General features: G+C 39.9%; 1 protein-coding gene across 1 annotated transcript; it reads left to right on the top strand.

Moving 5' to 3' along the window:
- The first annotated feature begins 36,479 nt into the window (after nt 1-36,479).
- IFNG (interferon gamma) lies at nt 36,480-40,998 on the top strand. Its single transcript, XM_070754756.1, has 4 exons — nt 36,480-36,660; nt 38,222-38,296; nt 38,735-38,920; nt 40,831-40,998. The coding sequence occupies exons 1-4, from the start codon at nt 36,547-36,549 to the stop codon at nt 40,978-40,980; spliced, it is 525 nt and encodes a 174-aa protein (XP_070610857.1). The 5' UTR covers nt 36,480-36,546; the 3' UTR covers nt 40,981-40,998.
- The last annotated feature ends 31,091 nt before the right edge of the window (nt 40,999-72,089 follow it).

The following is a 72,089-nucleotide window of genomic DNA, read 5'->3' as shown; positions in this document are numbered from 1 at the left end:
AATGATTTTGGATAGAGGATGAAAATGACATAATTAAGAAATAGCCTTTAAAATACCTATTGAAGTTTCTTCATGCTGCAGTAAAAAGTTCATCATTATGAACTTTCCTGGAGGATTAATGCTTCACTGTAGTAGTCATGGTACCCGTAAAGCCCCATATATAAAGTATATGTGTGATATTAGTTTTTCTAAAAATGCTTCCTTGGAGAGCAAAAATGTGATTTATGCCTTTTTAAAGAGCTGCCACAAGGGGGAGATACCTTTACACATTGATTGTCCGAGCCTCAACTAGACCTCTATATACAGGTTAGCAGGCAGGCAGAGAGAAATCTGATGTTGGCGTTTGGCCCTATCATTAGGCAAAAAGGAAGACTTTTGACTTATGAAAGAGAGAATAAAATGTAAATATTTATTTTTTATTGTTACCATATTTTCTTGCCTGGAATGGGAAGAACTACGTCTTGACTTGGGAGAACAGTACCTATTGTTTAAATTCAGCAGCTAAATTCTCTGAGCCAATTTTGCCAGAGATTTATGAAGTCTGTTTATAGAAATCAGATGAACTTAACACCTTAGTCTTTCATATACCAATATCCTGGTCTTATTCTCTTTTTAAAAAGTAAATCATCAGTATTATGGGGTCATCCAATCAATAGACTCCTGTCCTTTTTGGAATAGTGAGGTTCCAATCAGGTTTAAAACCAAAAAGGAAAAGGAAATGATTTTCCGCAAATACATAATAATTAGAGATTTTTATTGCTGTTTTAGTTCTCTACTACTGTGTTTCCCCGAAAGTAAGACAGTGTCTTACTTTCTTTTTATCCCCAAAAGCCCCACTATGTCTTACTTTCGGGGTATGTCTTATATTGTTAAAGGGGCACTGACAGCTAAAAAAACTGTGTAAAATGTGTTTTTTTAGTGTACAGTGGAACCCCGACATAAGAGCTGCTCTACTTAAGAGCAACTCGAGATAAGAGCTGGGAGGGGAGAGATATTTTTGTTCTACTTACAAGCCCAAATTCGAGATACAAGCGCCAAGGAGCTGTCTCCTGAAGCCAAACGCTAACTTCCGCGTTCGGCTTCAGGAGACAGCTGCGAAGCGGCGCGCGTGTTTTAAAAGGTTGCAGCCGGCCTGGGGGGCTCGGGGGGGGTGCTTGCAGCTTTCTTTCTTGCTCTTTTTCTTTCTCTCTTTTACCTTCCCTTCCTCTATTTCTTCTTTTCTTTCTCCTTCCCACCTTCTTCCCTCCCTCCCTCCCTTCACTCATTCCTCTCTTACTCTCCCCTTTCATAAGTTTCCTTGCTTCCTTCCTCTGTTCCTGTCCCTTCCCTCTTTCCTTCCTTCCTTCCCACCCTCCGTCCATTCATTCACCCATTCCTCTCTTGATCGCTTAAAGCCGGTCCCTGGTGCAAAAAGGGTTGGGGACCTCTGTCCTACAGGATTGGGTGGCAGAGAAGTTGAACATATGTAAATTTAAAAGTTTAAGAAAGTTTACAAGTTAAGTGAAAGAAACTTCATTATTCATTTATATGTACATGTACATTTCTTCATTAAAAACATGTCTTTCTGCATAATTTAGACTAACTTTGTGAGTTTTTTGAGGGCTGGAACCAATTAAAATTATTTACATTAATTCCTATGGGGAAAAGTCGTTCGAGATAAGAGCTGCTCGACTTAAGAGCCCAGGTCCGGAACGAATTAAACTCGTATCTCGAGGTACCACTGTATAGGCATTTTACCTTCTGTGACGGGCGGGGGGGGGAGAGGTTTCTTTGGAGTAGGGATGTGCCCGAGTAAATTTGCAGAGGCGGCAGTGACAAGTGCAGGGGACAGCGTGGCGACGTATGGAGAGGGGGACGGTGCGGACGTGGGCAGGAGGCGGCACGCAGCTAGATGAGAGGGAGGTGGCAATACCCCCCGTGTTTCCCTGAAAGTAAGACATATGTCTTACTTTCGGGGTACGGCTTATATTAGCCGACCCCCCTGAAACCCCCGATACGTCTTACAATCGGGGGTGTCTTACTATCGGGGAAACAGGGTAATTTATTTTATTATTTTCTTAACAGGCAACAGATAGAAATGACTTTTACCACTCATATGAATATTCAGACATTGATCACAATGTACTCTCTGTTAGCGACTACTTCACCTTTAACAACAACAACAACACAAGAGCATGCAATAGATACAAACTAAATGTAAATCGCTCCAAACTAGACTGTAGAAAATACGATTTCAGCAATAGAGTGTTCAACGCCTGGAATTCACTACCGGACTCTGTTGTTTCTTCCCCCAATCCCAAAATCTTCAACCTTACATTATCTACAATAGACCTCTCCCCTTTTTTAAGAGGTCTGTAAGGGGCGTGCATAAATGCACCTTTGTGCCTACTGTTCCTGTCCTAATGTCTTTTTTATCTTTTCTATCTCTCCTTTATACTTATATTATGTTAAACATACTACAATACAATACTATATTTGTATGACAAAATAAATAAATAAATAAAATAAATAAAATAAATCATTAATCAAGGAGTACCTTGAGTTACTAATTGACTTCAGAGTATTCTGAAGTCTCCAAGTAATTGCATTGCTCATTATGCAGAGATTTTTGTCTTTATTATCAACAACAGTAAAGTCTGGGATGTTATGTGGCAATTGCTTATTTGTTTGTAGAGTTCAGTCCCAGAGCACTTCAGTTTTTCATATTATTATGGTTTGTTACACTGTGTATTTTGTTGCACAATCATCCTGAAGTTCAGACTGGATTTGGCATTTTTAGCAACTTATCCTTTCCACAGATCTAAGATAGGCAGATGTGGCTGTTTGATGGATTGCCTTTTATTTTTATGTGTTGTAAAGATTTCATAAATAAATACTAGCATTTTAATTATGACTATCACATAGTAATCCTATTTACACTGGGGATTTTTAGGAGGAAATTTGTATACTTGTGTCAGCACTTAGTTTTTCATTCTCATTCTTGAGATGCCAGCTGATTTCCTACTTGGAGTTCACTCTTAAAAACCATCACAAGCCCCATGTGTCTCACAGCATAAATCCAGTGGAGGATCTGTTGAGGCAGACCCCATGTTCAGTTGTGGTCTGGATTTTTCCAATCTACCTAGAGCTGAACCTTATTTGACAATGCCAACTGTACCCTTGTGCTCTTTATTGGAAGTGTTACAACACTTTATCTAAGTGCTGGAGATTTGATATAGAGATAGATATGGACATATAAGCAATGGCATCAGCATGGTAAAACATGGCAGCTATATTGGCAATATGAATGAAACCTTCCCCTTTTGAATATGCATCAACATACAAAATAGAAGTTAAAAAAAGAGGGTAAAATTTATATCTTATTTTTTAAAGAATGTTTCATTCTATTGATTTTTCTCGTATTAACTTCTAAAGCAGGATGGACAGTCTTATGACTTCATGGAATTCGTGGCTTAACTTAAAATGTGTGCTATTGCAGACAGTTTACCAACTTTAGAAATGGAACATATTTCTCCGATAGTATAGATAGCAATGCAATCTACAAAACTGAACATTGATATTTTTCCATTCCACCACTAGATGGCAACCCTGTATATTGATATTTTCTCTCCCTTTTTACTCTCCAAGTTTAATGTCCTTCAAGTCAAACTTAACCTGGAGATTCTTATTTAGGATCTTCATGATACTGAAATACTGGCTAGCCGGCCGTTAACAGGAGCTAGGAGCCGCCATCCCTTCAGGGAGCAACTGGCCTCCACTGAACTTTGCTCTGCTTTCGTGCACAAAACAAAACAGACAAAACAGGATGGGCTTCCACCCAAATTGCAGCAGAGAGGCAGAGCTGCTCCTTTTGAAGTAGGGAAAAGACATCTCCAAGGTACCTAAAACAATGAAAAAATACTAAAACAACTACTGAAGAAGTGCCCACAGACTCCTACCTTGAAGGTCTTCTAGCAGAAAGCCTCCACAAAGCTCAGCTGGAAGAAAACTGAAAGACTTCTAGTGGAAAGCATCCACAAAGCTCAGCTAAGAGGAAAACTTTTGGATCCTTCAGCTATCCTGATCAAAGGGTAAACAGGGACTATTGAGACGTTCGTGCAGGATGGGTAGAGACCATTTGGGCTAATAAAACAAGCTTAAACTACCAGGTACAACTTTGCCTTCAGCCTCAAGAGTGACTTTTTCAGTTACTGCCTTATAAAAGTATTGTTCTAATCTGCTTAAATTTCAAAGTGCTAACTGTAAAGGAAGAGGGGGGGTACTTTACATTTGATAGCCATTGTTCTTGCCTGTTCCAGCTATTTGCCTCTCTCAAAAAAAGTATCACCATGACAACCAGGTTGTAAGGAGGCCCACAGAGCCGGAAGCCATAAACCCAGTCAGGGTATTGTTTAAAGGCCAAGATTTTTCCTTCTCTAATTGCAAGCTATGCCTAAAGTTGATGCGGCTTTGAACTTCAAATAACTTAATAACTGGGATTCCCACAGTAATCCCCAAAGCCAGCAAGCCCATTCTCAGCCGAACGCAGAAATAAGGAAATAGCCTTAATTACCCTACTCCATTCCATCGCCTCTCCCTTCATACACTGAAGCTCAAAACAGACATGCCAATCAAAAAGAATATACAGCAACAAGCAACAATTAATAATCACAACTATCAATGCTTTAAATGCAATGACATTATCAATGATCATGATGGTTTCATAAAATGCCAAACCTGCAACCAGTCTGCGCAACACAACTGCCCCAATATTTCTAAACATATTGCCACCTTTCTAAAAGCTAACTCTTCATTTCTTTATATGTGCTCATCCTGCACCCCAAGCTAAATATACTCAGCAGTTTGTCTGATGAGATTAACACCTTAAAAGAAGCCATCAAAACCCAACAAGCATTTATAGAAAGTATTTAACCAAGACTTCTCAAAACCCAACAAGCATTCACAGAAAGTATTGAATCAAGACTTTCATCCATGGAGAAAAATATCCAAACGCTGATTAACCGAAATCCACCCAACAAAATACCACTTGCCACTTCACCACCACCTGTTTACACTCCATCAGGACCACCCCAAACCCAACCACTTCCAATACTCCAAAAACCCATTAAATCTACCCCTGATATCTCTACCCTAGTCAAGGATGCCATGGAACGTGAACAAAAATGCCAGAATGCTATCCTCTTTGGTCTTGAAGAAAGCCATGAATCAGATTTAACAAAAATAAGAAACATCATCCACCTGCATCACTCACATGCACAAACAATCGCCCCAGAAGACATTTTGGAAGTTACCAGAAATGGACCTGAGCACAGGTATAGCGATGGCTCAATACCCCCCCCCCCCGCTTCTGCAGAGTGGTATGCAAAAATAAACAAATAAAACAGCAATTCCTCAAGACCATTAATCACATTGCCAGAGATAACAAGTCTTTTAACAAACTCAGATCCAGACCAGATCTTTCCTTCCTCCAAAGAACTATGGGCAGAACTCAAGTGACGCTATGAACTTGGTGAAACAAACCTTTACATAGATTACCGCACGAAAATCATCAAACCCAAAACCCATAATCCTCCCTACATCTCCCAGTCTAACTTCTTCCAACCTACCATCTCACAACATCAAACTGACTCCTGCCAGACCACCATCCCACAACAACAAATGGACATCCCTACCACCTCAAACAAAGAATAGGAAAGCGTGCCCCTTACTTCCTCTAACCATCCCAAAACCAATTCCCAACACAAGACCAATCTCAAATGTAAACTATTAAATGCTAGAAGTTTAGTCAACAAGATGTCTGAATTCCTCCTTCTATTTGACACCTCCAACTTCGATATAATTTTTATATGCGAAACATGGCTAAATGCTTCCTACCCAGACTCCATTATCACATAAAAAAACTACCATGTGTCCCATTCAGACCGTGAATCCCGCAGAGGAGGCGGAGTAGCTATATTCTACAAAAAAATGCTGAACCTAAAAATCCTCAAAGTTGCACAGGATTTATTGAACATGCAAACAAATTATCCACATTACTAATGTGGGCAATCAACTGCCCATACCCCATTATCTTCCTTGGAGGCCTCAACCTACCACACATTAACTGGTCCTTAAATGAATGCAGCACGGAACCCATCCATTCTACTATATATAATACAGTCACCTATCTGGGACTTGACCAACTAGTAACTAACAATACCAGATTTAATAACTGGATCTCATCTTCTGCAACAGCAAAAGTGCAATACAGTCATACCTCGTCTTACGAACCTAATTGGTTCCAGGGGAAGGTTCGTAAGACGAAAGGTTCGTAAGACGAAACATTGTTTCCCATAGGAAACAATGTAAAGTCAATTAATCTGTGCAACCAAACCCCCCCCCCCGCAGAAAAACGCTGCCGCCCGGCTGTCACCTTTTAAAACAGCCTGGGGGCTTCTCAGCGACCTCCCGAACGCCGAACGCCAAACCCGAACTTCTGGGTTCGACGTTCGGGAGGCTGCCGAGAAGCCCCCAGGCTGTTTTAAAAGGTGACAGCCGGGCAGCAGGGCTTCCCAGCAGCCTCCGAACGCCGAACGCGGAAGTTTGGGTTTGGCGTTTGGCTTCAGGAGGATGCTGGGAAGCCGCCCGGCTGTTTTAAAAGGTGACAGCCGGGCTGGGGGGCTTCCCAGCAGCCTCCGAACGCCGAACGCAGAAGTTCAGGTTTGGCGTTCGGCTTCGGGAGGCTGCTGGGAAGCCCCCCGGCTGTTTTAAAAGGTCACAGCCGGGCTGGGGCGCTTCCCAGCAGCCTCCCGAACCCGGAACCCAGAAGTTCAGCAAAAGTTCGGGGTTCGGGAGGCTGCTGGGAAGCCCCCCAGCCCGGCTGTCACCTTTTAAAACAGCCGGGCGGCTTCCCAGCAGCCTCCCGAAACTGAACGCCAAACCTGAACTTCCGCGTTCAGCGTTCAGAGGCTGCTGGGAAGCCACCCGGCTGTTTTAAAAGGTGACAGCCGGGCTGGGGGGCTTCCCATCAGCCTCCCGAACCCCGAACCCGGAAGTTCGGCAAAAGTTCAGGGTTTGGGAGGCTACAGGGAAGCGCCCCAGCCCGGCTGTGACCTTTTAAAACAGCTGGGCGGCTTCCCAGCAGCCTCCCGAAGCTGAACGCCAAACCCGAACTTCTGGGTTCGGGGTTCGGGAGGCTGCTGGGAAGCCCCGCCGCCTGGCTGTCACCTTTTAAAACAGCGGGGGGCTTCCCAGCAGCCTCCCGAACGCCGAACCCGGAAGTTCGGGTTTGGCGTTTGTAACACGAAAAAAGTTCGTAAGAAGAGGCAATTTTTTTCTGAACCCCGGGTTCGTATCTCGAGTTGTTCGTAAGACGAGGGGTTCATTTCTTGAGGTACCACTGTATATGGCTTACAAATAACAGAACCATTTTCCAACAGCAACCACAGCATGATAAACTTCAGTCTCAACCTAAGCCACACTATGATCCACCAAAATAATACAACACCAAAATTCAATTTCAAAAAAGCGAAGTACGAACTCATTGAAGCCCAACTCTCAACATTAAACTGGAAAACTCTATTCTCTGAATGCTACACCACTGATTCTGATTCACCACTACAACACATTCCTACTCAAAATGAAAATTATTATCAGACTTCATGTACCTCTAACATGTACCACAAACAAAAAAAATAAGCTCCCCATCTCAATAAAAAAATTACAAACAAGAAAAAAAATCTCTCTGGAGGAAAAACAAAAAAGGACAAGTTTCCAACTTCAAAAGCCGATATAAAAGCATTTGCAATCAAATAAAAGCAGAATGCCTTAACTACTACAGCAAACAAGAGGAAAACCTCCTACGCACCAAATCTAATAGAGTTTTCTACAACTTTGTCAACAATAAACTCAAGGACTCTAGACCTATACCACCTCTCAAAGGACCCAACAACAAAGAATACCATGATGATTCATCCAAAGCCAACCTCCTCAACTCTTTCTTTGGCTCTGTCTTTGTTAACAGCAATGGCTCATCCCCCAATTTCATCAATCGCACCTCAAACTCCCTCAACGACCTAACCCAAGTAGACTTCACTGAAGACCGAGTTGAAAAAGCATTACGTGACCTTAAACCTTCTCTATCAGTCGGACCAGACGGTCTATGTGCTTACTTCGTAAAAAAGCTCTCTTCTGCCATAGCTGAACCACTAAGCATAATTTTCGAAAAATCGTTCAGAACCAGCACACTTCCTAAGCTATGGTCGAAAGCAGTGGTCATCCCCATGTTCAAAAAAGGAGACCCCTCTCTTGTCAATAATTACAGACCAGTATCATTATGCTGCGTCCCATACAAAGTCATGAAATCAATTATAAACAAATCAATTACTCTCCATCTAGACACTAATAATTTGCTCTCTAACAAACAATTTGTATTCAGAAAAAACTATTCTGCAACCTGCAGCTCCTCCACTGCAAAAATATATGGACAACTCATCTAGATCAAGGGAAATCTATAGATGCAATTTATAGCAAAGCCTTTGATTCAGTGGTCCACGACAAACTACTCCTAAAACTTAAATCATATGGCATCACAAGATCCCTCCACAGCTGGGTTACAGCATTCCTGTCAAACAGACAACAAGTGGTCAAAATAGGAAGCACCATATCCACCCCTGTCCCAGTTAAAAGTGGTGTTCCCCAAGGTAGTGTACCGGGACCAATGCTCTTCATTCTCTACATCAATGACCTTTGCGATTACATCGCAAGCAACTGTGTCCTCTTCGCCGATGATGTAAAACTCTTCAACACCACCGATAACACAACTACTCTCCAAAAAGACCTTAACGCTGTTTCTGAGTGGTCTAACATATGGCAACTCCAAATCTCAACTAGCAAATGCTCTGTCCTACACATTGGGAAGAAGAATCTGAACTCCAAATACGAACTGAATAATCAAATTATCACAGATAACCCCCACTTGGTTAAAGACCTCAGTATACTAATAACAAAAGATTTAAGTGCCAAAGCCCACTGCAACAACATAGCCAAGAAGGCTTCAAGAGTTGTAAACCTAATCCTACATAGCTTCTGCTCTGGCAATCTCACACTACTTACCAGAGCTTACAAAGCTTTCGCCAGACCCATTCTCGAATACAGCTCATCCGTTTGGAACCCATATCACATCTCAGACATTAACACCCTTGAAAATGTCCAAAGATACACTAGAAGAACCCTTCACTCCTCCACTCGAAGCAGAATACCCTACGAGACTAGGCTTTCAATCCTGGGCCTAGAAAGCCTAGAACTAAGATGCCTTATACAAGATCTAAGTATTGCCCACAAGATCATATGCTGCAACGTCCTGCCTCTCGGCGACTACTTCAGCTTCAACCACAACAACACAAGAGCACACAACAGATTTAAACTTAATTTTAACCGCTCCAAACTTGACTGTAAAAAATATGACTTCGGTAACCGAGTTGTCGAAGCATGGAACTCATTACCGGACTCCATAGTGTCATCCCCAAACCCCCAACACTTTACCCTTGGATTATCCACGGTTGACCTATCCAGATTCCTAAGGAACAGTAAGGGGCGAGTACAAGTGTACTAGAGTGCCTTCCGTCCCCTGTCCTATTGCTCTCCTATATCTCCTATTCCTTTCTTCTATTCCTATTTATTTATTTATTTATTTATTAGATATGTATGCTGCCCCGCTCCGCAGACATGGATATAGAGATCTATATCTCTTCTTCTATTCTTTCATTGATATGTTTTATTCCTATAACTTCTCTTCTATTCTTTCTTAGGTATATTTTACTATGGGTATATACTCTATAATCTTCATCATGTATTTTTCTCATTATGTATTGGACAAAATCAATAAATAATAAATTAAAATAAATAAATATTGTCCAATTTCAAAGCAGTGATGAGTCTGCTTGGACTTTTTTTTTTGGCTTTGAATCTATGTTGACTTATGGTGACTACAGTTTTCTAGGCAAGATTTTGGAGGTAGTATGCCATTTCCGCCTTCCCAGGGAAAAAGTGTGACTGGTCCATGGTGACCCATCTGGCTTCATGCCCAAGGTGCACTCAGGATTTATAATCTCCTGTAGCTTGATGCCTTAACCACTACATCAAATTGTTTGTGTGTAGTGTTTGGTTAGTCAGTGGATGTTTAAACTCTTGTCTCCTGGATGCTTGTCTTACAGGTGAAACTCGAAAAATTGGAATATTGTGCAAACATTTATTTTTTTCAGTATGTAACTTAAAAGGTGAAATTTAATATATGAGAGATATTCATAACATGCAAGGCAAAATAGTTCAAGTCCTGATTTATCATAATTATGATGATTATGGGGTACAGCCAGGGGTGGGCTGCTGCCCGGATGGGTGGGAACGCAGTGTGGTAGTGAAAATGGAGCTCCACCCCAGAGCACCCAATTTGCACTGAAAGATGTTGAAAGAAAATCAGGGCATCCTGCATAAGCCACGCCCACAGTGTGGTAGTAAAAATTTTGGTAGCCCTTCACTGGGTACACCTTATGAAAACTCCAAATCCCCCATATCAAAAAATTAGAATATTACATGCGATCAATAAAAAATGATTTTGCATTTCATTTGGAAACCAAGGACCCAGAGTATAGAGGAAAAATGGAGAGGCACACACTGAAAGATGCTTGAGGTCTGTGCTGATTTGGGGAACCATGTCATCTGCTGGTATTCGTCCACTGTGCTTCATTAAGTCCAGGGTCAATGCAGCCGTCTACCAGAGGATTTTGGAGTGCTCCATGCTTCCATGGAGCTGCATATGACTTAAATTTTCCATTAGGACTTGTCACCTGCCCACACTGCCCAAAGCACCAAAACCTGGTTCAATGACCATGGGATTACTGTCCTTGATTGGCCAGCAAACTCGTCTGACCTGAATTCCACAGAGAATCTATGGGGCATTGCCAAGAGAAATATGAAAGAACAATGAAAATATGAACACAGAACAATGCAGAAGAGCTGAAGGTTGCTATTGAAGCATCCTAGTCTTCCATAACATCTCAGTAGTGCCATGCCATGCTGCATTGAGGCAGTAATTGCTGCAAAAGGGACCCAAACAAGTATATATGCATGCTTATACTTTTCACAAGTCCGATGTTGTTCTATGTACAATCCTTTTTTTATTGATTACATGTAATACTCTAATTTTCTGAGATGGGGGATTTGGGGTTTTCATGAGCTGTACCCCATGACCACCACAATTATGACAAATCACGGCTTGAACTATCTTGCTTTGCATGTTATGAATATTTCTCATATATTTTCACCTTTTAAATTACATTCCTGAAATAAATGGATGTTTGCACGATATTCTAATTTTTCGAGTTTCACCTGTAGTAGCTGCTGTTTTCTTCATAAAAGAAAACAATTACAGGTACCCATAATCTGTGTGTGTTTTGCAAACAAATGCTACAAACCTAGCTATTACTGTAACCTTGTTCCTCCCAGAAACCAAATTTGCAATAATCTCAATGATGCAGATAACTTCCGAAAGGTTTTTCTTTGCTGAAACTGCATGGGTTCTCTGCAGTTGGTATGAGCTCCTTGCTCTTAGCTTTGCAGTCAGCCTTGAGCTGTTTCTACACAACATACCATCTAGTCTTGTTTTGATTAATATTGCAGTTAATAGTGCTTCCTGGAGTGGAAACTGCTTTGCCATCAGAAATACTGAAAAATGGACCATAAATTCTTCAAACTCCACTGTATATTAAGATTAGAATTAGCTTGAGTGTGTATTTAGTAATCTGGGTTTATATTTGTTTTAGCAGGTTTGCTAGTGTTTAGCGTCTATTTGCTAGTTTTGTCACTGCAGTCATCAGAGCGCACTCCCAATTTTTGCTGCTATTGATTCAAAACAATCACAGTCATTTGCACCTACCATATAAAATTATTATTCACAATTAGATCCAGAACATGCCTAAATCATTATCCAGTGCCAAGACTTTTTCTCAAAGTTAGGTAAATGCTCCTATTTGCAAAACAGTAATTTGTATTATCGGAACAGCTCAACTTGGAAATTGACAAGGAAAGAAATGTACATAGAATTCCAGAATGCAGAAGAAATGTGCTGTTGCATCTTTCTTGTAAATACAACAAAGGCAAAATGTGAACGGATGCAGCAAAAGCAACCTGGGAAAACTCACACTGAACTGGGGTTTCTGAGAAAAGGTGTAGAGGTTCTCTTATTTACTGCTAGAATATGAAAGCCACTTTGCAGAATCCCTCTGTCAATTGTAATAAATATGTATCTGTGGCCTAGAGCCAGTGTGTGTGTAAGAATCTGGGCTACTGTCTTTGCAATTACTAACAGTAAATATCACTATCAAAAATTTTACTGGAAAATTTCTGGGTTTTTTTTTCTCAAGGACTTTAATGAAAGCATCCACAAATTGTGCTGCCCATAGTTAGTTAATATACATTCCTACATAAAACTCTCTCTTTTCTTCTTAGTAACCCAGAGGTACTATCCAGATTACGTATAAGATTGAAGCAATAATTTATCCTTCAAAAGGAGAAATTGCAAAGTAGTTAACAATTAGGATATATCCACAGAAAGCAATATTATTTTAACAAAAATAAACAATATAATAAGTTGCTACATCAATAAAACAATAGTTATTAAACTCTGCAGTGCTGGAAATTATTAAAATTTAAAATAGGATTGCTCCTTTTTTCACTTTGATATCACAAATTCAACAATCAGTTTAATCCTACTATTTAATTTAAATTAGTTGGATTACTGCACTAGGCAAAAATGGATTAAGTGTTTCTTCCAACCTTGCCAGAGGTAGGTTCCTCTTAGTTCGGACTGTTTCTTTACAACTGTTAGTAACTTGGTGGCCTGGGTCACTGGAACCGGCAGCGACTCAGGCCTGCCCCGCCCTGCCCCGGCTACGGCTGCCGCCATCTGTTTTTGTTTCTGTGCATGCACAGAAGCTGTGTTTTTAGCACTGCACATGCGTGTGGCATGCAATGAACACACGTCCACATGGCATGTCACTGAGTGAACTGGCAATAAGAAACTGGAACCCATACCTGAACATTGCCATTCTTTAGTTTGTGGCATCCTTGAGATATACAGTGATTCTGGAACTTAAAACTGGCAAGATTTCTTCCATATGAAGATTTCTCTTTGAAAAAGTTAGAAAAAAATCAATCCTGGTTGTATTACACTGAGAACTTAAGACATAAGGAGAATTAGTTTGATATCCCTCTTAACTGTAGATGATATTTGTCCATCGAATTCGAAGAGGACGTTGTGGGCTGTCCATGCAGGTGGCTGATAAGGCCTATACGGGTACGAAATGTTCCGCCACATGTTGGGCAGACATGTGTGGGCACCATTTTCACACCATTTGCAGCTCTGGCTTTGTGAAATGCTCGCTTCTCTTTTGCTATGATTGTTCTTCTGTCTTCAGATGTCTGGCAGCCTTGGTGGGTCAGCATACACCACATTGGTCGATCTTGTGCCAGGGTATCCCAGGAGGTCGTGTCAACATTGAAGGATGTGAAGGAGGCTTTCAATGTGTCTTTGTATTGCTTCCTTTGTCCCTCATGTGATTTCTTTCCTTTAGACAGCTCACTATAGAGGAGCTGTTTAGGGATGTGATGGCTTGGCATCCTTGCAACATGGCCTGCCCAGCATGTCTGGACTTTCATCAGCAGGGTGTGAATTGATGGCAGGCCTGCTCTGGAGATGACATCTGTGTCTGGCACTTTATCCTGCCACCAGATCCTCAGAATTCTATGGAGGCAGGTCATGTGGAAGTGGTTCAATTGCCTAGCATGTCTCACTGGCATACAACAAGGTAGTTAGCACTATTGCTCGGTACACTTTGAACTTTGTAGTGAGGCTTATTCCACGATGGTCCCACACTTTGGTCAATAATCTGCCAAATACACTATTGCTCGGTAGACTTTGAACTTTGTAGTGAGGCTTATTCCACGATGGTCCCACACTTTGGTCAATAATCTACCAAATACAGAACTTGCCTTGGAGATTCTTCAGTTGAACTCATTGTTAATTGTCACTATACAGGAGAGGGTGCTGCCAAGGTATGTAAATTGGTCCACTGTTTGCAGCTTTTATACCTTCACTGTGATGGTGGGCTCTTGATATTTGGCTTTTGGAACTGGCTGATACATCACTTTGGTTTTATTTATGCTGATATGCATCACTTTGGTCTTCTTTATGTTGATATGCTAAGAAATTGCAAAGTAGTTAACAATTAGGATATATCCAGACATCTTTAAAAAGCAGATTTAATTTAATTTAATGTAATGTAATGTAATGTAATGTAATGTAATGTAATGTAATGTAATGTAATGTAATGTAATTTAATTTAATTTAATTTAATTTAATTTAATTTAATTTAATTTAATTTAATTTAATTTAATTTAATTTAATTTAATTTAATTTAATTTAATTTAATTTAATTTAATTTAATTTAATTTAATTTAATTTAATTTAATTTAATTCTATCACATGCTGCTGAAAATTTGTCCACTGGCTTGCATTTCCTGCTCTGATCCAGCATTCAGGGCACAGTGGTCAGCAAAGAGGAGGTCTCATAGCACAGTCTCCTTTATCTTGGTGACAGCTTGGAGTCTTCGCAGGTTGAATAGTTTCCCATTGGCCCCCTATCTCAGGCTAATCCCCTCTCTTAACTTGGATTGATGGTGAAAGTGTAAAAGTCTAGAGAATGTTTCTTCTGGCAATTATAGAATATGTAAATGTTTTTTAAATATGATAGGGTTTTATATGCTTCTTTTTTAATATTAGATTTATTTCGCTATAATATTGTTTTTTATTATTGTTGTGAGTTGCCCCGAGTCTTCGGAGAGGGTCGGGATACAAAACTAATAAATAACAACAACAACAACAACAACAACAATAATAATAATAATAATAATAATAATGTAACTTGTTTACTAACTAATTTTAAAAACCTTGCTAGTTTACAGACATCAATTGCAATATACATTCACTAGTTATGTGCCTGCTTAGAACTGGTTTGTTATAACACAACTTTGTGCCTAGAATCCTATGAAACTAAGTATAAGTTGTAGTAAACGTATTTGGAAGATTTCTTTTTGTATTTTAAAACTTCAATTATGGTCATAACATTCTGCAAAAAGGACCCAGTAGCAGCTGATGTGCCAGACTGTCTGGGTATTCAAAATCTTGTGTTCTGGACTTTCTTTGATTCTCTGTCTAAAGAAACAGGAAAAGATGAGTTTTACACTTCTCCTGAATTGGAGTATGATAGCTAGATATCAACTCTCTGGCAATCTTGTAAGAAAGGGAACAAAACAATGCTTTTAACACCAACAATCATTTTATTGGAGTTAAAAGGTCACCAAATAAAAATACCCAAAGTGGCACATAAATTTAAATCTAAATAAATAAAAAACCGCATAACAAACATGCAACACCAAACAAATAGATGCAATATAATTCATGCATCAGCACCCTTTATCTACCAGCCAGAATCACAAATAGCCTGGTCTGTTTACAACTCAGATTTTTGGAGTTCATGACATGGTTGGAGCTGAATGAAACTCCAAGAGGATGATATTCCAGAGGGCAGGAATGGCATCAGAGAAGTAAAATGGTCTCCATAAACAATTGCTTGTCTCCCTTCCCACGTAAGTGCATCTTGCCTTTCTAGGCCAAACAAACAAGACCCACTTCATTTTATGTCCCATAAACATTTCTCTGTAAATCCTACTTTTGCTATCTCAATCTGTGGGTCAATTCCTGTGATGCGAGGAATTGGCAAAGATCAGAATATCCATGTTCACTAGCAGTGTTGGGTTGCTGCCAGTTCGGACCGGTTCTTTAGAACTGGTAGCTCTGATTCCAAGCTGAGAGTGAACCAGTTCTCTGTATCTGTGAAAGTGGGCCTGCCTTCACTCCTCTGAATTATACTAACCTTTATCTCTACTTCTGAAGCCCAGGTGATCATCATCAGCAGATTGAATTGTTACTCCACAGCTGTTTTCCGTGCTTCTTGTCTCATTTGTAATGTGGAATGATGTTTTTCAAAGTACAGTGGTACCTCTACTTAAGAACGTCTCTTCTTAAGAACTTTTTTGATAAGAACTGGGTGTTCAAGTTTTTTTGCCTCTACTTAAGAAGCATATTCTACTTAAGAATCCAAGCTCGGAAAAATTTCCCAGGAAATTTGAGAGTGGCACAAAGGCCCGCCAGTTTCCTGCCATTCCCCCTTTAATCCCATTCCCCCTTTAATCCCAGCATTTTCCTTTCTCTGGATGCATGGACAGGGAATAAGCCTCTGCCAGCACCCAGAGAAAAGAAACGCTCCCTTCACTCTGGGCAGCCGAAGAGTCACCACAGCGAAGGAAAGGCGGTGGCTACAAAGTGAGCGAGTGAGAGGAGATAGGAGCCTTTCAGCATGGGAAGGAAGAGGCAGCAGGCAGCAGCAGGCAGTGTATAGGAGGCAGCCTCGCGCTGTGTGTATTAGAGGCACATGCTCCTCCTCGCTGCCTCAGTCCCTCTTTTTTTTAAGCCTTAAAGTTTTGGATTTTTTTGATTCCCCTCACCTCACCTTCTTCCTTCGGCAGCAACTCTCCTCCTCCTCTTCTTCTTCCTCCTCCTCCCACCCAAATTCTGAGCTTTTATTTTTTTCCTAATGGGTTTGCATGCATTACAGTATTTGCTTTTACATTGATTCCCATGGGAAAAATTGCTTCTACTTAAGAACGTTTCTACTTAAGAACCTGGTCACGGAATGAATTAAGTTCTTAAGTAAAGGTACCACTTACTGAACATGCACAGAGGATTATTTTCCAGGAAAGGATGCACGTGTGCACGCAAGTGCAAAAACGTGCACTTCCCTCGCACTGTGAACTGGTGGGGCAGGTAAGTAGAACCCACCCCTATGCACAAGGACCTGCCCATCAAGAAAGGAGGGTTAGTTGTCATTATTTCAGCTTTGTCTGGGCTTCATATGAGTAGCTTCATGTGAGCATTGCTGCCCAGTGTCTTCCTGGCCATAGCAAGAGTTGGATACTAATGAAACTTTGAGAGAAATGTCCTACCAGAAAGGCACTGCAACTTGGTTCTGGGATTCTAATTGGGCATGCAGGAGAATTTATAATATCTATCAGGGCTTGCCAGTTTTTCCAACCTATTGCTTCCCAAAGTGGGTTTTTGTCCTCGAGAGGGATCTGAAAATTATTATTGGTTTCTGCTGATTCCCCTGTATCTCCACAAATTAAATCCACTAAAAATGAAAGTTTGAATAGTAGTATAAGAAGTTAATTAAATTCTTAATGTACTTTGGTGTACAGTGTTCCCTCGATTTCCGCGGGGGATGTGTTCCGAGACCACCCGCGAAAGTCGAATTTCTGCGAAGTAGAGATGCGGAAGTAAATACACCATTTTTGGCTATGGACAGTATCATAAGCCTTTCCTTAACACTTTAAAACCCTAAATTACCATTTCCCATTCCCTTAACAACCATTTAGTCACCATTATTACTGGTACTCACCATTGAATAAGACACTTAGTGATCCTAATATTTATAAACATAATTATTTATTAACAATATTTTTTTTGTTATTTATTTGCAAAAATTATTAGTTTGGCGATGACATATGACGACATCAGGCGGGAAAAAACGTGGCATAGAAAAAAACCTGCGAAGTATTTTTTAATTAATATTTTTTGAAAAACCGTGGTATAGGCTATTCGCGAAGTTTGAACCCGCGAAAATCGAGGGAACACTGTATACAGAAATAGGCAAATAGAGCAATAAGCATTCACAGTGATCTTTTCTGCATGGCCAAAATGAAAAAAATGTGTCAAACAAAAATGGAAAAATAATTACAGAGCTATCAGAAAAATAATTATGAGAAGGAAGGCATAGATACCTAAATGAATATCTACATATTAAAAAAGCTTTTTATCTTGCCATAGGGTTTTAAATTATTTTATTTTATTTTCAAAATATTAGGAACTGTTAGATTACCCATTGATAAAATGATGCCTCTCTTGATTTTCAATAATATTAATTTTAGGTGACAAGATAGATGACAACTTGCAAAACAACAGGAAATATTCTCAGCCCAAAATGAAGCCAAGAGCACTTTTGACTGATCAATTCTGGTTAGTTAACAGAGAACTTGCTGAAGAAGAAGTAAAAAACACAGTGTTTCCATTGCTGTGTATGGACGAAAAGTTGGGTGAATACTCAAAGCTTTCTCTCTTTATGCCTTTCAGTTTTGAAAAGACTGGAGTTTCAAAAGTTGAGGGTGACATCTTAGAGAAAAAAAACCCACAATGCTTTGAGTTATTTCCTTCTTGATTTCTGAAAGGAAGAAAAAAAGAAAAGAAAAAAGAAAGAAAAAAGAGTGAGTTATATGTATATATTATATGCTCTTTATCCCAAACTGCAAGAACCAAGTCATTGTTGCTTGAAATACCAAAATCAGTCATAAAGCATCATTTTTTCGGCTCAGCATTTTAGGAAGTGAGTTGAAATCTTTTCCAAGCGGTTCGAAGGATTGTCGTAATGACCCGCAAACTGGAAAATTGCTGCTGTTTTGTAGTTTTTAAAAAAATATTCCCTGTTAACAAGGAAAACTCTACATTAATTTTAAAAAAATCTAAACATAGGACATCAGCAGAAAATTCTTTCTGCTGAAGAAGAAAATTTATTTTCCAGTGGATAATTTTAGTTGCAGAAATCAAAGTGAGAGAAAGAACATCGTAATCCAGCAGTAACATCAACTATAGAACTGGAAGCCTAAGAGAAGCTTGCAGAGAAGCTTCAAAAAGAAGTTTTTTAGCTTTAGACTAACTACTCCTAAAACTCAAATCCTATGGCATCTCAGGATCCCCCCACAGATGGATTACAGATGGATTACAGCATTCCTGTCAAACAGACAACAAGTGGTCAAAATAGGAAGCACCATATCCACCCCCGTCCCAGTTAAAAGCGGTGTTCCCCAAGGTAGTGTACTGGGACCAACGCTCTTCATTCTCTACATCAATGACCTTTGCGATTACATCACAAGCAACTGTGTCCTCTTCGCCGATGATGTAAAACTCTTCAACACCACCGATAACACAACTACTCTCCAAAAAGACCTTGACGCTGTTTCTGAGTGGTCTAACACATGGCAACTCCAAATCTCAACTAGCAAATGCTCTGTCCTACACATTGGGAAGAAGAATCTGAATTCCAAATACGAACTGAATAATCAAATTATCACAGATAATCCCCACTCGGTTAAAGACCTTGGTATACTAATAACAAAAGATTTAAGTGCCAAAGCCCACTGCAACAATATAGCCAAGAAGGCTTCAAGAGTTGTAAACCTAATCCTACGTAGCTTCTGCTCTGGCAATCTCACACTACTTACTAGAGCTTACAAAACTTTTGCCAGACCCATCCTCGAATACAGCTCATCTGTTTGGAACCCATATCGCATCTCAGACATTAACACTCTTGAAAATGTTCAAAGATACTTCACCAGAAGAGCCCTTCACTCCTCCACTCGAAATAGAATACCCTATGAGACTAGACTTTCAATCCTGGGCCTAGAAAGTTTAGAACTAAGACGCCTTAAACAAGATCTAAGTATTGCCCACAAAATCATATGCTGCAACGTCCTGCCTGTCGGCGACTACTTCAGCTTCAACCACAACAACACAAGAGCACACAACAGATTTAAACTTAATATTAACCGCTCCAAACTTGACTGTAAAAAATATGACTTCAGTAACAGAGTTGTCGAAGCGTGGAACTCATTACCGGACTCCATAGTGTCATCCCCAAACCCCCAACACTTTACCCTTAGATTATCTACGGTTGACCTATCCAGATTCCTAAGAGGTCAGTAAGGGGCGAGTACAAGTGCACTAGAGTGCCTTCCGTCCCCTGTCCTATTACTCTCCTAGACTACTATAGTGATGATGGACCAACAGCAAGGTATTTCACAGCATTGTTTTTATGGTTCTTAGATCCTCCCAGTCCCTACATTCTAACTAAATTAAATAGCTATTTGTATCACCTTGATAAACTAAACATGTCTACATTGAGTAAACTCCATTATCCTCTCCACCCCGAATTTCAACCTTATTTCTGTTATGATGCTAATGTGTAAAATGTATGCCCTTCAGTGCTCAGAGGCCACAAGGTTGCCCACTCTGAGTTACAGGAAACCTGGGTAAAGAACTTCATATACACAAATAAACCACACTGTGAATTTTAAGCATGCTCTACAGGTTATCACCCTGTAAAGTGATAGGAAATGAGGAACAGCAGTATTAAAGATTGCCTAAATAAAATGGGCCTAACATTTGCTAGCAAATCCCATACTTTTCAGAGCCTTATACTGAGCATGAATTAAAAGCAGAAGAGGTCATGTCAATAGTAACCTGTTTTCCATGTGTCAAAATGGCCTAATTGAATTGAAAGTAATACACCATATCTGGAATGGGCATCATTTATGCGGATGACAATAGGGTTTTCTTACTTCTTTCTGAATGCCAGGGGAGTTTTGGTTGTTGTTATTGCTGCAAGAAAATAAAATGGCTGTATCTTTTAAAAAAATCAAATGTGAAGTATAAAATCTGATCTAAAGCATGTTTGTAGCTATTTAATGTGGAGTGAAGGACTTCTGGCCCCTCAGGAGAGAAGGTGTACTCTGCAATACAGGTAGTCCTCTACTTACAACCACATTTGATCACATTTCTGTCATTAAGTAAGACATTTGTTAAGTGACTTTTGTCTCATTTTATAACCTTTCTTGCTATGGTAATTAAGTGAATCACTGCAGTTGATAAGTTAGTAACTCAGTTATTAAGTGACTCTGGATTCCCATTAACTTTACTTGTCAGAATGTCACAAAAGGTGATTAAATGACCTTGGGACACATCATTGTTCATAAATATGAATTAGTTGCCAAGCATCTGAATCATGGGGATGCTGCAAAGGTCATAAAGTGTGAAAAATGATCATAAATCACATCACTCACTCACTCACTCACTCACTCACTCACTCACTCACTCACTCACTCACTCATTCATTGGATTTATCTGCCGCCCCACTCTGAGGATTCAATGCCATTGTAACTAAATAAACTGTTGTAAATCAAGGACTGATGTCAAGGAGGACCTTGACATTTAAAGGTTTGTGGGCTGTACATAGTGTGTCCGAAGGTGGCTGGTAAGGCCTATACGGGCACGAAATGTTCTGCCATATGTTGGGCAGACATGTGTGGGCACCATTGTCACGCCATTTGCATTTGAATTTGCAGTCCTGGCTTTGCAGAATGCTCGCTTCTCTTCTGCTCTGAATGTTCTTCTGGCCTCAGATGTCTGGCAGCCTTGGTGGATCAGCATGCACCACATTGGTGGATCTTGTGCCAGGGTTTCCCAGGAGTTGGTGTTGAGGAAGGAGATTTCAAATCAAGGACTACAAGTGGCAACAAGACACAGCATAGATACTCATTTGATCATTGCTCAATGCTTTCCAATCAACTGCTTGAAGTGTGGCTGAACCAATGATATGAAAGGCATCTCCTCCAGGACTTAAATGGTATTTTGACATGTTGTCAAAATGCAGAATTTTTCAGGGTCTGTATAGTTTAGTGCATCTTGAAACATCAGCAGAGTTGCAGATAGTTTCACATATGCACTTAAGGTGGGCTGGAAATTCTTCATAGCAATTTTTTCATTAGCTGGCTTGGTTTCACCTAAACTGTCACTAGTGGTTGGACTGAATAATGACGGAGTTTCTCACCTAGTCATAGGTGGTAAATCTTACTTTGTATGCTGGCTTTGTTTCTTTAAAAAACTGCCTCGCTTAGTCATTATAGTTAGGAATGGCAATTTTGTATGGTGGAAAGTTAAAAAGAAAAGCTTTCCTGCCAGACATACCTAGAACTGTATATTCCTATTTCAAAATGGGGACAGTGTGAAATGTCCTTTCATTCTTTTTTATACTTTTAAAAAGTATACTTTTTTATAGTTTTAATTTTTTTAAATTTCATTGATGATTTAGGAAAAAAATAAATAAATAAATTCAGTTGCATCATAGCAAACTCTGGCATTATTATTAAAATGTAGCATGTTACAAAATTCCCTCTAGAGAAAGCCTGGAACATCAAAAGCTACTGTTAAGGAGTGTGCAGAATCCTTGAATTATCAAAGACACGCACAGAGGAAAACGTGGGATTCCAGCAGATATCCAGGAGATATGAGTAATTATTCAGTCATACAAGACAGATACATTAAAGTGTATAAAATAGTGTTTACTTTAGAAATAGCACAGTCAAGTTAAACAGTCCATATCTCTTAACACAACAATAATATTATTATTAAACAATATTTATTATTATTTAATAATTTGATTATTTAATAATATTTAATTATTATTAATTTTAATAAAATAGCACAGTTAAGTTAAATAGTCTATATCTCTCAATACAATAATAATATTACAAGCCTGGCTTGTTTTACATATCAGCAGGGATGGCTCACACCTGGAACGGGGAAGTATGCTGTTCTGGTAGGAAAAATGGAGCTGCACATACAACTCCAGCAAAAATAGAGCTTTGTGCAAAACTCCAGCTGAGTGGCGGATGTTTACAGGTGCAACCAGTAAGATTCCGGTGATTTTTGCTGGTTTTTTAAAAGAACCCCACAAAAATCACCCAAATCTCACTTGCGTGAGGATGCTCCCGCGAGATTTTGGTTGCTGTGCATGCACAGCAGCCAAATCTCGCCATACGCCTGAAATCCCCAGCCAGCAGCAACAGCAGCTGTGGCGGTGCCAGAATCCAGTCACCCAGCCTACTCCCTATGCTTCAGAAGAGGGCGAAGAAACATTATAAGCGGCGGTAAAGGTAGAGGAAGATACCGGGTACAGGTGGGGGTGGGAGTGGCCAGAAGGAGCAGCAGGGATGTGGAGGTGAACCTTTTGCATCAGGGGGAGTCTGGAGGTCTCTTATCCATAGTTCCCTCTAAGCTGAGCAGTGAGCAATCGCTCACTTAAAAATCATCATCAACTCAGAGTTTTCCAAACCTGCCCAGAAGCCGAGAGGGAAAGAGTGAGAGGGAAGGAGAGAGAGAGGAAGAGAGGAAGAGAGAGAAACAAATAGAAAAAGAGAGGAAGGAAAAGAGAAAGAAAAAGAATGGGAGTAAGGAAGAGAGAAAGAAAATCAAAATTTAGTTTGAAACTAGCTCAACTATTTAAGTGGCATTTTGATATTGATAGAGTTGCCCTATTATGAGCTCACTGTTACAGACACACAATATTTATTTATTTATTTATTTATTTATTAATTATTTCTGTGCTGACCAGTCCCGAAGGGACTGCCGCTCAGACACTATAATTTTCCGCCCACCCCCCCCAAAAAATTAGAGGGACCACTGCTCTTATCTATGCAGAAGGGGGGTTGGGATGGAGGAGAAGGCTCTTCTGCTCCACTCTCATCTTCTGAGCTGCAGCTGCTGCCATTTTTTGCTGATTTTTGGCTATTCTTTGCTTCTGCGCATGCAGAAATGGCGGCCCTTCACTGTATATCAAACATACATTACAGCTTTCAAATCAATCAAACTATCACAGAGCTTACATCAGTCACAGTGAATCAGCAGAAAGAACAGAGAGAGCAAAAATCATGCTTTCTGGCTCCTTCTTATGGAAATTTGCAACAATACCTCTTAAAGCTATAGTACTTCAATACAAACAAACATTCATTATTAGCTTGTTTATATATTGCTAACCCAATTGTTTGTACATAGTACTAACAGCTACAAGTGCATGAAGGCATAAGAGAAAGTTCAGATACTCTTGGTAATTACCTTATTTCTTCATTACTATAAGTGAAGTAGACCCAGAGGCAGGGTTAGTTGAGAACGGTACGTTTATTCAGCTCAGAAATAGGTAAGTGACTTTCAGCTAGTACCGTCTGCTGTGCTTGGGAGAAACCGCTTCTTTTATACTTTTGCGGTTCCCGCCAAAGCAAGAGCAGCGCGCGTCTGAGCCAATCAGGAGCGACTTCCTGATTCTAGCTCAGACAGCGCTTTAACAAGGAACAAACTATTTACAGAGATACAAGGTAGCCATTACAGGATACAACACCCCTCCCTCCTTAGTTTGGATACATCCATCATGAAAGCCATGTGACGAAGTCGTCCAATCTGTTGGGTCTCCGCGAGGCTCGCTCCGACCTGCGCAGTTCAGTTGCGTCCTCGCTACCGACGGTGGAGGTCGGTTCGCTGTTGCTCCCCCGGCGTGGCTGGGGCCTGGTTTGGGCTCCGGCCTGTTGATTCGGCCTGGCAGGCACAACGCTGGCTTCGGAGGAGGACGATGGTTCGGCGTCGCTGGAGGATTCTCCCAGACCCGATAAGTCCATTTGAATGTCTATTAAATCGGGTTGCGTGTTAACGTCTGTTGAAATGGGAGAGTCTTTGTCAGCGGTTTGCTCCAGGGGGTTTTCCATGCATTTCCGAATGTGGTCAATGTGCCGCTTCCACATTCGACCATCCTCCAGTTTTACCAAATATGTTTTAGGAGCATTTTGTTTAACAATAATTCCCTTCATCCAGTTTGCACCTCCATCAAAATTTTTTACAAACACATTTTGTCCCAAATACATTTGTCTTTCAGGGTTTACATACATTGGGTTATTAGTACAAAACCTTGGGTGTAACCTATCCAGTGGGGACCTTAATTTCCTTCCCATTAGTAACTCAGCAGGACTCACATGTGTGTGAGAGTTTGGGGTAATGTGCTGGGTTAATAAGAACTGGTCCAAATTCTGTTGTACATCTCCAGGGCCTGACCTGCGCAATGCTTCCTTAGCCACACGAACATAACGTTCTGCCAACCCGTTAGCCCAGGGCGAGTAAGGTGAGATGAGTGCATGTCTGACTCCTAGGTTATCTAAGAACAATTCAAACTGCCTGGCCATTAATTGAGGCCCATTGTCAGACACTAGGATATCAGGGCAACCATGGGTAGCAAACAGCCTGCGCAGCACCTTGATGGTGGCACTTGTGGTTATGTTGTTCATTGCTATGATTTCCACCCATTTGGAAAATGCATCAACCACTATTAAGAAGTATTGTGACCCTACTGGCCCTGCGAAATCAATATGGACCCTGGACCATGGCCCTGCAGGTTGCTCCCACTCTGCTGGAGTTGTTTTGGGGGGGGGTTAGGCCGTGATTCTTGGCATGGATCACATTTGGCTACCCAGTTTTCAATATCAGCATCCAAACCTGGCCACCATAAATGCCCTCTAGCTAGGCCTTTCATCCTGACAATCCCAGGATGGCCCACATGTAACATTTCAAGTACCTTTACTCTTAGGCTTTTAGGAATGATCACTCTATCCCCCCACAACAGACAACCTTTTACATATGACAATTCAAGTCTTTTGGGTTTGAAGTCACACAATTCCGGTTTCACAGAGTCATTTTGCCATCCCTTAAGTACATAGTTGACCACCTGTTTTAGGATTGGATCTTGCTGCGTATGTGCAGCCACCTCCCTTGCAGTAATTAGTGGGTTGTCTTCGAGCTCTATCATTAAGACATCCGCAGATGGGGCAGGGTCCTTCACTAACTCTGCCATGGGGCACCTACTGAGGCCATCTGCGTGGTTGATGGTTTTACCCCCTTTATGGATGAGCTCGTACTGGTATCCTGAGAGGAAAAGGGCCCATCTAATTAACCTTGGGGACATAAATGGAGGAGTAGGCTTGTTGGGGGCTAAAAGGCCTAATAAGGGCTTGTGGTCGGTAACCAATTCGAAACTCCTCCCAAAAAGGTAATTATGAAACTTCTTCACCCCTGCCACTAACGCTAGAGCCTCCTTATCTAGTTGGCTATAATTCCTTTCAGTATTGGTCATTGTTCTAGAAAAGAAAGCAATTGGGGCCTCTGTTTTGTTAGGCAAAACATGAGCCAAGACTCCTCCCACGCCGTACGGGGAAGCGTCGCACGTAAGCCTGATAGGTAGCGAAGTACTATACTGGACTACCACACTTTTAGAAGTTAATAATTGTTTTATTTGTACAAAGGCTTCATGTTCAGTTCTCCCCCATGTCCAAGGGGTTTCTTTCTGGAGCAAGCGGTGTAGAGGCTCTGCTGCTGTTGCCTTCTGTTTAAAAAAAACGGAGTAAAAATTAAGAAGTCCTAAAAAAGCTTGCAATTCAGTCTTATTTTGTGGCTCTGGGGCTTCTCTAATGGCTCTCAGTTTCTCAGTCGTGGGGTGGATACCTTCCTTGTCGATTTTATAACCTAGGAATTCTACACTGTTGGTTCCCCAGACGCATTTATCAGGCTTAATTCTCAACCCTTTGTCTTGAAATCTCTGAAGTACTTCCCTTATCCTTTTGTTGAGCTGTTCCTGGTTTCCCCCTGCAATTAAGATGTCATCAAAATAGGGAATGGCCCCTTTAATCCCTGATAACAATCTTTCCATTATGCTTTGGAATATCCCTGGGGCTATGCTTACTCCAAACTGTAATCTGGTACATTTAAAGGCACCCCTGTGGGTCACAATCGTTTGCGCGTTTGCTGTCGCTTCATCGACAGGCAGCTGCTGATAAGCTTGCGCGAGATCGATCTTTGCAAACCTTTTCCCTTCCCCCAGGGAGTGCAGGAGTTGTTGTACCACCGGAATGGGGTAAGGGTGGTGTTGGAGGGCCTTATTTAGTGTAGATTTATAGTCAGCGCAAACTCTTAAGGAGCCATCCGGTTTTAGAGGCGTGACTATGGGTGTTTCCCATGGTCCCTGTTCCACAGGAACTAAAATGCCTTGGTTTATGAGCTTATCCAGCTGCAGGTCAAGTTTGGGAAGTAGCGGAAGGGGTACCCTGCGAGGTTTGAGCCGGACAGGCGGGACCTTGGGGTCAATGGAAAACGAGATGGGGGGCCCTTTATACGACCCCAAGGTGGGGCTAAACACTTCAGGGAACTCTTGTAAAAAGTTAGGCATGCTATCACAGTTAACAGTACAAATACCAGAAATTTCAATTCCCAAAGGTTCCATCCAAGCCAACCCCAGGAGAGAGTGCTTAGCCCCTGTAACAACAATCATAGGTAGGGTACATTTAACATTCTTAAATACGATAGGTACATTCACTTTTCCCAGAACAGAGATTATCCCCCCTTGAAAATCTCTAATTACCAACGAGGTTTGCAATAGCTCAGATTTAGACAGGCTAGGCATGTACAATTTAAGCTTTTCCCACGGCATAATGGTGTATTTAGACCCCGTGTCAAGCTCCATAGAACATGGCTTGTTATTTAGAAGTAATGAAATAACAATCTTGCCCCCATTTTTTGTTGCTGTGTTATTCACGGAAAATTGAGTGTTACCTCTTGAGTAGTCGCGGTTAGCGGCTGAGTAGTTCTTTCGGCTCGAAAAACGGAAAGGTCGGTTTTCTCGCGGTTGAGGTGTGTGATTCTGGGGTCGTTGATGGCGCGGAGTGGAGAAGGTTTCCTCCGGTGCAGATGCTCTGCAGGCTTCGGCGATGTGGCCGCGTTGGTTGCAGCGGCGGCATATGGCGTCCCGGAAGGGGCATCGTTGGCGCTGATGGTTTCCTCGGCAGCCGGCGCAGGGGGCGGCGGGGTGAGGAAGTCTGTGTTGTCTCGGCTGGTCTTGCAGCAGGAAACAGCTGTCCTCGTTGCGAGCTGGTGGGCTGAGGTCGTCTGGGTCCTCGGCGCGGGAAAACGTGGAGTCTATCTTGGCGATGACTTCTTTCCTTTCGTGATCCATCAGCTCTTTAGCAGCGGCGTCGGCGACCTCTGCGGTTTGTGCTAGCTTAATCACTGTTTGTAGGGTCGGTTCGTCTTCGGTGAGGAGTTTGTTCCTGACCGAGGCGTTTCTCATGCCAAAGACTAAGGCATCGGTGAGGCGAGCTTCCGGGTTGTCAAACTTGCATTTCGCAAGCACCGTCTGAAGTCGCGTTGCAAATTGGTTGATTGATTCCGCTTCGCGTTGAGCCATTCTAGAGAACTGGTGCCGGAAAACCATGGCTGGTTTTGTTGGCTTGAAATGGCTCGCGAGCTTGTCTTGTAGGACGTCCCAAGCGACGAATCTTGCCGGCAGCGGGTCGGTGAGAGTCTGGGCGAGGGCGCGGATTTCTGGACCGCAGTAATTTAGGAAGATGGCCCGTCTTCGATTGGCGTCGGCGTCCCGTATTCCTGCTGCCTCGAGGAAGATCTCGAAGTTGGCTAAGTAGTCATCCCAGGAAGTCTTTTCGGGGTCGAAGAACTCAGGAGCCCGGCCGATCTGGAGATTGTTCATGTTGCACGCGTAGTTTCTTTCGTCCATCGTCGCCATTGAAGTAGACCCAGAGGCAGGGTTAGTTGAGAACGGTACGTTTATTCAGCTCAGAAATAGGTAAGTGACTTTCAGCTAGTACCGTCTGCTGTGCTTGGGAGAAACCGCTTCTTTTATACTTTCGCGGTTCCCGCCAAAGCAAGAGCAGCGCGCGTCTGAGCCAATCAGGAGCGACTTCCTGATTCTAGCTCAGACAGCGCTTTAACAAGGAACAAACTATTTACAGAGATACAAGGTAGCCATTACAGGATACAACAATAAGTGTGGTACTGATTTTTTAAAAAATGTATTTTCTATCATAGAGAACCAGTTGGTATAGTGGTTAAGCCCTATGCTAGAAATTGGGAGATCATGAATTCTAGTCTTACTTTAAGCACAAAACCATCCAGGTGACATTGGGCCAGTCCCTCTATGAGCTTAAAAAACAGGCAAATCACTTCAAAAATCTGTCAAGAAAACTTCAGGAACTTGTCTAGGCAATCGCTAGGAATTAACATTAATGAAAACCTGTAGCAATAACATTTAGACTTATAGATTGCCTCATAGTGTTTTTACAGCCCTCTCTATGCAGTCAGCATATCTAGATTTTACTAAACTCAGAAGGAGAGAAGGCTGAGTCAACCTTGAGCTAAGGATTGAACTATTGGCAGTCAGCAAACTTAGCCTGCAATACTACTTTCTAACCGCTAAATCATCACACTCTGAAGCAATAAAGGAAAATATTTGTAGCTTAAAGTCGAAATGAGGAGTCCTTGGTACTCTCTGAACTTAGTTGTTTTGTTGCAGACAATTCATTACCCAAACTAAGTAACATCATCATTGCTAGTCCTAGCTTCTAGTACTGATGATGTTACCTGGTTTGAGTAATGAAGTGTCTGCAAAAAACAAACAATCAAGCTCAGAAAGCACTTAAAGATCCCTCACTGACTAAAAGAAAGCACTTAAAGATCCCTCACTGACTAAAAGACACAAAAATAGTGACATATTTTTGTCATATTACTTCTGGTAAAGCTACTTGTATCTGGTAATTTAAATATGCTACAAACAATAAAATTAACAACTGATAAAAAGAATTAAATATAAATATATATTTTTTCAATACTGTCTAAAAGCACATCAGCTGGGGGGGAAAAAATCACACATCAGCTGCAAGAGAATTGGTGCTGCTATTGAAGAGACCCTAATCTTAGCTATTTCTAGTCAAACTTTATTTCTAGTGGCAGCCAACAGATTACTAATCTAGGAATGGAGCCTCCAGTTAATGAAATATTGGGAGAGTTGATCCATTGGGTGGCAAATAGCAGAGGGTATTGTGAGTAAAAAAAGCAACAAACTTGGAAAACAGTAGAGAGCCATGTAGCTAAGGCAGGACTGATGCAATATATTCTTGATGAGACATGTGATGGAAATCTGATTGCTATGTTTTGGACCAGCTGAAATGTCTCATTTTCCTTCAAAGGAATAAACTTTACCCATAGAATGCATAACGATATTGGGGAGAAAACCAGACCATAAATCAGAAGCCATATCTGATCTATCAGGAAGGAACAACCTTGCTAAATACAATTGAGAGAAAGCACTCTTGATACCTTCCATTCACATAAGCATTCAGGAAAAATTCAGGGTTGACAAGCACCCCAGATTTCAATTCTGGGTGTGGGCATAAAATGGAAGTGGGACCGCACCCAGTTCAAGCAAAATTCAAAATTCCCCAAACTTGTCAGGATTCGGTTTTAGGGTGTTAAATTTCATTCATGCTGTATAGTCCAGTCCAAGCAGCTGCCTACAGTGGAAACCAACATAAGTCTGGGAACTATCTACATAAAGATAGTACTAATTCACATTTCCCAAATATTATCTCCCAAGGCTTCATATAGAAGATGAACAGCCTGGAAGGGAGTGGAACTACACCATTCATAAGTTGTGGAGGAACCTCTTTTAAAGTTGAGAATTTAGAGCTCTTGCATTTTATCTAGCTTAGCTTCTTGTTCTCTTAGGAAAATTTATCAGCTGGCTTTCCTTAATTTTTCATCTACAACAAGTTTAGAAATATTTTATTTAAAACAATAAATAAGAACTCTGACATTCAGACGAGTTAATACTCTCTCAATATCATACGTTTTGCTATTTTCACCATCTTTTGGCCAAAATGCAGTTTTTTGTTGTTTTGTTGTATTTTAGTTATGTTCACCTTCTTTCTGAAACTGCAATGCATTTGCCCTTACTGGTTCCATAATTTTATAATTCCATATTATAAGGAATTATTTGCATTCAGCATATTTCCTTGTATATTTTGTATAGTATTGGATTCTTTAAACATGCTTCTTTGCCTTTTATGCAAAAGTTATAAGATTTCACACTGCTTTCACATCCAGCATCTCTTAGCAATAAGGACAACATGAAGAATCAGTTTATGTAGCCCACCTCTCAAATGTTCAATTAATCTGTGTGTGATTCAAAAGAATATGGATGTCTGGAAATGACTTTTCCCCAGAATATAGCAAGTTTGAGATATTACCTATGGGCAGTAATGGGCAGCCAAAACTTTTACTGCCACATTGTGGGTGTGGCTTATTTTGTGGGTGTGACTTGATGGTCATGTGATTGGGTAGGAGTGGCTTGCTGGCTTGTGGACCAGGTGGGAGTGGCTTGAACGATCATCATCTTTCCGAGGAGGAGGAGGAGGAGGAGGAGGAGGAGGATGGAAGGGTCAGCTGGAGCTGGACACACAGCTTCATTTATGTTGTGAGCCACCCCGAGTCCTCGGAGAGGGGTGGCATACAAATCCAATAAATAAATAAATAAATAATTTTCCACTGGTAAAACTGTGTTCCACCCTGTCCTGCCTGTTGCCCACCCCTGCCTATGGGCTTTTTTGGCTGCAGAGGTTTGTGTGTGTGTGTGTGAGAGAGAGCCTTCTATTTGTACTTCAGTTGATTGAAATAATGCTGAAATGGTTCACCATTGTAACTTTTAATTAAAAAGTATGCAGAAAATAGAAAGTTACGGTTAAGAAAAATAGTAATTAAAAAAGTTTCTATGGATTTTTAATTGGCAACTTTCCATTTATAAGGCAAATATGGTAGGTATTGTGGTATTATAATAAACATAGTAATAATGGCTCTCAAAGATAACAGAAACAAACAATAGAAACAAAGCAGTATGAAACTTTTTCTTTTTCTTTTAAAGAAAGCTGCTTATTATCTCTATGTATTTCTGCATTTTGGTGCTTTAATTTTGAATATATCTAATCTAATCTAATCTAAGTTTTCTTAAATCAATTTACAATCAAATTGGCATGAGGAATAACCTAAACTACAAAATGCAAATATGGCCTAAGTTTATGTTAGTTTATGTTGGTTATGTTTATGTTAGTACTAAAATATTAAATTCAAGATTTGAAAAACAAAAGTTCCCATTTTAAATCGAAAACTACATTTAAAAACTTGGGTTCAGAAATAAGGTGTTCCTATTAAAATATTTAGAATGTATATCTTAAAATATTTTCCAGACACATCTTTGGGGATTCTATGAGAGACATAAAACATTTTTAGGCTCATATTTATTTTGATAATTTTTGCCCTATTTCAAAGAGTAAGATTTTAAGGCTCTAATCTATTAGTACCAAAATATTATCTCTATGGACCTTATTCATATTAAATGCAATAATTTGGAAAAGTATTACATATAATAATAATACCACAATAACTAATACATATACAGTTAGAACTATTTTTAATTTTTTTAAGAGGAAGTAGAGTTTTTTTTAAGAGGAAGTAGAGTTCATATTAAGGCAGTCACAGCACTAAATTCTAAAACTTATTTAGAATAGCAGTTTTGAAAAGTAGAGAAAACTCCTTTTCAAACAATGTGGTTACATAATTACATTATGTAGAGTGGTAGGGATTGGGAAAAAATACAGGAATACCAGGAGAAGCATGCTGATCAAAATGAGAAATACACATGCTAAAAATTCCACATAAGAATTAGCCTGACATTAATGCATCAAGCTATCAGCCTGATATGAATACCTAGGAAGAATCTGGAAAAAATAATCAAACAATGAATCTATGAACACCTAGAGGCAAACAAAGTCATAACCAAAATCCAACATTGGTTTGTCAAAAATAGATCATGCCAGGCAAATCTTTGACAAAGTGACAAAATTACTTTGAAATGCTGTGGATATAATTTACTTGGACTTCTGTACGGCATTTGATAAAGTGGACCACAACTTATTACTTGATAAAATAGAAAAGTGTAGGTTAGCCAACACTATCACCAAGTGAAATTGTAACTGGCTGACCAACTACACGCAACAAGGTTCATTCATCAATGATTTAGATGAGGGGATAGATGGGGAGCTCAATAAATTTGCAGATAAGTAGAGGCCGGATGCTTGAGGGGGGGGCGACATTTGTGGCGGGGGCTGGAAGCACATGGCCTCCGCTGCCGAAGGAAAGGGAAAAAGGGTGATCATGCAAGAATGCGCGCGATCACCCAGCAGGCCCAGCATATGGCACTGGGCACGATGGGGCAGAGGGCGGAGTGGTTAGTTCCTATATAAAAGGAACAGGCTCACCACTCGTCGCCTTTTTGGAATTCTCTCGTCAGCCCTGTTGCAGGCACCCGCCTACCCTCACCTTTGTCTCAGTGTGACTATTGATCACTTTTGGGGGCCAAGTAGGAATTTTTTGCAGCAGTACAACATTTTAGGTTTTGGACATTTTTTTCACCTACTCCACACTGGGAGTTTGGGATGGGAGAGATTAGGGAGTGCTTAGCAGTCTTGGTTTCATTAGGACTAGGTCAGTTGGCTTAAATCCCTTTGGTCACTGGGGATGGTGGTATGGGGCAGATGAAAGGGGCTAACAGCAAGTCCTTGCTGAGCAAGGGAAGGATCTCCTTTAGGGCACCTTTTGGAAGGTGATGGGCTGCCCCTCACCAGAAGCTCTGGGCTTACCCGGCCTGAGTGTTGGGGAGCGGGTGCCTTTGGGGCTCACCTGCTGCAGGCCTACTGGTGACAAGCCGAGCGTGAGCCTTCCCAAATGCCTTGGATGTGGCAGAAAGCAAGGGAAGGTCAAGGCCAAGGCCAAGTTCAAGAACAAGGTCAGGGGCAACCTTCCATTGCTCAACAAGGAGCTTTCACCCATAGTTGCCCAAAAATGTTTGGAACAGAAGTTTCACCTCATTTGGTTTACCTCTGCAGGTCCAGATTTAAATGAATAAAGTGACCCATAAAACCTAGCTCTGTAGTCTGTGTGCTTATTACACGTCTGGCACAACATCAAGCTGACAGGAATAACCAACATTCCATAAGATAGTGCAGAAGGATTTTGACAGACTTGAACATTGACAACCATTTTCCATACCATGCTCTGAAGCAGAGGAAAAAGTATAAAAAGAGTGACTGAGAACTGGCAGTGCTAGAAATGCATATAGCTTTGGACTGACTGAATTCATATCTAGCACTGAATAGAAGTGGAAAATGGATTTTACTTATTTATTTTAAGTAGCATAATAGACTTATAATAAACTCTGAATTATTGTATGCCCAATAGGATAATTGGATTAAAAACAAATGCATAACAATTTATTATTGCAAGTTCAACACTGGTTAATAATCAAATCAGCAACAAGAAATAAGTAAATATATCAAATCCTGATGGCATATTGAAAAACTGTCTTTCTAGCTTTATGAAAATTTAGCAGCTTAAGGACTGATCTAATGCTTGGAGAAATACTGTTCAAATCTCTACTGTTCCAGGGAAAGCCACAAGTGGTGGATTGATATTCATGAGCAGACACTGATAGAATTGCATTGCATAGAGTTGGATGGAGGCTTGCAAGCTTCTAATTAATTTATTTTGTTATTAAAAAGTTATGCTAAAATTAATTACCAGACTTAATTACAATTTTTGGACAGCCAATTTGGCATAATGGTTAAGGCATCAGCTTAGATCCTGGGAATCCATGAGTTCTAGTCCCCTTTTAGGCACATCTACATGGAGGGATGTATGCATTGGAGTACCCCAAGGCTCTGTTTTAGGCTCAGTACTCTTCAACATCTTCATCAATGATTGGACAAGGGGATAGATGGGGAACTTATCAAATTTGCAGATGACACCTTGATAAAAGTGAACAATGGGCATTAACAAAATGAAATTCAGTGGTGAAAAAGGAAGATTGTACATTTAGGGAACTAAAGCCAGAAGTGTATTGCAGCTGCCAAAAGAGCCAACATAGTTCTAGGTTGCATGGACAGAGGGATAGAATCAAGCTTTTCTAAGAGTATACGTGGAATACTGAATCCAGTTTTGATCAGTTTTGATGTGAAAAAGATGTTGATAATCTAGAAAGATTACAGAGAAGAGCAACAAAGTTGATTAGGAAACTGAAGGCTCAAAATCTAAAGGCCTGACACAAAGAAGAGGTGATCAATCTATTCTCCAAAGGCCTTGAAGCCCGGACAATAAGCAGTGGATGGAAACTAATTAAGGAGAGGAGCAACCTAGAACTAAGGAGAATATTCCTGTCAATAGAATAGAATAGAATAGAATAGAATAGAATAGAATAGAATAGAATAGAACAGAAAAGCAGTGATGGGCTATGAGCTGGAACGCTAAATTGAGCTTGCTGCCACGGCTTGTAAGTTCCTGCGGGACCAGCGCGATTTTGCTGCTGCATCTGTGGAGGTAGCAAAATTGCACCGGGGTTTTACCTGCGGCTCCGTGCGCAATTTTGCTACCTTCATAGGTGCAGCAGCAAAATCACTCTGGTCAAACAAATGGTTATCCAACAACTTCTTAAAAACTTCCAGCGTTGGAGCATTCAAAATTTTTGGAGGAAAGTTACTCCACTGATTAATGGTTCTGTCAAGTAATTTCTGCTTAGTTCTAGGTTGCTTTGCTCCTTGATTGGTTTCCACACATTGCTTCTCCTTCTACCCCCAGGTGCTTTGGAGAATAGTTTGACTCCCTCTTCTTTGTGGCAATAATTAACCAGTGGAACAAGTTGTGGGTGCTTCCGCTTCCAACACTGGAAGTTTTTAAGAAGAGACTTTGGACAACAATTTGTCTGAAATGGTATAGGATTTCCTGCTTGAGGAGAGGATTGGACCTCCAAGGTCCCTTCTAAGTATGTTATTCTCTTATTTTAATTAAGAAAAATAAAGCTCTGCCTTCTGGAGGTTTTCAGGGATATAGTTGTATTTCCATACTTTACTCCTATTTTCTGTGGTAAGACTATAGTCATCAATGATACAGTCTTGCCCCAAGATATAAGATACAACATAATGTTAATTTTGGTGAGAATTCCTCTATCATGACCTTGTTATTATTATTTGTAAAGCACAATGACACATTACTTCTCTTATTCATGACTGAAAAGCAATATTGCAAAAAAGTACAATGGAATTACATTGGGTCAATTTCCAGGTGGGTTGTTATAGGACTTAACAGAGAATCAAATGTCAATCATATCCTTATTTCTTGATTTTATCAAAAAAATAGGTAAATATGGTATGAATTTATCTATATCGATAAATAAATCATAAATTAATATTTACATTATTTATAGAAAATATGCTTTATTCTTTTGGTATTTTTCTTTTAAAGATAAGGGTTTATATTTATTTTAAGAAAATAACATATATTGCACATGTATCAAACTGACCCATTAATGACTTGATGTGGATTTCTTTGTATATCTGAATGATTAAAATGCAGCATTTGAATATTATTCCTTAATTTGTTGTCATGCACCTTCCCCACACATGCTAAATCTAAGGGGTTTTCTTTCACGAGGTGACCATGGGGCTTGACAGGGAAATTTTCTTTAGCCTTTTACTGATGTAGTCATGCTTTCGAAGGATCCTTATAGAGTTGAATGCTGGATAATTAACATTCAACACATGAAGAGCCTTGTCATTTAAAGGAAATCCCACACCAGACCTACTAATAAAAACCAAAACGCCTTTTCTCTGATACCATTTCCTGAATTGTGTTAAAACACGTAATTCTCTTGGTTGAAAATTTTCAGAGATGGAGTATATATATCACCACCCAGAGAGGTGAAGACCAGACTTGCAAGTAGACAGATAAGTTACTGGTAGATACACTACTCTGATTCTAGTTTCCAGATCTATAGTAAAGTAGTTTTTCTACTTAGGTTAGATATAATGGCTTGGAGGATTTGTCTTTTTTTCATTCTAATGAGTACTTGTTCTGATGCCACTACTGGTTCAATTTTTGAACATATCAAAGATTCTATTCTGAAGCTAGAGAATGATTTTGTAAGTATGCTTTCAAACTTCTCTTTTCTCCTTTCAGATGAATACTACCAAAATATAATTTGGTGCAACTGCCCAGTTTGATGTAATGTGGTTTAATAATTTGGAAAACATTGCATTTTAGTTCTTTAAGTTTGGGGTGAATTATTTAAAACTTGCTTTTACTACAGATTCTGTTGGCAAAAATGTTTGCAATTATAATTACTAAGTCATATATACATCACTGTTTATTTTAATATATCTGACAAAGTTATAAAATTGGTGTATGTTCATAGTTAAAATCTGACTATTCCAGAAAATGGGTAGAGTTGTCTACTTGTAAATTAATTTAATTTAATGTAATTTATTTGACTTCTCTGCCGCTCAATCCCAATGGGACTCAGGGCGGCTTACAAAAATAAATAGTACATACAATAAACAAGTCAAATAATTAATAATAAGAACAGTTACATAATCTGCGGTATTTTATTTTGCAGGAGTAACCACTAGTACTTTTTCATTGACTAACACTGGAACCTATAAATTGACTAATGCCTTCTCATAGTTCTATGATAAATTAAACATCTTCATGCCAATGTTTTCCCAAAGCTTTCATTCAAAAACTGTCAAACAATTTTCTTATTTTGTAATTTATAATTATAAAAGATTCTTGAAAATAAAGATAGTTTAAGTGTTGAGCTTGTTCATTCATATATGTTTAGTGTTCACAGTTCATTCATATAATTCTCAACAGATTGATATCTTTACCTGAAACAGTTTTGATTTTAATAAAATTTGGCTGAGGATGTATCGCCACAAGCTGAATTGCATACAGAAATTGCACACTAGTGGTACCTCTCAAGGGATATTTTCATGAAAGTACTTACTGACTCCACAGATGAAAATGCAGCCTACTTACCTTAATTTTTTAATGTTAAAAATAATACCAAATATCAGGGCAGAAGAAATGATTAAGCTCTATTCTTCATTTAATGTTCCAGTACTGCTAGCATTTTAAGACATTCTCCTTGTTTGTGTTGTCAAAGTAGCTATAGCTCTAACTTTGTTTAACTATCTTGAATTAATTACTGTTGCATTTTCTTCTCCGATTCTTGGAAAATAAGCTTTCTTGGAAACCCAGAACCAATGGAATGTAATTGCTGAATCTTATATTTATTGCTTTATGCCATTTTCAATAATAATAATAATAATAATAATAATAATAATAATAATAATATAGTAATTTAGCATTAGTAATGCTTATGGGATACAAACGAAAGACAACTGCATCTAGTATGATACATTTTTTGCTTGTGCTAATATGCTGTGCTTGGGAAGTACAAATCATTCCATGAGTTCTTCCTATCTCTAATTTAAAAGGAAGGCAACAAAGTGCTTAGTTCTAAAACATTTATTTCATTTTCTAAGCTGAATTTATGAGCAGAAGTAAAACAGAGGAAGAGACCAAGTATTACTGTAGTTTTTAAAAAGTCCTATACATAGCTTGGATTTGAACTAAAGTTTTCATTTTAAAGAATTAATTATGTTGTATTGTGGATTGAGCCATTTGTATCTTGTATTACAGAACACCAGTCAGTCTGACATCGCTGATAATGGATCTATTTTCACACGTAAATTTAAGAGTGGACTATGGACAGAGGTAATTTCTTCCATTTGTTCTGTGAAGGGGGACACATATTTTAGCTCTAATCCTGAGATGAAATATCAATTACTCCAAAACATTGGCAATAGAAGATTTTCCCTACACACAAGAACAAGGAATATATTGTCAGCTTTTTAAAATTATATAATGCTCACATTTTTATATAAAACTTACATGTCAATGGTGGAACTTTACCAATCACACTGACACAAATTTGGAGATACATCAGGACAAACTCTAAGAAGTCACTTTGACTTCAGAAACAACTAGCCATTGTTTTGACATAGAGTTTTGCCAAAAATATCAGTTACAGCGTGAGTATACCTTGGGTAAAATGCAAAAACAAAACCTGGAGATCTTTTATTTGAATTATTCAAATTTCTGTAACTGAAGAAATGTCACAAGTATTTTTCTTTTTTGCTGATTTTCTGGCAGGCCAATGAAAAAAAGATTTTACTTGCACAGATAATTTCCATGTACAGCAACATGTTAAAAAATAAAACCAAAACTCAAATTCCAGAGCATCTCAGAGATATAATAGAAGGCCTTGAACAATATAAAACACAATTCAGTGAAAGTTTGAAGAAAGCAAATGATATTATTGAGGTGGCAAATCTTCCGGTAAGTATCAACAATTTTTTTGCTTTATAATATAGGAATAATAATAATAATAATAATAATAATAATAATAATAATAATAATAATTTATTAGATTTGTATGCCGCCTCTCTCCGAAGACTCAGAGAACTAAGAAATCAACATTATGTAGACCAACACTACCACTATTGTAAAGTTATCATATTAAAATCCTGCAGGTCTGAAATGTGCCTTCCCGCTCCCTTCTTTGTTTGATTGAACTAAGGGGCTTATCTGAGACTGAAATGATCTCACAAACAATTTCTAAACAGTGAAGACAACTTCAGTGCAGTATCTTTGAAAAACAAAGATTTCCTCATGCACATCCATTTTCCTCACACACATAGGCAATGTTAGTTAGGGTGATGGGAGGCAAGACAAATCTAGATCATTTCTTATTGGAGAACACTGATATTGTGGAGTACAGTAGTATTGAAATAACCTTGAAGAAGAAATGTGAGAGCAATTGCACAAGCACTGATCAGGCCTGAGAAAGAGGAAGGGATGAGAAAGAAACTTTAGGATGCAGAGAGACTGTCCTTGAGGAACAGGAGGAAGATCTTCTGCCAAGCAACAGTCTGATAAAAGAAACCTGACCCCAGAGCAGGAACCCAATGTAAGTAAATGTCTCAGATAAACTCCTTAGTTCATACAAAGGAAGCAGAGGGGAGACACATTTCAGAATTGCAGGATTCTAATATTATAACTTTACAAAAGAAGTAATGTTGGTCTATCTAATGTTGATTTATTAATCTGGCCCACCATTTCTCCATAAAATGACAATGGAAAAAGCAGCCAGGGGCCCTTAGAAAGACAGCTAATGCAAACATCAATAACAACAACAAAAACCATGATGGAAAAGTATAAGAAAATTAGATTGACTCCGACTGGATCCCCCATGATTTGCTGAGGTATTAAACAGAAGAATTAATGGAAACCCTCTAAGGCCAGGTCAGGAAGCAGATACCATAAGACTTCTGAATCTGCTTTAATATAGCAGGGTATAATAATAAAGTCTTGAAAATCTGTCAAGAGTTTCTCCCTGTCCCCAAACTGTACCCATGTGAGATTATTCGGAGTCTCTAATTCATCACCATTCTCTTTTTAAGACTGATAAACATAATCTCTCTTGCAATTCTTCTTCAATGTTGTCTTGTCCCTTACAGAAACAGAATAGGGGTTCTCCCTGTTTATACATCTTAGGTCATACAGGATGAGACTTTTGTGGGATTGCAGTTCAGCAGTATCTAGATCAGACTCCAACATTGGCAGCTTTCAGATGGGTAGACTTCAACTTCCAGAATTCCTAACCAGCATTGCCATGGTTGAGAAACACTGATCTAAATAATGCTTTCCCCATTCCTATTATAGAGGAAGGAAATAAAAATAATGTAATAGTTCCTTGTTCCTTACAGAAAACCGCAATTACTGGGCTGTTTTGAGGGGCTTTAGGAGACATTGAATGGATTATCTATGATACTGTATATGAAAAAGATCATTCATGGAAGCAAGATCTATTTTATCCCCAGATTTCCTGATTTTAAGGAGGCATTTGGGAATATGTCACTGTTTTTGAAGTGTGTAAAAGTTTTACCTCATAGTTTTAATATATTAGTTACCCGAACCTACTAGAAAACCAGTGATCACATTCACAACAGGCTGAAGAGGAATCTTCAAGAATTATAGGGCCTGATATTGCAAATTTTTGGATTAGGACTTTGGAGTTTGAAAGGTCTTCCTAGCAGAAAAATGTTTATTCCTTTCACTGTTTCTAGCACTATTATTACTACAATTTTTATTTAATAAATATACTGTATTTAGCATATACAGTGCATTGATTTAGTCTCATAATCTTCAAATGTTGTTAATGTATTACTATTTTTAATTTGAAATAGATGAATGATGTGAAAATCCAACGCAAGGCAGTAGCTGAAATGTTTCATGTCTTGCGTGAAGTGAACGCTGAAGAAATTAAAAGACTAAAGAGAAGTAGAGGACAAAATCCAAGAAAGCAGAAGAGACATATACTAAATTTCCGAGGCTGATAGTCTATCTTATTTTAAGAAAACCTTTTAATATATAACATTTATTTATTAGTATTTATCAGTTTAAAATGTTAAATTATTTAAAATTTATAATATTATCTAAGATTAATCTTATTACAGCATATTTATCTTTTATATTTTTTTCAAAATTAAATCTTTAGCCACCTGATGTTTTTTTTTATGGAATACATATATATTTAATTATTAAACTCAAAGTTCTACAGTTTCCCAATGTTCTGATGATTTATTTATTACATTTATTGGTTATGAGATGAAAGTTTGCTCTTAATATACAGTTGGAATTTATTTATTTATTCAATATACTTATGTTCACATACTATGTATGTGCCCTGGCTGTGGGGCATGGACACCAGTTTCTTGGCTTGTGATGTAATCTTTTGATTAAAGATCTCAGATTGAATGAATGCATGAGCGTCATTTAATTTTGTTTGTAACATACAGGGCAAAATCTGCTGAAACTCTTCAATGTATAGCATTCCTTGAACGATATGATCAAATTGTATATTTCATAATAACACAGGAATAATATATAACATAATAACAGAATTGGAAGGCACCTTGAAGGTCTTCCAGTCCAACCTTCTGCTCAAGCAGGAAACCCCATACCATTTCAGACAAATGGTTGTCCAATCTCTTCTTAAAAACTTCCAGTGTTGGAACACCAACAACCTCTGGAGGCAAGTTGTTCCATTGATTAATTGTTCTAATTATCAGGAAATTTTTCCTTAGTTCTACATTGTTTCTCTCCTTGATTAGTTTCCATCTACTGCTTCTTGTCCTGCCTTCAAGTGCTTTGGAGAATAGATTGACCATCTCTTCTTTGTGCCAGCCCTTTAGTTTTTAGCCTCCAGTTCCCTAATCTTCTTTGCTGTGCTTCTCTGTACTCTTTCTAGAGTGTCAACATCTTTTTTACATCATGGTGACAAAAACTGGATGCAGCATTCCACAAGTAATCTTACAAAAGCATTATATAGTGATATTAATACTTCACATAATCTTGATTCTATCTCTCTGTTAATGCAACCTAGGACTATGTTGGCTTTTTTGGCAGCTGCAGTATACTGCTGGCTCATGTTTAAGCTTGTCTACTAGGACTCCAAGAATCATCTCACAATTACTACTATTGAGTCAGTATGTAAATTATACCTGTACATTTGTTTTTTCTTCCCTAAATTTACTCTTTCTAGAGTCTCATCGTCTTTTATACACAAGGGCGACCAAAACTATGTGCAGTATTCCAAGTGTAACCTACTACTTGATAAGATAGAAACATGTGGGTTAGACAGCATCACCACCAGATGGATTCATAACTGGCTGACCCACAGCACTCAATGTGTAGTCCTCAATGGAACTGCATCTACATGGAGGGAAGTAGGCAATGGCATATCCTGAGGCTTTGTTTTTAGCACAGTATTTTTCAACATCTTCATCAATGACTTGGATGAGGGAATAGATGGGGAACTTATCAAATTTGTAGATGATATCAAGCTAGTAGGAATAGCGAACATTCCAGAAAATAGGCTAAATATATAGAAAGATCTTGATAGACTTGAACTTTGAACCTTATCTAACAAAATGAAATTCAATGAAATTCAATGGTGAAAAAAATAAGGTTCTACATTTAGGCAAGAAAAACAAAATGCACAGGTACAATATATTTGGTACCTCACTTAATAGTAGTAACTGTGAGAGGAATCTTGGATCCTAGTGGACAATCATTTAAATACGACCCAGCACTGTGGTGCAGCTCCCAAAATAGCCAACATAGTTCTAGGCTGCATAAACACAGGGATAGAATCAAGGTCAAGTGAAATGTTAATAGTACCATTTTGTAATGCCTTGATATACTACATCCAGTTTTGGTTGCCACAATGTAAAAAAGATGTTAAGACTCTAGAAAGAATGCAGAGAAGAGCAACTAAGATGATTAGGGGACTGGAGTCTAAAACCAGCAGTGGGCTACAAGCCGGAACGCTAAATTGTGCTCACCGCTGTGGTTCGTAAGTTCTTGTGGGACCAGCGCGATTTTGCTGCTGCATCTGTGGAGGTAGCAAAATTGCGCCCATGTTTTGGCGAGGTTTTACCTGTGGCTCCATGTGCAATTTTGCTGCCTCCACAGGTGCAGAAGCAAAATCGTGCTGGTCCCACAAGAACTTACGAGCTGCAGTGGCAAGCGCAATTTAGCGTTCTGGCTCATAGCCCACCGCTGGCTAAAACATATGCAGAATGGTTGTAGGAACTGGGTATGTCTTTTTTAATGAAAAGAAAGACTAGGGGTGACATGATAGCAGTGTTCCTATATCTCAGGGGCTGCCACAAAGAAAAGGGAATCAAACTATTCTCCAAACCGCCTGAGGGCAGAACAAGAAACAATGGGTAGAAACTAATTAAGGAGAGAAGCAACCTAGAACTTAGAAGAAATTTTCTGACAGAACAATTAATCAGTGGAATAGCTTGCATTCAGAAGTTGTAAATGCTCCAACACTGGAAGTTTTGAAGAAAAGATTGGACAACCATTTGTATGAAATGGTATAGGGTTTCCTGTCTAAGCAGGGGGTTGTCTAAAGCAGTGTTTCCCAACCTTTTTTGAGCCGTGGCACATTATTCATATTTTCAAAATCTTGGGGAACACTGAACGGGGGGACGGGGGGGGGGCGGGCGGGGGGGCTAAATAAAAGTTTGGACAAAAAAAATATCTCTTCCTCCATTTCACTCTATTTCTCCCTCCCTCTTTCTCTCTCTTCCTTCCTTGCCTTCTTTCTCTCTCTCCATCCCTCTTTCTTTCTTCCTCTCTTTTTTGCTCTCTTTCTCTCTCCCTCCTTCCCTCCCTCTATGTCTTTCTCTCTCCCTTGCTCTCTCTCTGCCTCTCTTTCTATCTCTCTTTCATTCTCTCTCTTTCTCTCTCTTTCTCTGTCTCTCTTGCTATGTCTCTTTCTTTCTCTCTCTCTCTCTTTCTCTCTCTTTCTCTCTCTCTCTCTTGCTATCTTTCTTTCTTTTTCTCTCTCTCTCTTGCTATATCTCTCTTTCTCTCTCTCTCGGGCGGGGGGTGGGGGCTAAAGAAAAGTTTGGACAAAAAAATATCTCTTCCTCTATTTCACTCTATTTCTCCCTCCCTCTTTCCTCCCTCCCTCTTTCCATTGTATCTCTCCCTCCCTCTTTCCTTTCTATCTCTCCCTCCCTCTTTCCTTTCTATCTCTCCCTCCCTCCCTCTTTCCTCCCTCCCTCTTTCCTTTCTATCTATTTTCTTTCTATCTCTCCCTCCCTCTTTCCATTGTATCTCTCCCTCCCTCTTTCCTCCATCCCTCTTTCCTTTCTATCTTTTATTTCTATCTCTCCCTCCCTCTTTCCATTGTATCTCTCCCTCCCTCTTTCCTCCCTCCCTCTTTCCTTTCTATCTCTCCCTCCCTCCCTCTTTCCTTTCTATCTATTTTCTTTCTACCTCTCCCTCCCTCCCTCTTTCCTCCCTCCCTCTTTCCTTTCTATCCTTCTCTCCGTCCCTCAGCGGCGGCAAAGAAGAAGGAAGGCAGGCTGCAGAGGGCACCGAGGACAAGAGCGCTCGCTCGCTCCCTCACCCTCTGACTTCCCTCCCTCGCTGCTGAAGGGACGAGCGTGGGCACGAGCGCGCGCGCGGGCCCGTTGCAAGAAGTTTTTGTTTGTTTTTTTCCCCTTCCCCCGGCTCATGGGGGAGAGAGAGAGAGAAAGAAAGAGCGCAGCCAGGGAAAGCGGCCTCGAGCCGAGTGCGAACTGCAGGATGCGGCAAAGGACTCCTTGCCAACCAAAAAGGGGGTGGGGGTGGTGAAGGCAAAGCCTGGGAGGCGGGGAAGGGAAGAGCGGGAGACCCCCAGACAGAATGGCTGAGGGGAAGGAAAGATGGAAGGAGGGAGGGATTGAGAAGCGAAGCCAGGGAGGGCTGAGAGAAAAGGGGAGCAGCGCACGCGAGAGGGGGGGGGCGGGCTTTCCCGAAATGGACGGAGAAAGCCCTCTCTCGCAGCGAAAGCGCTCCCAGCCAGGGGGCTGCGAGAGAGGGCAGTCTCCGTCCGTTTCGGGAAGGCCCGCCCCGGCACCCGCAGCGCCCCGTCCAGCTGGAGCTTCCCTAGGAGCTCCACGGCACACCTGGCTGTGTCTCGCGGCACACTAGTGTACCGCGGCACACCGGTTGGGAAACGCTGGTCTAGAGCAGTGTTTCCCAACCTTGGCAACTTGAAGAGATCTGGACTTCAACTTCCAGAATTCCCCAGCCAGCGAATGCTGGCTGGGGAATTCTGGGAGTTGAAGTCCAGATCTCTTCAAGTTGCCAAGGTTGGGAAACACTGGTCTAGAGGACCTCCAAAGTCCCTTCCAACTCTAATTCCATTCCTATTCCATTCCCATTCCCATTCCCATTCCCATTCCCATTCCCATTCCCATTCCATTCTATTCTATTCTATTCTCTCTTACCAAGGCATTATAAAGTGATATTTATACTTAATATGATCTTGATTCTTTCCCTCTGTTAATGCAATCTAAGAATGATAGTGTTAACATTATCCTTATAGAATATAATATAGAAAAAGAAAAGGTAAAAACTCCATGTTGATAATTTACAGTCTACGTCAGAAAATAACTATGGCAGAAAGCTTACAATGGTAGCAATGAGCAGTGTGGCTTTACATCTGGAAGAAGGTTTGAATATCCAAAGTTTTTTTTTCAAGAAATCATTGAAAAAATTGTAAATGTGAGAAAGTGTATTTTACATGTGTTGATTTAGATAACATATGATAGCTAATAGACTTAAATAATGAAATGTTTACGGAAATTTTCAGTTGAAATTTGCTGAATGTATATAGTACATGATGAAGTAAAGCACTTGTGAGAATAAATAAAACACCTAGTAGATCAGCACTGAACTATAAATAGCAGGAATAGATTTGGTATGCACTTAGCTCAAGGTTCAGTACAGGACTTGCTTTTTCCATGCAACAACCCAATGGTTTAGGCTTGGCTAAGAAAAACTGTCCCACAGTGATCCAATGAGCTATCATGGCTGACATTGGATAAGAGCCTAGTTCAATGTGTTCTACATTAGACTGGGTATAAAAAAATCAAAGATATGAGATGGTTCCTTTCTTTGTTTATTGTATTTATGAAAAAAAAAGATGCAAGGAATGCTTGTGGTGACATTACAGGTTAATGGTTAGGGGGATTGTTGGTTTTGTAGATAGTATAATAGATTGCTTAGAAGTTGCTGAGAACCTGAAAAAGATAAAATTTAAAGATCTAAATAAAATAATACATGGACATGTTGGATGGTAATTTATTATGCTAGGATGGAAAAGTACTGTGACTGGGTTAATGTAATATATATTTTTAGTTTTCCTGAAAGAGAATACTGTAGTGTGATTATAAATGTATATATTATTCACACTGAATTAATTGTAACCTAAATTAGAGCAATTAAAATGTAATAATAACAACCATAATTTAAATCATGATAAAAAGTATTCACTTTACTCATTTAAGGAATAAGAGGGAGAAGAAAACAAATATAAAAGAGAATGCATTTATGCAACATTCACAAAGAGAAGGCTTGAATTATAATGACATTAATTTATTCATGAGAAATAAAGAAGTAATGATTAAACCAATTATGCAAATAAATGAGATCATTCATTCATTCATTTATTCATCTGTAAGTAGTCTTCAACCCAATGGCAACTTAAAATATAATAGTATCATCTACCATAAGTTATAACAATGTAATAAGTAACAATAATATTAGATGGAAGCAAACCATCTCAAATAACTAATGCCAGTTGGAGTAGGAGTGGGGTGGAGAACCAGACTCACAATTGCAGTCCAAATATTTCCTGGAAAGGTCAGGACTTAATTTTTGTGTTGCCTTAAATCTGGAGAAATAATGTTCCATAGAAAGCAGACAGCAATGGGAAAGGCTTGACTTTCTGGCTCCACTGCTCTATACTGTGTTAAAGCAGAAATCCTAAATGGCCTTCCTTTCTTTCCATCTCTTGTTGGATGGATAGAGATGGCTGGGAGCAGATAGTCTTGAAGATATCCAGGTTCTGAATCGCATGAAACTTGAAAGAGGACAACTTGTATGTTAAATTGTAATCAGAATCCAACCAACAATCAATTCCTAGAGCAAGGCTGCTGTTAGGAAAAAGAAGATGTGCCCTTATCTTCTTGAGTTGCCCTACTTGACTTCAGTGGTAACTTCTGAGTATTATTAAAGAGCAGTAGAATGCATTGTAGAGTCAATGTAGAGTGCATTGTAGTGATTCAAACAAGAAGGCATGAACAATAGAAATGAAACAGAAGTTCCCATATTATTCTCAGAATTCCTCATCTCATGTCTCCTATCATACTTTCTTATAACCAGCACCATTGCTTATCTGTAAGGTTTTGCATTTTGCACAGAACACCATTAAGACAAAGTATTCTTTTAAACTATTGAGATGGTTGCCACTAGCTGCCCTTGATTGGCTAGCCAAGATTTAACCTAGGGCTGTGATTTTCTATTGTTCAGAAAAAAAACCCCAATTAACCAATCCTGCTGGGAGCTGCAGAGATTCCCTACCCCACCACGGCCAGTTCTTCAATATAGTGGTCACCAACCAGTGGTCCACTGGTGGTCCCTGAAATTTTTTTTGAGGAGGTGGAGCCAGATGCTGGGCGGAAGATGGAGCTTCCCATGTAAGCTCTGTGGGAAGCGACGAACCACAACTAATCAGAGATCCTGATAAAGATCAAAGCCACATAGGCAAGCAGTGAAGAAAAGAATTGCTGGGAGAGCCGCAGGCGGTTGTCACAGCTCCCCCTTCCTGAGGCAGCTACAGCTAAGCTTCTTCCCCATCGGCTGAACAGAGGCAAGAGGATGCCATTAGTCTGGCGGCGAAACTAGCAGCGTGGAGCCAAAAGCATATTGGAGTCATTGGGTAAGATCACAGTTTTAAAATGAACAGCAACGAATTAAACTTATTTGCAATTTTTATAATGCACTAAATACAATTTATCTTTTTTAAAAAAATTCATAATAGTGGTCCATGGGATTTAAAATTATGAATGCAGTGGTTCCTGAGATCTGAAAGATTGGTGACCATTGCTTCAATACATCTATATTGAAAAGGCAGTTGCTAATGATTCTTACTCCTTCATATTCCCCATTATTGAAGGAAACATTCCTTTTGATTAGGTTTATGCTGAATCCCACCATTTTGGACAAATATCATCCAGTTTCCAATCTTTGTGGGAAAGGTTATGGAGAAGGTGGTTGGATAGAAGTTCTGGAGGATCTTCAACCGCAACATCACACGAGTACATGATAGATTGAAACTAAATTTAAACCGCTCCAAACCATGCTGCAGAAAATACGACTTCAGCAATAGAGTGATCAACACCTGGGATTCACTACCTGACTCTTTTGTTTCTCCCCTCAACCCCAAAATCTTCAACCTTAGATTGTCTACAGTTGGCCTCTCCCCTTTTCTAAGAGGTCTGTAAGGGGCCTGAATAAGCACACCATTGTGCCTACTGTTCCTGTCCTACTGTCCTATTGCCTTTTTAAAAAATCATTACTTTCTATGTTATGTTTAGATAAATTACTATCCTATACTTGATTGACAAACATACAAAATAAATCTTGGAGGAAAAGGATTATCTTGATCTGATTCAGCTCAGTTTCAGATAAGAGTATATTATGGATACAAGACTGATTGTGCTTCTCAATGTGCTTTGTTGAGAACTGATGCTTTCATTCTTGTGCTTCTTGATCTTGCAGCAGCTCTCAATACTGTTGACCATGACATTCCTCTTAACTGACTGTGAAGATTGGGAGGTACTGAGCTGCATTAGCTTGCCTCCTTCCTCAGGGATTGTTCCTGTGGGAGTGGATAGATTGAACCAATTGGATCTCATTGTGTTGGTGTCCCAGAGCCCAGTGATTTCCCCCATCCTGTTTAACTTCCACTGAAACTATTGAGTGAAGTCATCCATGAGTTTGGAGTTTGATATAATTGATACTACGTCCTTGTCAAGTTTGAAGAGTCAAAGAAAAATGTCTGAAAAGTAAATTATCATTTTATTTTTGCCACAACAAAATGAATGGTGAAATTTATAAGGAAAAGTATTATTTTCTGTATTAGAAAGACTGCAACTGCAACCCCAAATAGATGTTAAATGTATGTATGTCATGTTTGTCTTTTTATGGAAAATTTAATAAAGTTTATAAAAAAAAGGAAAAGTATTATTTTAATTATAATGCAATATCTGTATTACTCTATGAAGTTATTGGTACAAACTTGCCTATGGAAAATATAGCTTCCCCTTTCTTTTCAATTTACACTGTGGAAAACAGCCCAAACAATTAGGATAGAATGTCTATGGTTTATGCTGAACTTTCATTGGGATATTCTTGAAGTTCGTTATAAGAATCTCTCTGACAATTTGTCAGCAATTTGTAATTTCCACATGATGAGATAGCACGATAGTTTTCAATGAAATACCTTAGTGTTCTATGACACTTTTTGTAGCCACAATAAAGAATGGGATTTTAAAGAGTGTTTCTCACAGGGTAAAAAAAACCAAAACTCTCTACAGGAAACAAGAAAGCTTTGCCTTTGTAAAGAAATGTAACCACAACCATATGTACTAAAACTGAAGTATTTAGTCAACAAAAGAGGGACTGAAAAATCAGTTTTTAATGCTTTGAAATATGGAAATCCCAAGAAAATGCTATTGTGCAAACAAAACCTTACACACACATACAGACACACACACACACAGAGAAAGGTATTTTAAAATATTTAACTATACAGTACATCTATAATATGTGTCATAGTACAGTGGTACCTCTACTTAAGAACGCCTCTACTTAAGAACTTTTCTAGATAACAACCGGGTGTTCAATATTTTTTTGCCTCTTCTTAAGAACCATTTTCTACTTACGAACCTGAGCCTGGAAAAATTTCCCAGGAAATTTGAGAGTGGCACAAAGGTCCAGCTTGTCTCTTGCTATTCCCCTTTAATTCTGTCCATCTCGGGCTTAAGGTGGTGCTTAAGGAGGCTTTGGCAGTCCAGAGCGAACAAAGCATTTTCCTTTCTCTGGGCGCATTCAGAGGGAATAAATCTCTGCCAGCGCTCAGAGAAAAGAAACGCTCCCTTCACTCTGGGCAGCGACTGTCCCCCTCCTCTTCTTTCTCCTCCTCCTCCCACCCGAATTCCGAGCTTATATTTCTTTCCTAATGGTTTTGCATGCATTATTTGCTTTTACATAGATTTCTATGGGAAAAATTGCTTCTACTTACAAACCTTTCTACTTAAGAACCTGGTCACGGAATGAATTAAGTTCATAAGTAGAGGTACCACTGTATATCAAGTTGCAAATCAAATAAGGATGTAGCATATGAAATGATAATGCTCCTCTCCATTCACTATTTTAATAGAGGCTACTATGTAAACCAGTCTGCATAAAAGGAGAACACTTCCATCAGGTGCAGAAAATACTCTGAAAAATAGGTATGAATTTCAGGAGAGTTTACAACTATAATGTCAGGGTTCCAAATAGCATCCAAAATTAAATCAGAGTCTAAGGCAAAGTATTCCTCAAAGTTCCAATTTATTAATACAGCCATGTTGGCACATCTAGGTGAAACCTGAATCTGAAATGTCCCGGGTTTCACAACCCACTTGAAAGTATAATTCCTTGCCCCCACCCGCACAAATCCATCACGTTGTCCAATCTTCAATGGCCATGATGGCAGAATCCACCCATCTCTTTCTATGCAGGTGGAGAGGTGCAGAGACAAGGTATGACCTTGGCTTTTGAGGTAAAATTTGTTATGGATACATACTAACAACCTCATACAATCCCCTCTCCCATTTCCCCACAATAGACAATGCATAGGAGAATAATATTTATTATTTATTTATTTATTGGATTTGTATGCCACCCCTCTCCTAGGGTGGCAGGCCTAAGATCCCAAATAAAATGGCTTCAGTCTGAGATATAGAACACCCACAGGAATCTCCCCTATTTTCTAAATACTGTGTATAAGTGTTTTTGTTAAGATAATTTTTTTCTTTTTCCTCTCCCTTCTCCCAATAATGCCTCACTAAACAAATAAACAAGTATGAGAAAATATACCTGTTGATGTTTTATAGAGACAACAACTTAAATGCAAAACAAATGTAGGATGTGTAACATACCTACCTATTTCCTATAAAAGGTTTATGTTGCCTCTTTATCAGTATTTTTGTTTGATTTTTTTTAGTTTTTCAGTAATATGTAATATTGTCAATGTAACAAATGTGCTTGGGGCAGTGAATGAATAAATGATAAGACCATGAAAAGAGCCATCCCAAGACAGTTTGGCACTGGAAACAAAAAGAAACTAATATATCTGCAAAGTTATGATATCCACTTTCATTTGCGGAGAAAGGGCTATCCAAATCTAGGGCATATCTTCTACAAGAAAGTACTACCACTCAGCAGCTGCTACCTAAAGCAGCTGCCTCATTCTATTAATCTAGCCAGCTGTATAAGAAAAGAACAAACCTTTTCTTATTTTCATTGCTATTACACCTATTTTGAAATATTGACACTTTTAACGTCTCAATTCTAAATATAATTTGTAATCCCAAAGAAAGCCCTAATGCATCCAAAAAGGTTTGATCTTAAGTTGACCTATATAGGATTGCATTGCGGGTTGCTTACAAAGATAAGAAATTGCCTTTTTAACATTAGGAAAATGAGTTAACACATAATGCCTTTATTCCACAAAAGAGAATCGTTGCCCCCATCACTTTTTCCCTATTAGTATACATTTCTATTTCTAAGATTGTGGTCTGAGGCACATTGCGATGATACGGTAATTTTATGACATGAATGGAATTTCCTGTGAAGGTCCAATATCTTGCAGTATAAAGTGAAATCAAACTTTGACACCTGAGGACTACAGCTTTCACTTTCATTTACTGAGTTTGTCATTTACAAGTCCTGGAATCCCAGGGAAGGGAAAGTATTTTTTGGTCAAGTTCCCAGGCCAAAGTTAGTACACATAAACCCAAGAAATTTGTTCCATATAAGCTTAAAACATTTATAAATGAAATAAGTGAAAGCAGTCATTGTCTAGAGGAGATACAATAACTTCTTCAAACAATCTAATAATATCTGATTCCCCCCACTTTTTTTGACAGTATTTTTCTACTTACTATATTTTTCAGAGTATAAGACACATTTTCCTGCTTAAAAGAGGCAGAAAATTTGGGTGTATCTTATATTCTGAATGTAGCTTTTTTGAAGCTTCCCTCCCCCCCTGCCCTAAATAGGTGCTAATGATTTTCCTGGCTTTCTAATTCCTCCGAAGAAGATTTTTTCCTGCTGTAAGTCTTTGCAGGCTTCTTTTCATTCCTAAATGCTCTGAAAAAGGCTTTTTCAACCCTAACCAGGGGATAAAATAATGTGCTGAAGCTGAAAAACTAAGGACCCTAGCCAGATGAATACTTGGTAGATAGATTTCCCTCCCTATTTTCCTCCCCCCAAAGTAATATGCGTCTTATACTCCAGTGCATCTTATACTCTGAAAAATACGTGTACAGTGGTACCTCTACTTAAGAACTTAATTTGTTCCATGGCCAGGTTCTTAAGTAGAAATGTTCTTAAGTAGAAGCAATTTTTCCCATAGGAATCAATGTAAAAGCAAATAATGCGTGCAAACCCATTAAAGAAATAAAAGCTTGGAATTTGGGTGGGAGGAGGAGGAGAAAGAAGAGGAGGAGGAGGAGGAGGACAGTCGCTGCCGAAGGAAGAAGGTGAGATGAGGGGAATCACAAAAATCCAAAACTTTAAGGCTTAAAAAAAAAAAAGAGGGACTCTGAAGCGGTGAGGAGGAGCAAATGCGTCCCATACACCCGGCATGGGACTGCGTCAGAGAGAGAAACCCAGGTAGGCGAGATGGGGGAACCTCCCGCTCTTTTGACCAAGAGGCAGCTGCTGCTGCTGCTAACTGCTTCCTTTTCATTCCCATGCTGAAGGGCTCCCCTCTCCTCTTGCTCACTTTGTAGCTGGTGCCTTTCCTTCACTGTGGGGACTCTTCAGGTTGGCTGAAGCCAAGTTGATCTGGCTGGGGTGAAGTACCCCCTTTTGCCTTTCCACGCCCAGATGCTCCGAGAGGCAACCTCGCGCTGGGTGTATGGGAGGCAGCGTGAGGGAGTCACCATAGCAAAGTGGTTTATTCCCTCTCCAAGTGCCCAGAGAAAGAAAAATGTTCTGTTCGCTGGGCTGCCAAAGCCTCCTTAAGCGCCACTGAAAGGCTCCTCTGGCAGCCTAGAAAAGCCCGAGATAGCTGGGATTAAAGTGGGAATGACAGGAAACTGTCCGGGCTTAGATTCTTAAGTAGAAAATGGTTCTTAAGAAGAGGCAAAACAATCTTGAACACCCAGTTCTTATCTAGAAAAGTTCTTAAGTAGAGGCATTCTTAAGTAGAGGTACCACTGTATTACCGAAATGCTAGAAAAAAGGGAAAAGAGGAAGATTCTGCATAAATATATGTAATTTGTGATGTGCCAGTGTCTTGAGTCTGTTAGGGTCTGGATGGGTGTTAACAGGCTCAGGCTCAACCCCAACAAGACGGAGTGGCTGTGGGTTTTGCCTCCCAAGGATATCTCCATATGTCCGTCTATTACTCTGAGGGGGGGCAACTTTTGACCCCCTCAGAGAGGGTCCAAAATTTGGGCATCCTCCTCAATCCACAGCTGACATTGGATCATCATCTTTCGACTGTGGTGAGAGGCGCGTTTGCCCAGGTTCTCCTGGTGAACCAGTTGTGGCCCTATTTGGACAGGGAGTCTTTACTCACAGTCACTCATGCCCTTATCACCTCGAGGTTTGACAATGCTCTCTACATGGGCTACCTTTGAAGAGTGTTCGGAAACTACAAATTGTGCAAAACGCAGCCATGCGAGCAGTCATGGGCCTTCCCAGATACGCCCATGTCTCTCCAGCCCTTTGCGGACTGTACTGGTTGCCGATTGATTTCTGGACACAATTCAAAATATTGGTTATGACCTATAAAGCCCTACATGGGATCGGACCAGATTACTTGTGGGATCACCTCCTGCCGCATGAATCCCAGCGACTGATGAAGTCCCCCAGAGTTGGCCTTCTGCAGGTCCCGTCAACTAGACAATGTTGCTTGGTGGGACCTAGGGGAAGAGTCTTCTCTGTGGGGGTTCCGGCCCTATGGAATCAGCTCCCCCCCAGAGATCTGCACTACCTCCACCCTCCTCACCTTCTGCCAGAGTCTCAAGACTCATTTATGCCACCAGGCTTGGGGCCATTAGATCTTGGCCCCCTGGCCAATAAATGTGATGTATGGGTATGATTTGAATTTGTTTGATTGATTTTTAATATATTGTAGTTTTTAATTAATTAGACCCAGCCCCCTGGCCAAACAAATGTAGTGTATGTTTGTTGTTTGAATGGCATTGGCTGAATTTTAATACTATTGGGGATTTAGATTAAAAGTTTTAAATTAATTGGATTATGATGTTGCATTGTTTTTATATGTTGTAAGCCGCCCCGAGTCCTCGGAGTGGGATGGAATATAAATCCAATAAATAAATAAATAAATAAACAATAAAAAAAATAAAGAAATAATTTTAAATACAAGGAAGCTAATAAGAGAAAGCTAAGGGTATGGGCACATGTGTGTGCAGTATCACGGGTGTGAGTACCCTTTTGGTACCCGAGCACTCTTTTGGCACCTGAGCAAAAAAAACCCAATATTATCAAAACAAGGATGAATAGAGATACCTATTGGGGGAAAATGAACACAACACAAGAGAGGGGACAGAGAGAAAACCATAATATAAGGTAAGCCACCCATTTTTTTACCAGCACTAGTCCTTCATGCTAGGTATATTAGCTGTTTCAATTCCTTAGTTTTCCAATGATCTCCAGAAAAGGTAGATACAACTACTTTTCTTAAAATCAAAAGCTAGGTGACAGATCTTATTTTAGGTTCTAAATTATTCCACAGTATCAGGCTTGAGCCCAGGGATGACACAGTAAGTCCATTCTTTTATTTATTTATACCTAATAGAATTTTGGAACAACAAATTTGCAAATGCTGAGTGATTCTGCCTTTAATTCTGAATGAAAAAAAAATTAATCATAAGCTTCAAAATGTAAATATGAAATACAATAAAAAGCTAAATAAAATTTCATCTCAAAAATTATAAATGGACTAAGGGTCAGGTAAAATAGGAATATTGAATCTTACAAAATTTTGGAATTAATTATAAAGAACAAGTGGTTTACTGGAGGAAATAATTTTTTTTACAAGTCAACATCAATAATAGAATAGAATAGAATAGAATTTTATTGGCCAAGTGTGATTGGACACACAAGGAATTTGTCTTGATGCATATGCTCTCAGCGTACATAAAAGAAAGCAACTTTAATGAGGAATGATTTAAAAGCCTATAAAATGATGCAAAATGTTATGCTAATATTAAACTGAGGACCTTTAAAGAATGGAACAAAAAATAGAAATCAGAATAGCAAAAATATAGTAATGGTGTATGTTTCTATGGATATGTCTAAAATATTAAAGACAAGATACTGTAGATGTAGGACAAATTTTACTTGACAAGATAGAGATTGTATGAAAAGTGGATTTACAACAGACAGGCCAAGATAATGATTTTAGGATGTTTCACTGAATCTACCAAAAGCAAACAAACAAATAAAAAATAAACAAAAGACAACTAGATGAGGTTTAAAATTTAAAACAGAAATACAAGTGGCAAACCATGAGAGTGGCTTGGAAAATTTTTATCCCATTGGATGTACAAAAGAGATTTGTTAAAACCTTGAAGAAATTAGTGCAATGGGACAGAGGAAAAAGAGAGAGAGAAAAAGAGTGAGTGAGCGAGCAAGATCCTACAACAACATTCAAATGAACTAGAGATTAAGACAGTTAGAAGTAAAAGGACAGAGTCTAAAGTTGGTATATTTGATCAAAGTTTTTAAAAGATATATTGTTACTTTTGGCAACCTTTATGAGCTTTCTTTTATGGATTTATTTATAGATAACCAAGGAGATATGGGATTAAAAGATAAATATTTGTAATTGTAGAGGGGGTGAAGATACATTAATTTTTTTATACTTGTGATGAAGGTTGGAAATCACTTTATATTTTAATTTCTATTTTTTAAATTATACTCTTACTTTTCTCTTTCTTCTCTATCAATATTATAATCAACCAAAGTTTGTACACCAGATTGAAAGAGGTCAGTCAGAGTCCAGAAAGCCACTATTCTGGATGAAGCACAGAATACATCAGTGAGGTGGCACCCAAAGATGAACTGCTGACAGAATGCCTGAGGCAGCAGCAGGTGTGAGAGAAAGTTCAAGCAGAGGAAGTGCCATGGCAAGACAAGGCCTTGAATGGATATACAATCGTCAGATAGCTAAAGTATCAGTCAATGAATGGAAAGGGCTGAACTGAGGCCCTGAATCACTGATCATAGCAGCATAGCACCAGGCATTAAGCACCAGGACTATAGAAGCAATAAAACACACTAGAGCTGAAAACAAGTGCCCAATTTCATAGAGACAGATTTATAACAGGCTTTGGTCTTAATAAGCATCATTTTGTGGGGAAAAAAAAACTTCTGGGATTGTGCTGCCAACATCAGACGTCTGGTTTCCTCTTTTTGTCTTAAAATTTTGACCATAATTTAGCAGATTATAAAATGTAATTAAATATACTGAAAATCATAATTAAAATGCTGGTGCTATGTCCACTTTCTAGGGAATTAAAACAATTGAATTCATTTGGACATAGTTATGCAGACACATATATAAAATTAGTTTGTCCAGCAAGTTCTAGTGTAAACCTACCAGTATGTATTGTACAGTACAATTAGGGCAAAATAAGTATCTGAATTAATAGAAGTAATCTAAATGCTGAATAAATGTTCGATTAAGCAGTTTAAAAAAATCACAACACCCCCTCCCCAAATCCTTTTGCAGCAAGTAAAGCAAAAACACTCTGGTTTGTGTCTATGGACTTGTGTGTCTATAAGAGGGAGGGATATAATCCACCAGTTACTTTTATATATAGCCAAAGCACTCAAAATGCTGAACTATTTTAAACACTCCTACCAAAGCAATAAAAACCAAAACAGTGCAAATAGCTGAACTGTCTCAGCCATTAGTTCGTCTTCAGAAGCAAGGAGAACAAGACAGCTAGATAGGTGCCCAGTGGTGGATTGCTACTGGTTTGGACTGGTTTGGACTGGTTTGCATGAACAGAGATTTGCACTGCCCCCTGTTCGATTTAGAAGGACCGTGACCTTAGCAAGGTGCTCAGCCCGCTGGGACTGAGCCAGGACCTTCCGGAGGTGATGGTTATTAAAGTACAGACAGAGCATGTTCGAATGAACTAAACTTTTATTAGAAAAAGTAGAAAAATAAAGATTGTCTGAAGAGACATAAAATGGCACATCTACATGGTTAATGAAGATGATGCGTAATGGAGATTCTCTAAAAACTAGAGATCTTCTTCTTCCTGCAAGGAGGAGGATGTGAGCAAACAGGTTACATCACAAAGGAGGAGCTACATTAATAAACAGAGTTAACTATCTAACTACTGGATGTTTCTCAATGTCTTTGGAGGCTGTCAATCACAGCGTGACACCCCTTCTTTGTCAGTCATCAGAGACATTGGGGACATCAGGACATCAAGGCATCAGTTCACTTAAGGCACATCTTGTTGGTAAGGTATTCATGTTGATCAGCTGGCAACGGCTTATTCAGCAAGTCAGCGATCTTATTCAGCAAGTCAGCGCTCAGTAGTAGGTACATACTGAAGTTTTACGAATCCTTCTTTCACCTTCTCTCTGGTATTTTGATACCGGATGTCAATGTGCCATGAACGAGCTCCAACAAATTCAGCTTCAGCAATATATGTGACTGAAATGTTATCCTCCATAATAACAATTGGTTTCTTTGGACTTTCCCAAATACTATCAATGAGATTAAAAAGAGAGGTTAACTCATTACAGCAATCAGAAACACATGCATATTCAGACTCAGTTGAAGAGCAAGAAATAAACTTCTGCTGCCTAACTTTCCAAAAGAAAGGACAACCATTTAAAAACAGTACATAACCAGAAGTACTTTTTCGTGTTTCTGTGTCACTTGCCCAGTCAGCATCTGCATAACAAATCACTTCAGGGTACTCAACATGATTCGGCTCGAGGTACAACTTCTTGTCCTTTGTGAGCTTCATGTATCTCAACAGTCTCTTTATGCAAGACCAGTGAAACGTGGTTGCGTTGCCAACGTATCTGGACAGTAGATTCACACTCAGCGAAATGTCAGGTCTTGTCCAACTGCTGATGTACAATAGCGATCCAATCACTGACCGGTACAGTGTTTTGTTGTCAAAAGCAGGATACTCTTCTCGGGTTAACCTGTAAAAATCAGTCTGCATAGGAGAACGACAAGTTTTCGCATCAGACATATTACAATTCTGCAAGAGCTGGTCAACCTTACTTTCTTGTGAAAGAGAGAACCCCTTCTCAGTTTTCTCAAACTGAACACCTAGATAATCATTAATATGCCCTAGGCTTTTTAAGGTGAAATGTTTCTCAAGACCCTTAGCAAAAGTTTTACTGGTGCTTTCATTTGGACCTATGTAAACAATATCATCAACATAAACAAGAACAATTTCATAAGTCTTACCTTGCCCTTTTGTGAACACGCATTCATCAGGGATGGACTTAATAAAGCCCATTGAATTTAGCTTTTGGGATAACAACTTGTACCACATAAGGGCACTCTGTTTGAGGCCGTATAAAGACTTGCTCAGAGACCAGACTTCACCTTCTCGGTCCTGGAACCCGGGAGCACCCTTGACGTAGATCTCTTCATTCAGATCAGCGTTCAAATAGGCAGTCTCTACATCAAACTGAAAAACCTCTAAGTCCAAAGCAATAGCAGTGATTAGGGCAATCTTGACACTCTCATTTTTGACTGTGGGTGAATATGTGTCAGTGTAGTCATCCGGTTAAACTTGAGAGAATCCTTGAGCTACAAGTCTAGCTTTATACAGTTTTCCTTCATTAGGTTTCTGTTTGAGCTTATACACCCAGCGTGTGCCAATGACTTTCTTCTTGTTGGGAGGCTCCACCTGTTGGAACACCTTGTTTCTTTAAGCAGTCCAGTTCGCGTTCCATAGCCTCATACCATTTTTCTTGTTCAGATTCAGGCAAAAGTTTGATCTGGTGAAAATTATCAGGTGGAAGTGTAAGATTATTACACATGAAAAGAAAAGGAGATTCAGATACTTGCTGTGCAAATCTCTTTGGAGGAGTTCCTTTAGTGGTTCTCTTTGAATGTCTTGGAACGCTGGTCCATCCTTCATCATCATCTCCGCCTTCAAGTTCATCGCCAGGGATTTCCTCTGCGACTGTCGAAGGCTGTTCATCGTCTGGAACATTCGGAATATCTGGCACAGCTCCCTGGGCATCAGGTATCGCCACACCTTCCTTAGGAAAATAAACTGAAGTATCATTACTATGTATACTGGACCAATTTGTGTCTTCCTCAAATTTGGCTGAATTAGAAATATAAACTCTGTGATGAGAGTCAGCAAATTTGTGGTACTTGGAGACTTCATCAAAGCCGATGAATCTCATTCTTTCTGACACAGGACCTCCTTTCCTTCTTTGTTCAAGTGGAATGTTAACGGTGGCATAACAACCAAAAATGTAGATGTTTGAACATCAGGCTTCTTGGCATGAAGCAAGTGATATGGAGTGTCTTGTATGACGCTACTCCATGTTCTGTTAACAATGTAATTAGCATACCTTACTGCTTCGCCCCAGTATGAAAAGTCCAAGCCTGCATCCTCAAGGAGACAACGAAACATCGTCTGCAAGATCCCGTTCCTCCGTTCACAAATACCGTTGTGTTGGGGAGTCGCAGGTGCTGAGGTCTGCTGGCGGATTCCATTCCTGGCCATCCATCCTTGGAATTGTTGCGACATGAATTCGCCTCCACGGTCACTTTGAATTCGCTTGATCCAGACGTCGTGTTGGGTGAGTATCTCTGCAGCAAAGTCTTTAAAGACCTCAAACGCCTCTGATTTTTGTTTTAAAAGAAAAACATAACCAAATCGTGAGTAACTGTCAACTACAGTTAAGAAATACTTACGTTTACCAACAGTAGGCTGAAATGGACCGACAACGTCGGTGTGGACCAATTCAAAAATGCGTGAACACAATCGGACAGCAACCTTAGGTATCAGTGAATTTTTGGACTTGGCTGTGTTACAAATTTTGCAATCTAAGTAAACTTGGCAAGTCCCATCAATTTTAAAACCATCAAAACCAGATATTCAGACATCTTTGCTAAGACGGGGTAAGAAGCATGCCCCAAGCGACGATGCCATCTGTGGACACACCTGGAATGAAAAGATTTGTTTGTTAATATATGTTTAACATTTGTAACAGTATTAGGAACCTCAGGGATTTCATTGGCTTTAGAAGCCTCTGAACTAGTAGTTGCACCAGGTTTTCTCTCTGGACCTGTGCTTTCGCCCATTGGAACGCTTATACTTACACCACCTTTCATTGGAGGTTTAGGTTTTAAATAAAAAACACCTTTAATGGGAATGGCAGTAGCAAGAAGTTTGCCATCCTTGATGATGTTAGTGTCTGTGAGTTCAAAGTTTATTACAACCTTCAATTCTTCTCTCAGGCAATATCCACTAAGGATGTTGTTCTTGGCAGTTGGAATGTAGAAAACATTTGAGACAAGGGAGTCCAGTTCTTTGACGAAGACTTTTCCTTTTCCTTTCACCTTGGAGTGTAGATCCCCAAATCCAATCAATTCCTTGACATCTGTCTGGTGTAGCTCAGTGAAGGATTCCTTCTGGTATGCGATGTGCACCGCTGCTCCGCTGTCTAGGGTCCATAACTCACGTATGTCATAGAGTGGACTCTTCTCAGGAACAGTGTTAAGGAGAATGGTACTAACGTAAGTAGCTTTCTCATCTTTGGAGTCTTTGGGAATTGTCTTTGCAGTCCCAGAACTCTTTCCTCGGGATCCTTTCTTCTGTGCGCCCTTTGGTTGAATTGGATAAGGTGGAGGGTCATGTGTGCCAGAGTGGACACTTTGCAAATCAGCCGACTTGTGAGTGTCATCCTTCTTAGGTTGCTTCTGGCGTGGGTACTTTGGAGTACTAGTTTTCTGTTGACCGCTCTTTGCCAAGTTAGGTTTAAATGCTGCTGACATAGGTCTAAGGCTAGTACGCAGCAACTCTTCTTCTTCAGTTAGCATGTTACAGAGTCTCTGTGTGGTCTTTTGGGCCAATGGAAGTATACTGAACTTGTAAATGACTTCCCTCCATTCAGGACCAAGGGAAGTTATGATAGCAGCATTGACATGATTGTCGTCATAGCGGTATCCTCTCTCCTCTAAATCTCTATGCATGGTTAGCATCTTAGATAAGTGTGGAGCAAGTTCACTCCCAGTTGGAAGTTTAGTATTGGTAAACTTGGATATCAGGATGTAGTTGCCTTCATCTGATACTGGCCTAAACATGCCGTCTAGTGACTCTAATATCTCAGCAGAAGTGATGTCATGAGCAGTGTTCCCTCTAATTTTTTTCGGGGGTGGGCGGAAAAGTATAGTGTCTGAGCGGCAGTCCCTTCGGGACTGGGCAGCACAGAAATAATAAATAAATTAATAAATTAATAAATTAATAAATAAATGAACAAACAAACAAACAAACAAACAAACAAATAAAAAACCCACCCTGTTTTGCCTCAGAGAATTTCAAAATAAAATACTGTACTGTGTGTCTATAACAGTGATCTCATAATAGGGCAACTCTATCAATATCAAAATGCCACTTAAATAGTTGAGCTAGTTTCAAACTAGATTTTGATTTTCTTTCTCTCTTCCTTACTCCCATTCTTTTTCTTTCTCTTTTCCTTCCTCTCTTTTTTCTATCTGTTTCCCTCTCTTCCTCTCTCTCTCCTTCCGTCTCACTCTTTCCCTCTCGGCTTCTGGGCAGGTTTGGATAACTCTGAGTTGATGATGATTTTTAAGTGAGCGATTGCTCACTGCTCAGCTTAGAGGGAACTATGGTCATGAGTGTACCTCATTGACAATTGTGAGTCTATGCTCATAAGAATGAGTAGCTTGGCTTTTATGTCAGCTTCTCTTTCTTCTTCAGTCCAGCGCCTTACTGGGGGATTGTGAGCAATCCCATCTATGTCGTGAGCCAGTAGGTGCAAATTAATCCTGTGAAGCCACTTCCTGTAGTTGTGTCCATTTGGCAACAGCACGAACTCACCTTTCAATGCAGAAGAGGTGATGGTTTGCCTTGTAGATGCAGTTGTCTGAACTGCTTGCAGTGGCTGGAGTTGGGCCCGAACCCCTGCTGGCAAACCTGGTGGCTGAGCCATCTGGGGAAACTGCGTTGGCATCTGTGGAGTAAGGACTGGTGGCCTCTGTGGTGAAACAGAAATGCCTGGAATTTGAGGGATTGGGTCCCTTTGCATCTGTGCGGCGAGGGGAGCTCTAGATTCATTAGACTTCACATCATACACATTGGCTTCAGGAAAAGTTTGTGCCTTTCGGGCATTCCATCCACTAGTGGCCGCTGCTGCGTAAGTTGCTGCAGTGGGTGAATTGACCCCCCCGCGGCTCCCGGCGGCAAAAGGCAAATGTTCCATTTTTTTTTCTGTGGGCAATCTTGCCCTCCCTTCTCCCTCTGGAAGGGCCTCTATGTTAGATAAGGTGGCAGGGTAGAAGTGAGTGATCACCGAAGCGTGTCCCTTTTGCGCATGTGTGTCTTCAGCTGGATAGGAGGAGTACATTCCTACACTATCTGCTTTCTGAGACTGGGCATACGTGGCTTCTTCCAAGGACACTGACTCCATCTTTTCTGTAATTAATTTAAGTTGGAGTTTCTTCAAAGATCTTAATTCAGTTCTTGCTTCATTAGCTTTTTCTAAGTAACTGAAGTAAATTTCTCTCTGCGCATTATTTTTCATAGTAGGTAAATTATCAAAGTGAAGACAGAATGACTCTAACTGATGAATTTCTCTCTCATGTTTTTCAATGATTCCCTCAATTTTCTCCAGATTCAGGGGTGTCCCCTTTATTCTAGCAGAAGTGAGAGAAGTCAAATCATTGAGATGCTTTGTCTTGGCAGAAGCCTTTACAGGCAAAGCTGATGATTGAAATTCTTGAGATTGAAAAAGTGTTAACGTTTCATCCTCTGCTTCTTCGTCACTAGGCTGATTTGAAATACTGCCTGAGGGGCACCCTTGGGCAGATTTACTTTCTTCCTCCCGAATCCCAACTTGATCATCAATCATGTAAGAGAGACTTATGGTTTGGTGAATGTCGTCAGCCTCAGAGGGTTCCGTCTCAGGTTGCAAAGACATGATCGTTTTCCTTTTATTATCTGTGGCACAAATAATCTCTTTTAGCTCAGCAAGCTGCTGGCTTGAGAGGGAATCGATGTAGGATTGCATGAGAGGATTTATCTTCTTCTTGGCTGGCATCTGGAGGACAGCTAGTGAGCTTACGGAGTGTAAGCAGCGTCTGTTTCTTTAATAATAACCGTCCATCTGCTTACCATGTTCGATTTAGAAGGACCGTGACCTTAGCAAGGTGCTCAGCCCGCTGGGACTGAGCCAGGACCTTCCGGAGGTGATGGTTATTAAAGTACAGACAGAGCATGTTCGAATGAACTAAACTTTTATTAGAAAAAGTAGAAAAATAAAGATTGTCTGAAGAGACATAAAATGGCACATCTACATGGTTAATGAAGATGATGCGTAATGGAGATTCTCTAAAAACTAGAGATCTTCTTCTTCCTGCAAGGAGGAGGATGTGAGCAAACAGGTTACATCACAAAGGAGGAGCTACATTAATAAACAGAGTTAACTATCTAACTACTGGATGTTTCTCAATGTCTTTGGAGGCTGTCAATCACAGCGTGACACCCCCATCCTCCTCGCCTTCCATAAAAGTTTAAAGATTTATTTATGCCGCCAGGCTTGAAGCCATTAGATCCTGGTCTCCTTACCAACGAGTGTATTAGTATGTTTTGTTGAATGAATGGTGATGAATGTTTTAAAACTATATTAAAGCTTTTAAGTCTTTTTAAGCCATATGAATTGTATTTTTAGTTGTATTTATTATATTGTTTTGATATATTGTGAGCCGCCCCGAGTCCTTGGAGAGTGGTGGCATACAAATCCAATAAATAAATAAATAATAAATAAACAAACTGGTGGTGTAAATTTGACCCTGTTTGACCCTGTTTGTACCGGTAGTGATGGCTGCCTTGCCACGCCCCCAAACCAGTTCCCTAGTCACCGCTGTTCAAAAGTGGCTGGCAACAAACCCTCTGCACATGGGGCCAAGGCTTCCGTACATGCACAAAGGGTCAGTACCCAGATATAACATGCACGGGTATGTGAGTGTAGTGGGCACATGCATGGAATGTGTGTACTTCCCACACAATGTGTGCACTACCAAACCAGTAGGGAAGGTAAGAGAAACCCAGTACTATAAGCACTCCTCTGTTAAGCATAAAGGAGGCAAGAGTGGGTTTAACAAACAGCTCTCCCAGGCACTGCTGAGTTTAAGGAAGGATTTATTTGACCTCTTCCATTCTCTTTCTGTCCATGTTACATAAATCTTCAAGGGAAAAACTGATTTCCTGGCTAAATTCTCTAATTGTCTCTTCTCTTTAGAAGCAAATAATTTTTGTCTTCTACACCTCTCCTACCAGAAAGCCACTCAGGGGTGGTCTACTGCCTGGACCGGGTGGGGTGGGGGTGGAAACGCAGTGGGGTAGCGAAAATGGAGCTCCACCCCGGAGCAGCCAATTTGCACTGAAAGATGTTGAAGGAAATGCACGGCACCCTGCATAAACCATGCCCACAGTGTGGTAGTAAAATTTTTGGTAGCCCTTCACTGAAGCCACTGCCTCAACTGAATTTTTCCAGGCTTATAAAGGTCTTTCCCAGAGCTATGAGGAAACTGTCTGGGTTTCTTCATTTCTCCTTTGCTTTCCAAGTGCACAGATCTTTGAGCAGCACTTGAGAGACTGAGCATCTTTGAATGCCAACATGAACTACAATCTCGATACTTTGTAGTGTTATGTGTACAGGAAATTACATGGCACTGTTATTATTAGGCTTTAACCTTTAAAATTATATTTTGCAGATCTAGGTGTAAACCACAATAGACAAATATTTTCTTTTGCAGACAATGGAGTATGCTAATTATTTCTTCTGTCCAATAATGTGCATTTATTTACTCACAGTTTGCAGATAACCTTTTTGACAACCATTTTCCATACCATGCTCTGAAGCAGAGGAAAAAAATATAAAAAGAGTGACTGAGAACTGGCAGTGCTAGAAATGCATATAGTTTTGGACTGACTGAATTCATATCTAGGGCTGAATAGAAGTGGGAGATGGATTTTATTATTTATTTTAAATAGCATAACAGACTTATAATAAACTCTGAATTATTGTATGCCCAATAGGATAATTAGATTAAAAACAAAAGCATAACAATTTATTATTGCAAGCTCAACACTTGTTAATAATCAAATCAGCTACAAGAAATAAGTAAATATATCAAATCCTGATGGTATATTGAAAAACTGTCTTTATAGCTTTATGAAAATTTAGCAGCTTGAGGACTGATCTAATGCTTGGAGAAATACTGTTCCAAATCTCTACTGTTCCAGGGAAAGCCACAAGTGGTGGATTGATATTCATGAGCAGACACTGATAGAATTGCATTGCATAGAATTGGATGGAGGCTTCCAAGCTTCTAATTAATTTATTTTGTTATTAAAAAGTTATGCTAAAATTAATTACCAGACTTAATTACAATTTTTGGACAGCCAATTTGGCATAATGGTTAAGGCATCAGCTTAGATCCTGGGAGTCCATGAGTTCTAGTCCCCTTTTAGGCACATCTACATGGAGGGATGTATGCATTGGAGTACCCCAAGGCTCTGTTTTAGGTCCAGTACTCTTCAACATCTTCATCAATGATTGGACAAGGGAATAGATGGGGAACTTATCAAATTTGCAGATGACACCTTGATAAAAGTGAACAATGGGCACTAACAAAATGAAATTCAATGGTGAAAAAAGTAAGGTTCTACATTTAGGCAAGAAAAACAAAATGCACAGTTACATTATATGTGGTACATTGCACAACAGTAGTAACTGTGAGAGGAATCTTACAGCCATTTAAATATGAGCAAGTAGTGTACAGCAGCTGCCAAAGGAGCCAACACAGTTCTAGCCTGCATTAACAGAGGGATAGAATCAAGATCACATGAAGTGTTAATATCACTTTATAAGGCCTTGGTAAGGCCACACTTGGAATACTGCATTCAGTTTTGGTCACAATGCAAAAAGGATATTGAAATTCTAGGAAAAGTGCAGAGAAAAGCAACAAAGATGATTAGGAGACTGGAGGCTAAAATATATGAGGAACAGTTGCAGGAACTGGACACGGCTAGGGGAGACATAATAGCAGTGTTCCAGTATCTCAGGGATTTCCACAAAGAAGGAGTCAATCTATTCTCTAAAGCACCTGAGGGTAGAACAAGAAGCAATGGATGGAAACTAAACAAGGAAAGAAGTAACTAAGGAGAAATTTCCTGACAGCCAGAATGGTTGATCAGTGGAGCAGCTTGCCTCCAGAACTTGTAAATGCCACAACACTGGGTGTTTTAAGCAGATGTTGGATAACTGTCTGTCTGAAATAGTGTAGGGTTTCCTGCCTAAGCAAGGGATTGGACTAGAAGACCTTCAAGGTCCCTTCAACTCTATTGTTGTTGTTGTTGTTGTTGTTGTTATTATTATTATTATTATTATTATTATTATTATTATTATTATTATTATTACTATTACTATTAAACACTGCCAGCCAGGTGACCTTTCTCTCAGAAGTGGCAAATCACTTCTGAAAAATCTTGCTAACAAAACTGCAATGACTTATCCAGGCAAGAAGTTGACACAATTGAATGGAAGAAACAAAATTACTATGCTTAATGGCAATACAGTATATAATTAATATACACAATCAATTACCATATTCATAATGATCACACTTCTGCTATATGAAAAGGCCAAGATGTGAAGCCAAACATAGTAGATATTTGGGGTGATTTGAACATTTGACAGCCAAAAGATGCTGTCCTAATTTGGGGCTGATTTGAGATATTTAATAAATACTAATTTTGTTAATACTAATTTAAGGAACAAAAACACTTTAAATTTCATTACTTATTTCAATGAAATACTTTTATATTTAAATAAGAGAAATTTTTTTTGGTGCAGGTCAAAGCCTTCTAGATCTTGTCAGACATATAAAGCAAGGCAGATGTAGATATTATGGCTTAAAATTTGTTGCCATTTCTTTAGATGTTTTCCCGTGCAGTATTTTCAGCTTTTCAAAAAAAGAAAAGAAAAGCTAAAAACACTGTGAAAGAAAAGGAAAGCTAAAAACACACACACACACATACGCATGCACATAGAAAAATCTGTTTGGAAACTTCCCCTTCTCAAACCTCTTTTGTCTTCTTCCTAATATCCATATTTTTGACTGAGAGAAGACTAATGCTAGCTGGACCAGATCTGATACGAATCTACTGGCAGTATATTTAAAGTTACCCCTAATAGAATTTGTGGCTGAATATGTTAAGTATGTGTAACTCAATGTAAAAAGTTGAAAAAATAGCTGGAAGCGCCTGATTGGCTAAGACGCTGACAGTTGGTTTTAGGCGGGAAGCCTAAGTGTATAAAAGGAGCGTCTGTCACTGTGTAAAGCCAGATGCGTTCCTTGCTGGAGTCACTTGTCAAAAAGAGCTGAATAAAGGAACCGTTTGAAAGCCCGAGTTGCTTCAGACTTTTCAGAATAGGTTTATATTGCAAACCAAATACTCATTAAAAATTATTTATTTACCTGGAATTTGAACAAAAAGAAATTATCAAGGGCCAGAAGCCTAAAGAACTCTAAATAAGTGAAGGAATTTTTCAATCCATGTTTTTTGCAGTTAAACTGCACAACACTATTCCCTTATGATTCTTACTAAATTTGTCCACTATGAGTTCACACAAATCTAATAAAAAGACCTAGCTTTATATTCCAGGTTGATAAGAGATAGTCACTGTGAGGTGGTGTTTAGGGGATTTTTGCTAACTTTCCATCTGTACTACAAGACTCATATTTATCCAATTATAGGAAAAAGTGGTATTTAGAAATATAATAAATTTTAAGATATACTCAATGAAAATATCTCTTTTACTTCTAACCATTAGATAATTATTTGTTGCACTAGATTATTGTGAAGTGGCTTGGTACAGATTCGGACACGTAATTGCAGCTTTGCTTGAACTGCTTTATTCCAGCATAAACATAACGTTAATACAACAGTCAGTATTCAACTGTCAAACCTCCTCGGGTTTCCCCTATTTAACTGCCAGCTGGCTGAGGAACGAACCAATGGTAATCCCTTATTTTCCCCGGTTGCTAGGTTACCGCCCCTCTCCCAGTGCCCTTTCCTGTTCTCATAACACTTCCTGTATGGAGCCTCTCTAGGCATCTCCTGTCGTTGGTCCTTTCATACATAACACTCCTCCCCCCTTACTCTGGAACATACATAATCCTTTAAGTAGGTTGGCTTCCGAACTATTCTACCCGAATGACGTAGTCCGTCTTCCCCTGCTACCTGACCTCGCGGAGGTTCGTGGAATTCTGGCTCTGCACTTAAAGGAACGGTAAACTGGGATGGAAGGTGGGTATCTATGTTACTGTCCAAGACCCTTGGACCTGCCATTTCCGAACGTACTTCATTATCCTCTCGCGGAATGGAACTATTATCTTCCATGAGTTTCTCTGCTTTGCGGAGACGGACCTGATCTAAGTGTCTACGCCATACCCTGCCATCCTCTAATTCAACTTCATAAGAACGAGGACCCGACACTTTCACTATGGTGGCCGGAACCCAGGTTGGACCTTCCCCATAAGCTCGGGCAAAAACCCGAGATCCTACTTCCAAGTTTCTAGGAGGAGCCTCCGGCCATGGAGAATTGTTTCCGTACCATGGGTGTAACCTGTCTAAAATTATTCTTAATTTTCGACCCATTAGCAGCTCCACTGGTTTTTTTTTGAGTGGCCACACATGGAGTGGAATGCTGGGCCAATAACATCTCTGATAATTTCTTTGACCAAGACCCTTGTGGAAGTTTCTTAAGTGAATCTTTCGCTGACCGTACCATTCGCTCCGCCTGTCCATTACTAGCCGGGTGCCACGTGACATAAGGGCATGACGGATTCCCGCAGCCGCTAAGTAATTTTCAAATAGGACCGATGTGAACTGTGGTCCATTATCCGACACCACAATATCTGGGTATCCGTGGGTTGCAAACAATGCATTCAACGCATTGATAACTGCAAATGATTGGGTAGAATGTAAATGCACCACTTCCAACCATTTTGAATGGGCGTCCACAACTATTAAAAAATTTTGACCCAGGAAAGGCCCAGCTAGATCAATATGGAGGCGAGTCCATGGGCCTGCAGGGGGTTCCCATGCTAGTGGTGGTGCTCTAGGAGGTGAGGGCCTGTTTTCTTGACACCTTAGACATGCCTCTACACACTCTTCTATCTCGTGATCTATTCCCGGCCACCACACGTAGTCTCGGGCCAGGACTTTCATCCTTACAATTCCGGGGTGCCCCTTGTGGAGAAACTTAGCACTTGATGCCTAAGAGAGGGTGGAATAATTACTCTGGACCCCCTTAATAAAGAGCCATTTTCCACTGATAATTCCGAACGGCACCTCCAATAACAGGAATATTCAGGTGCTTGCTCCTTTTTAGGCCACCCCCGGAGCACCCACTGTCTTACTATAGCCAACGTTGGGTCACGGCTTGTCTGTTTCGCTACCTCCGATGCGACTAAAACTAATGGACTCTCCTCAATGGCTAACACACAGGACACTGGCGCCGGGTCTTCCAAGATATCTGGAAGAAAACATCTACTTAACGCATCGGCATGGGCAATGTGCTTTCCCGGCCGGTACACCAACCTGTAAGTATAGTTTGCTAAGAATATAATCCATCTCGCCAGGCAGGGGGACAGAACTACAGGACTTTGGCAATTTTCTGCTAAAATTCCTAGTAAGGGTTGATGATCAGTTACAAGTTCAAATTTTCTTCCGTACAAATAATCGTGAAATCTTCGCACCCCTGCCACTAAGGCCAATGCTTCTTTGTCTATTTGCCCGAAGTTTTGCTCAGCCTTAGCAAGAGTTCTAGAAAAATACGCTAATGGGGCCTCCGACCCATTTGGAAGTCTATGACTTAACACAGCTCCTACTCCAAACTGGGAGGCATCACAAGTCAAAACCAATGGTAATGTTGGGGAATATTGAATCAATATAGTATTGGAGGTCAGAACATCTTTTACGGCCACAAAAGCGGCCTCTTCTCTGGGTCCCCAGTGCCAATGTGTCTTACTATCTAATAAACGATGTAACGGTTCTGCTATTGATGCTTTGTGTGGAATGAACACAGCGTAGAAATTTAGCAATCCTAAAAAAGCTTGTAATTCCACTTTAGACTGAGGAGTAGGGGCTTCCCTGATGGCTCTGGTTTTCTCAGGGGTAGGATGGATACCTTGTCCATCCACTATAAACCCTAAGAATTCTACTTTAGTAACTCCCAACACGCACTTACTCAATTTTAACTTCAACCCCTTTTCTTGAAATTTTGTTAAGACCGATTTAACTCTTGCTAATAATTCCATCTCCGAGCAGGCGGATACTAGGACATCGTCGAAGTATGGCACGACCCCTTCCAATCCATAAAGAAGCCTCTCCATGAATCCCTGGAAAATTCCTGGGGCTATTGATACCCCAAACTGTAACCTTCGGCAACAAAACACCCCTCTATGTGTGACTATAGCTTGTGCTTCTGCAGTTTCACGGTCCACCGTACGCTGTTGGTAGGCCTGCGATAGGTCTAACTTCGCATACAAATTACCCTTCCCCAGCGAGTACAGAAGATGCTGTACTACTGGAAGGGGATAAGAATGGTGAGCTAATGCCTTGTTTATGGTACATTTATAATCCCCACATATACGAATTCCTCCGTCCGCCTTTACTACAGTTACGACAGCTTGATCTGTTGGCTCTAAAACTCCCTGGGCTATTAGCTTATCTAATTCCTCATCTACCTTTGGTCTGAGTGCCAAAGGTACTCGGCGGAGCTTTAAGCGTAGTGCAGGCACTTTCGGATCCAAGCTGAAAGAAATAGGTGAACCGTTATAACAGCCTAGTTTCCCATCAAACACATCTGGAAATTCTTGGGCCAAGGTCATGAACGAAGAAGCCCCCCTTACCATATTTATTCCCGTTACTTCTAGGCCCAATGCTTGGAACCAATCCAACCCCAATAGATTAGAAAATGGCCCATCCACCACTATTAATGGTAATTGTCCCTTAAATTTTTTGAACTGAACAGCAAAACGTCCTTCTCCTATCACTGGAATAGTGCGGCCTTGATAATCTCGTAGATTCAATCGGCATGGTAAGAACCCGTTTTTTGACAATTTCGGAAAACACCATTTAGCTGTAGACCACGACACCAGTGAGCAAGCCGAACCCATGTCAACCTGCATGTTGCACGGCATGTGGCCCAGGCGAACAACCACTGTAATCTTTTCGGATGATGAGGAAGTTTCATTGACAACCGTAGACCTCTGCGATGGACGCGTGTATATTACGTTGCAATCTTGACGTCAGTAATTCGAGTCCTTGTAGTTCCCTCGTCCTCCGCTAAAGCTATTATACTTCTGGCTTGAGGCTGTTGAAGGTTGCTGTCGGCGGAATTGACAGGCTCTGGCTATATGGCCCCGTCCTCCGCATCTCCAACAATTAAAGTCTTTAAAGGGACAATTTGATCTAAAGTGATCTCCTCCGCACCCTCTGCATGGAGATGGTGGTCATCTAGC

This window comes from Erythrolamprus reginae, chromosome 6 (genome assembly GCF_031021105.1).
Source record: "Erythrolamprus reginae isolate rEryReg1 chromosome 6, rEryReg1.hap1, whole genome shotgun sequence".
In the NCBI taxonomy this organism is placed as follows: domain Eukaryota; kingdom Metazoa; phylum Chordata; class Lepidosauria; order Squamata; family Dipsadidae; genus Erythrolamprus; species Erythrolamprus reginae.
This window is presented reverse-complemented; position numbering and strand designations above follow the sequence as displayed.

What these genes read in the sequence shown, in the direction of transcription:
- IFNG (XM_070754756.1), top strand. Translation starts at nt 36,547, where the DNA reads ATGGCTTGGAGGATTTGTCTTTTTTTCATTCTAATGAGTACTTGTTCT. An exon ending in TGAAGCTAGAGAATGATTTT is followed by an intron (nt 36,661 to 38,221) that starts GTAAGTATGCTT and finishes CTTGTATTACAG; the next exon opens with AACACCAGTCAGTCTGACAT. An exon ending in AGAGTGGACTATGGACAGAG is followed by an intron (nt 38,297 to 38,734) that starts GTAATTTCTTCC and finishes ATTTTCTGGCAG; the next exon opens with GCCAATGAAAAAAAGATTTT.